At 33.4% G+C, this 72,089-nt stretch overlaps 6 protein-coding genes across 7 annotated transcripts; 2 read left to right on the top strand and 4 right to left on the bottom strand.

The window, feature by feature from the left end:
• Positions 1–31,665: 31,665 nt before the first annotated feature.
• Positions 31,666–33,877, bottom strand: Grip75 (gamma-tubulin complex component 4). The gene has a single exon (XM_075289658.1). The coding sequence runs from the start codon at positions 33,770–33,772 to the stop codon at positions 31,778–31,780; it is 1,995 nt and encodes a 664-aa protein (XP_075145773.1). The 5' UTR covers positions 33,773–33,877; the 3' UTR covers positions 31,666–31,777.
• Positions 33,878–34,776: 899 nt separating this feature from the next.
• On the bottom strand, positions 34,777–38,129 carry Nup93-2 (Nucleoporin 93kD-2). Its single transcript, XM_075289657.1, has 10 exons — positions 37,838–38,129; positions 37,592–37,772; positions 37,342–37,521; positions 36,790–37,271; positions 36,585–36,726; positions 36,046–36,406; positions 35,733–35,979; positions 35,538–35,661; positions 35,039–35,470; positions 34,777–34,964 (listed from the first exon to the last, which is right to left on the bottom strand). The coding sequence occupies exons 1-10, from the start codon at positions 37,996–37,998 to the stop codon at positions 34,845–34,847; spliced, it is 2,430 nt and encodes an 809-aa protein (XP_075145772.1). The 5' UTR covers positions 37,999–38,129; the 3' UTR covers positions 34,777–34,844.
• Positions 38,130–41,996: 3,867 nt separating this feature from the next.
• On the top strand, positions 41,997–43,026 carry LOC142220481 (uncharacterized). Its single transcript, XM_075289656.1, has 2 exons — positions 41,997–42,422; positions 42,486–43,026. The coding sequence occupies exons 1-2, from the start codon at positions 42,103–42,105 to the stop codon at positions 42,793–42,795; spliced, it is 630 nt and encodes a 209-aa protein (XP_075145771.1). The 5' UTR covers positions 41,997–42,102; the 3' UTR covers positions 42,796–43,026.
• Positions 43,009–44,301, bottom strand: LOC142220478 (speckle-type POZ protein-like). The gene has a single exon (XM_075289655.1). The coding sequence runs from the start codon at positions 44,187–44,189 to the stop codon at positions 43,170–43,172; it is 1,020 nt and encodes a 339-aa protein (XP_075145770.1). The 5' UTR covers positions 44,190–44,301; the 3' UTR covers positions 43,009–43,169.
• A 5,306-nt stretch (positions 44,302–49,607) lies between these two features.
• On the top strand, positions 49,608–50,579 carry LOC142220477 (lysophospholipase-like protein 1). 2 transcript variants are annotated; one of them, XM_075289653.1, is made up of 2 exons: positions 49,608–49,782; positions 49,851–50,579. In XM_075289653.1, exons 1-2 carry the CDS (start codon positions 49,695–49,697, stop codon positions 50,471–50,473), a joined length of 711 nt encoding a protein of 236 aa, XP_075145768.1. In that variant the 5' UTR covers positions 49,608–49,694; the 3' UTR covers positions 50,474–50,579. The 2 variants fall into 2 exon arrangements, with proteins under 2 accessions (XP_075145768.1, XP_075145769.1); XM_075289654.1 differs by having other exon boundaries at positions 49,635–49,782; positions 49,840–50,579.
• Positions 50,580–55,686: 5,107 nt separating this feature from the next.
• On the bottom strand, positions 55,687–70,125 carry Scm (Polycomb protein Scm). Its single transcript, XM_075289652.1, has 6 exons — positions 69,972–70,125; positions 68,974–69,771; positions 67,410–68,327; positions 66,555–67,220; positions 64,829–65,434; positions 55,687–56,872 (listed from the first exon to the last, which is right to left on the bottom strand). The coding sequence occupies exons 2-6, from the start codon at positions 69,469–69,471 to the stop codon at positions 56,738–56,740; spliced, it is 2,823 nt and encodes a 940-aa protein (XP_075145767.1). The 5' UTR covers positions 69,472–69,771; positions 69,972–70,125; the 3' UTR covers positions 55,687–56,737.
• Between the last annotated feature and the right edge of the window lie 1,964 nt (positions 70,126–72,089).

Genomic DNA, 72,089 nt, shown 5'->3' with positions numbered 1-72,089 from the left:
CATTTTTTCGGAATCTTCCGACCATATCTGGAATGTATGTAAAAAAAAAAAAAAACTTTGGTCAAAGCAGGGATCGAACCCACGACCCTTGGCATGCAAGTCGGACGTAGCAACCACTGCTCCACGGTGCCCAACTACATGTATTTTTCTGTTAAATAAACTTTGTTTAATCGGCTCGTGGGCGCCGCAAGCTATGCTATATACACACCCTCAAACAAATCGCTTCTCTAACATATGTTCCAAACATATTTTGCAGAAATCACATATATTATTGGATACTGCCGAAACATTAATATGTTTGTTTTATGTGAACATATTATATGTTTGGAAGCATTTTGAGCCCAAAAATTTTATATGCTTGGAAGAATTTTCCCCAAAGAAGATTGTGCTCATTCCCTCATATAATTTTCACTTCCTTGAAATTTTTTAGTTCTTGGCACCTTTTTGTGTAATACAAATAATGTTGAAGAAATTATTCAATTTTTTAAATTTTACCTTTCTCCTGGACGGAGGACCATACAGTTTGTAAGCCGACACACTATTCACAGGGCTACGTAGCTGTTATGGTCTCCTGTAGACAATTATCTTTATAAGTTTATATAGTATAGTTTGCAGCGCCCACGACCCCATACAAACATAACATTATTTAACAGAAACATACATTTGTTGGCCACATGGAGCAGTGGTTAGCATGTCTGCCTTGCATGCAAAGGGTCGTGGGTTCAATCCCTGCTCCGACCGAAAACCATTTTTTTTTTTTAATTTACACATTTGTACTTAATCTTTACCTTTAAGGCCGGTATTAAGTTGGCATTATCACTCTAAAATGGAAATGTTTTGCCTTTTACTTTTCTTTAATAATTCATTTTAAAGAAAATAAACTTTTTCAATTGTTTTAGCTGCAAAACTTAATGTCCGCTTTTCTACTTGAAGGTGTCCGTCAACTCCTCTTGGTTCCGAATGTCTATTCTCTTTACTCCGAATACTCATTCTAATATTCAAATTAAATAATATTTAGACTTAAGCATATTAAATTTTTGGGCTTATCATAAAACAGTTTTCCGAAACAACATACAAGCGGTTTCACAGAAATTGCTCCCTTTTGATTCTCTCGCTGTGTTATGTTGATATCTTTCGTCAACCCTCCCGGTTTACATCTCTATTTCTTTCTCTATACCCTCTCTTTCTCTCTCTGTCGCTCTCTAAATAAAATCACAACTCGAAATTTGTAAATTTATATATGTTTACATTCACACATATTATTTTTATGAAACATTCATGCCCCAAACATAATATATTCTAACATATTAACATATGTGTCCCAAACATTTAGTGTTAGTTTAGGAACATTAAATGTTTGCACTTAAATAGATTGTGTTTAAAAATTGTGCCCGAAACACATTTTGTTTATATCGGAACATATGAAAAACATATTTTTCTAACAGTGCATATAACTTATATGGGTAATTGTCTATTGATGACAATAACGGCTACATAGCTCAGTGGATAGTGTGTTGGCTTACAAATTGCATGGTCCGCGGTTCGATTCTCCGTCCAGGCGAAAGGTAAAAAAATTTTAAAATTTATAAAATCGTATAATTTCTTCTACATTGTTTGTATTACAGAAAAAGGTGCTAATAACTAAAAACTTCGTGGAAGTGAGAAAGATGTGAAGGAAAATTCAATTAGCAAAAAAAAAATTTTTTTTGAGGTAGTCTTTATGAAATTGTTTTTACATCCTGGAAAAGAATAAACGTTTATCACAAAAAGTATATACTTTTCTTCCAAATACACTTCCTTTCAACGAAAAGCAAATGAGAAACGAACTTTGTTTGTCTAAAATTTCGTTTGGGAGGAAAGAATTATTTTTTGCGTGCATGAACAGTGACTATTATATGGCGTTATTGGAGCGTTGGAAGGTCGAAATCGCGGCAAAACGGCCCCATATGAAGAAGAAAAAAGTGTTGTTCCACCAAGACAACGCACCGTGCCACAAGTCATTGAGAACGATGGCAAAAATTCATGAATTGGGCTTCGAGTTGCTTCCCCACCCACCGTATTCTCCAGATCTGGCCCCCAGCAACTTTTTCTTGTTCTCAGACCTCAAAAGGATGCACGCAGGGAAAAATTTTGGCTGCAACGAAGAGGTGATCGCCGAAACTGAGGCCTATTTTGAGGCAAAACCGAAGGAGTACTACCAAATTGGAAGGTCGTTATAATCGTTGTATCGCTCTTGAAGGGAACTATTTTGAATAATAACAAGTATATACGGCCGTAATTTCGGCCAGGCCGAATCTTATGTACCCTCCACCATGGATTGTGTAGAAACATCTACGAAAGACTGTCATCCACAATCGAATTAATTGGGTTGTGTTATCTTAAAACTTCTTAACATCGTTTTCTAAATTGTGAGTTAGTCCATTCGTGGTATATATTAGGTATGTATAGGTAAGTCTACAAATAATTACGAATCGATATGGACTTTTGCACGGTTCGTAGATAGCCAGAATTGAAATATGGGGGTCGCTTATATGTGGGCTATATACAATTATGAACTTGATATGGACCAATTTTTGAGTGATTGGGGATCTATTTATCTGAGGGCTATATATAACTATAGACCGATATGGACCTAGTTAGGCATGGTTGTTAACGGCCATATACTAGCACAATGTACCAAATTTCAACTGACTCGGATGAAATTTGCTCCTCCAAGTGGCTCCAAAACCAAATCTCGGGATCGGTTTATATGGGAGGTATATATAATTATGGACCGATATGGACCAATTTTAGCATGGTCATTAGAGACCATATACTAACATCATATACCAAACTTTAGCCCGATCGGATGAAATTTGTTTCTCTTAGAGGCTCTGCAAGCCAAATCGGGGGATCGGTTTATATGGGGGCTATATATAATTATGGACCGATGTGGACCAATTTTTGCATGGTCATTAGAGACCATATACTAACATCATATACCAAACTTTAGCCCGATCGGATGAAATTTGTTTCTCTTAGAGGCTCTGCAAGCCAAATCGGGGGATCGGTTTATATGGGGGCTATATATAATTATTGACCGATATGGACCAATTTTTGCGTGGTCATTAGAGACCATATACTAACATCATGTACCAAATTTCAGCCGGATCGGATGAAATTTGTTTCTCTTAGAGGCTCTGCAAGCCAAATCGGAGGATCGGTTTATATGGGGGCTATATATAATTATGGACCGATGTGGACCAATTTATGCATGATTGTTAGAGACCATATACTAACACCATGTACCAAATTTCAGCTGGATCGGATGAAATTTGCTTCTCTTAGAGGCCTCGCAAGCCAAATTTGGGGGTCCGTTTATATGGGGGCTATACGAAAAACAACTACTTGTGCCAAGTTTCAAGTCGATAGCTTGTGTCGTTCGGAAGTTAGCGTGATTTCAACAGACGGACGGACGGACGGACGGACATGCTCAGATCGACTCAGAATTTCACCACAACCCAGAATATATATACTTTATGGGGTCTTAGATCAATATTTCGATGGTGGAGGGTATAGAAATCAAAAATAAAAAAATTAAGTAAACTCTCTATACACTTAATTTTCATGCCCAATGTATATATACAGATTACGAGCTACTTGCATTTTTGGTAAATTTACCTTACAAACATTTTTTCTCGAGTCCTTTCATCAGCACTACATAAACACATTCCAGTACATGTACATTTTGCTCTCAGAGTATTTATGACTTTCTATCCTAAATGAAACAATAAGAATTTGCATAATTTCCAAATACTTTTACCATATTCCGGGTAATAACAACAAAAGAATGCGTTCCCTAAAACAACTGGGATTGGCAATTGTTAATGCGAAAAGATGACTGTAGCAAGTTTTGTTTTAAGCTTTTGTATTGTAATCCATTCAAAGCCATTGAAACAGGTGGTTTACTAGGAAAAAAAATTCAAAAGAAAAATCAAAAACAATATAACAAAAGAAAAAATGTAAATCTCAATCAAGTTTCAAATTTTATAACATTTTTGCATTAAAAACAAAAAAGTTGAAGAAAACGCAGATTTGACGATGTTAAGAATATAATTTTCCTCAGATGTTGAATGAATGTGCAGTTATGTATTCAAATCACTAGTTAAGATTTGCTGATTTAATATCAAACCCTTTTCACTGAGAAAATGAGAAAAACTAGTAATGCGTATAGACAAAACCTAAAACAGCTGCGGAAGTAAATACAAAATTTTGTAGCATAGTTTTAGGATTAAATGGAATTGTTACATATGGTGAGTAGCTTATTTCTTTTGTTTGTGAACCTAACGACCCAAAAAAAGGGATTTGAAGAATTTCCAATTTATGGATAGTTTATATGTAAGACTTTCTGAGCAACGGGAGGAGTGAAGAAACACATAATTGGCAAATTTTCCTTTCATTATGGTAATTTCAAACGATTTTCTCGTATGTATTGGATGATTTTTTGGAAAAATGAAATTAGATTGAACTAAATTTTCACTCACTAACACATCTCTACTACTTATTAATGTGAACAATTGAGTAATACTTATACGCAACCATGTACCAAATTTATTAGATTTTTTCATATTAATCATTCGCTCCCAAAACCAGATTGTACATTATTTCATATTATAAAATACAATAAAATAAAATAAATAAGTAGAAGTAAATAAATAAGGAAATGAGGATTCAAAGAATATATAGCCATATATATATAGGCCAAAATATTTCTGACAGTCATATTTGCAAGCAGATCAATGGTAATGTACCCTGGTATAACATACGCTACTAGGGGCTCTTTTTGTCTCACAATAGATATTTATTTATTTATCCTGCACAACAAGACTTACGACTTATATTTATTGTACAGGAATTTTGGTAAAAAGGTATTTCCTCCTACTAATTTAGTGAAAAGTTACGTTAGGTTCAAATAAACAAAGAAAAGCAAAACAGGTATATACGGCCGTAAGTGCGGCCAGGCCGAAGCTTATGTACCCTCCACCATGAATTGCGTAGAACTGCTGCTGAAGACTGTCATCCACAATCGAATTACTTGGATTGCAGTAACACTTGCCGATGGCAAGGTATCTTAAAACTTCTTAACACCGTCCACTCAATTGTAAGTTAGTCCATACGGGGTATATATTAAACAAAAATAAAAAAGGCCGATTAAATACGTATATAATTCAGTTTGACAAAATTTTCTATAGAAATAAAATTTTGACAAAATTTTCTATAGAAATAAAGTTTTGACAAAATTTTCTATAGCAATAAAATTTTGAAAAAATTTTCAATAGAAATAAAATTTAGACAAAATTTTCTATATAAATAAAATTTTGACAAAATTTTTAATAAAGGGTGATACGGTCAAAATTTGGTCAAGGGAAAACGCGTGTAATCGGTGAAATCGTTTATTTAAAAAATCAAATTAAATTTCTTTTTCAAGTTCAATCGGTATAAAATTCAGGAAAAATATTCAGTTAGGCTTTCGTTTTTCCAAATCCGAATTGCCGGGCCTCACACTTGACACCTGCCATCAGATTTTGTACAGCCACCTTGTCCACCTTCTTCGCCGCAGAAAGCCAGTTGCCTTGAACTGCTGCTCGTCCTTAGCAGTTTTTTTTGGTCATCTTTAGGTTCCGCTTGACAATAGCCCATAATTTCTCAATTGGGCGGAGCTCTGGCGTGTTGGGAGGGTTCTTGTCCTTGGGAACCACCTGCACGTTATTGGCGGCGTACCACTCCATGGCCTTTTCACCGTAATGGCACGTTGCCAAATCCGGCCAAAACAGTACGGAACAATCGTGTTTCTTCAGGAAAAGCAGCAGACGTTTATTCAAAAACTCTTTCACGTAAATTTCTTGGTTGACAGTCCCGGAAGCTATGAAAATGCTGCTTTTCAAGCCACAGGTACAGATGGCTTGCCAAACCAGATATTTCTTGGCGAACTTTGAAAATATCTGCTACCTTTCCCCTTCCTTTTGCCGTATAAAACTCCTGTCCCGGAAGCTGCTTGTAGTCGGCTTTGACGTAGGTTTCGTCGTCCATTACGACGCAGTCAAACTTCGTCAGCATCGTCGTGTACAGCCTCCGGCATCGCGCTTTGGCCGACGTATTTTGTTTATCATCGCGATTTGGAGTCACTACCGTTGTGTAAGTCGATAGTCCGGCTCGTTTTTTGGCTCGATGCACGGTTGTAGACGATACACCCAGCTTATTTGCGGCATCTCGGAGAGAGAGGTTAGGCTTTCGCTTGAAACTACCGGCAACTCTCTTTGTCGTCTCAGCGGCTTCCGGTTTTCGATTTCCCCCCGATCCAGACTTCCTGGCTGTCGACAAACGTTCCCCAAACACTTTAATTACATTTGTAACGGTTGATTTGGCAACTTTTAGCGATTTTGCCAGCTTTGCGTGCAAGTAGCTCGGATTTTCGCGATGCGCGAGCAAAATTTTGATACGCTGCTCTTCTTGCTTGGACGGCATTTTGACAACTGAAGAGTGAATTCCAAAATCAAAATAAGAGCAACATTCTACACACACACACCTTCAAAATGAGGGGTGTTCAGGGTTTTTAAATGAAAAATTGAAAGAAATACGTCAAGTTTATATTGACCAAATTTTGACCGTATCTCCCTTTAGAATTAAAATTTTGACAAAATTTTTAATAGGATTAAAATTTTGACAACATTCTCTATACAATTAAAATTTTGCCAAAATTTTCTATAGAAATAAAATTATGGACCGATATGGACCCATTTTTGCATGGTTGTTAGAGACCATATACTAACACCACGTACCAAATTTCAACCGAATCGGATGAATTTTGCTCCTCCAAGAGGTTCCGGAGGTCAAATCTGGGGATCGATTTATATGGGGGCTATATATAATTATGGACCGATATGGACCAATTCTTGCATGTTTGTTAGAGACCACATACTAACACCACGTTCCAAATTTAAGCCGGATCAGATGAAATTTGCTTCTCTTAGAGGATCCGCAAACCAAATCTGGGGATCGGTTTATATGGGGGATATATATAATTATGGACCGATATCGACCAATTTTTGCATGATTATTTGAGACCATATACTTACACCATATTCCAAATTTCAGCCAGATCGGATGAAATTTGCTTCTCTTAGAGGATCCGCAAACCAAATCTGGGGATCGGTTTATATAGGGGCTATATATAATTATGGACCGATATGGACCAATTTTGGCATGGTTGTTAGAGACCATATACTAACACCATGTATAAAATTTCAGCTGGATCGGATGAAATTTGCTTCTCTTAGAGCAATCGCATGCCAAATTTGGGGGTCCGTTTATATGGGGGCTATACGTAAAAGTGGACCAATGTGACCCATTTGCAATACCATCCGACCTACAAGTCGGATGGTACTTGTGCCAAGTTTCAAGTAGATAGCTTGTTTCGTTCGGAAGTTAGCGTGATTTCAACAGACGGACGGACGGACATGCTTATATCGACTCAGAATTTCACTACGACCCAGAATATATATACTTTATGGGGTTTTGGAGCAATATTTCGATGTGTTACAAACGGAATGACAAAGTTAATATACCCCCCATACTATGGCGGAGGCTATAAAAAATCTGAAAATACAATTAAAGAATTAAGAGAAAATATATCATAATAGTCACTTCGGTTAACCTTGCGATTCCAATAACATTGTGTTGCTTGTGAATTGATTTTGTGTTTGATGGCCCCAGAATGAGAATAATACAGAATAATCTATTTATTGGCATATAATACTTAGCAACACTGAGGTTTTCATAGGCAGTTTAGATCACGGCTGCCACTCGAGCCCAAAATAGTCTATCAAATTTTGTAGAAAATTCTACCAAACAAACAAATCTTCTACAGAAAATTTTGTCCAAATTTTATTTCTATAGAAAATGTTCTCTAAATTTTATTTTGTAGAAAATTTTTTTAAACTTTTATTTCTATAAAAAATTTTTCAAAAATGTTATATTTTTAGAAAATATTGCCAAAATTTATATTTCTATAGAAAATTTTATCAAAATGTTATTTCTATAGAAAATTTTTACAAAATGTTATTTCTTTAGAAAATATTGCCAAAATTTATATTTCTATAGAAAATTTTGTCAAAATATTATTTCTATAGAAAATTTTTTGTCAAAATTGCATTTCAATAGAAAATTTTGTTAAAGTTTTATTTGTATAAAAATATTTTATTTTTACTGAAAATTTTGCCAAAATTTTATTTGTTAAAATGTTACTTCTATAGAAAATTTGGCCAACATTTTATTTCTATAGAAAATTTTGCCAATTTTTTTTTCTGTAGAAGTTTTTTTTTGCAAAATTTTATTTCTATAGAAAATTTTGTCAAAATTTTATTTCTATAGAAAAATTTGTCAAAATTTTATTTCCATAGAAAATTTTTCAAAATTTTATTTCTATAGAAAAATTTTCCTAAATTTTATTTCTATAGAAAATTTTGTCAAAATTTTATTTCTATAGAAAATTTTGTCAAGATTTTATTTCTATAAAAATTTTTTTTCAAAATTTTATTTCTATAGAAAATTTTTTCAAAATTTTATTTCTATAGAAATTTTTTTCAAAAAATTTTTTTTCTTTAGAAAATATTGCCAAAATTTATATTTCTATAGAAAATTTTGTCAAAATGTTACTTCTATAAAAAATTTTTGTCAAGATTGCATTTCAATAGAAAATTTTGTTAAAGTTTTATTTGTATAAAAATATTTTATTTCTACTGAAAATTTTGCCAAAATTTTATTTCTATAGAAAATTTTGTTACAATATTATTTCTATGGAAAATTTTGCCAAAATGTTACTTCTATAGAAAATTTGGCAAACATTTTATTTCTATAGAAAGTTTTGCCAACTTTTTTTCTGTAGAAGTTTTTTTTCAAAATTTTATTTCTATAGAAAATTTCAACAAAATTTTATTTCCATTGAAAATTTTCCAAAATTTTATTTCTTAGAAAATTGTTCCAAAATGTTATTTATTTAGAAAATATTGCCAAAAATTTTTAGGAATTTTTTTCAAAATTTTATTTCTATAGAAAACTTTGCCAAAATTTTATTTCTATAGAAAATTTTGTCAAAATTTTATTTCTATAGAAAATTTTGTCAAAATTTTATTTCTATAGAAAATTTTGTCAAGATTTTATTTCTATAAAAAAAATTTTCAAATTTTTATTTCTATAAAAAATTTTGTCAAAATTTTATTTCCATAGAAAATTTTCCAAAATTTTATTTCTATAGAAAATTTTTCCAAAATTTTATTTCTATAGATTTTTTTTCCAAAATGTTATTTATTTAGAAAATATTGCCAAAATTTTATTTCTATAGAAATTTTTTTTCAAAATTTTATTTCTATTTTATTTCTATAAAATTGTATTTCTATAGAAAATTTTATGAGAGTTTTATTTCTATAGAAAATGTTGTCAAAATTTTATTTCTATAGAAACATTTTGGAGAAGAATATTTTGCTAAATCTACCAAATATCAAGAATTCTACGAAACAGTAAAAAATCTGCCATTTTGGGTACAATTCTACCAAATTTTCGGTCAGGTCACTGTCATTCAAAGTCTAATGCTTCGGTCTTTAATTCAACCGCTGAGGGTTTTGCCTGTAATTCAAATACTGGGGTGTCGACCTGTAGTTCAAATACTTTCAGTTCAATCACTGACCCCTTGACACATTCCCGCCTTGCATACCAAGAGTCATGGGTTCAATCCCAGTTTCGACGGAACACAAAAAAGTTTTACAGCAGTGAATTATCTCCGTAATGCTGGTAATGGCAGTTCAGTCACTAAGTCTTGAAGATTCCAGTTCAAACTTCAGCAAGTTCAATGCTGAAGTTTCAGCTCAATCACCAAGAAAACTCTTTCTCTTAGTTAATCAACTGTTCAAGCACTGAGGTCTGCAGTCCATTCACTAAGACAAAGGTTGCGGGCTACAGTTAAACCAATGAGTTTTGGTTGTAGAATTTAAGGACAATGATTATGATAATCACTTCATGTTCTGAGGGTTCGGACAGCCTTTCAGTGGCTAAGATATTGGTCGACTTGAAATTCTCTCACAAAGACAAAGGATTCGGTTTACAACTCAATTACTAAAGGTTTGGACTACACGCCAATCAATGAAGTTTTAGTGTAAAATTTAAGCATTGTGACTTGAATCAACACTTCAAACCTTTCAGTCCCTAAGATGTTAGTTCAAACATCGAAGTTTCGACGTATAATTCAATAGCTGAGGTTTTCGCCTGCTGAGAGAGTTCAATGACTAAGGCTTCAACCAACTGTCGAATACTGCTGTTCCCGCTTATAGTGTCAGTAAAGTTTGGTTGCTAAATCATGGCCATCATCACCCGGTGCTTAACCCGACGCAAAACTAAAATCAACATCCAAGATGTTGGAAAAAGTCTCTTACTCTTTCCTTCCCTTAACCGAAACTCCCTTCCCGTGTTTCATTGTGACATCAACTCCCGATCATCAGTAAATCAAAAAATTCAGCTTTTAACCAACTTTCGTTAAATTCATATTTTTTAAATCCATTCTAAGACAAACATATTTAAAATATTTGGTGGTTGGATACATTTTATTGCCATGATCAAACATTAGGTTTTAATATTTTCATAATTGCCAATTACATTCTAATTAAATATCCATTGTTTACTCACATCTTAATCTTAATATAAATCTTTCACTTTCAATCAGATCCTCAATATTGTTTCCAAAGGAAATCACTTCAATTGTATTCGTTTCCATTATATTTTACTTTGATTAAATGAGAACAATAAACCACATAGGATATCTGTACATCCTACCATGACATATTATAAATGCCCAGCGTGAGTGGATATCATTCATATCCTTGCAAACAAAGCAACTAGGAATTCCCACAGAAATGGACATGGTCCATTAGTCATTGCCTTTATACAATTGTTATATTTTTCTATGGTTGCTTGCTTATCCAATGGGATAATCTATCTATCATGCCTCCACTTTGGGTTGTTTCACTTTTCGGAAACCTGTGAAATATAATGGAACATTATCACCATATTTACACGTGAGTTTGTCTGCTTGTTTCTGGAAAATTCTTACTGTTGCAGTTATTGTTACAATAAAAAGATATATCTATGGGATATGTTGCACACGTGTAACAGCAACATAGTGCAGATACCACGTCAACCAAAGTGACTGATACCATAGGACGAAATATCTAGATGAACAAGTAGATGAAGTGGTCAGTAAAACATGTGTCCACCAAATCCATAGTAACTGCACATTTCTATTAGGGATACTAACGTATAGTGATTTAATATAAAGACAAATGAAAAAAAGTACTGAGATCCCCTGGGCCATGGCTTATATACTCTCAGCGTAATACCAGCTAAAGTTAAATTCAAAATTAGTGTTTTTACAACTCCCAAAAGGGCTATAATTGAGATCATCAATACCCAGCAAAATCATATTACTCATACGCCCCATCCACAGGAACGGAAAAATTTCTTGTCGGTAGGAAATGTTATTAAAATTGCGTGCGGTATAGGACATTTTATTAAGGTTTCTTGTCGATAGGAAATTTTTGGAAATTTTTTTGTTGATAGAATTTTTTTGCGCAAACCTTCTTGTCTTTAGGAATTTTTATCCAAATTTCTTTGCGATAGGAAATTTGGGAAAAGTTTCTTGTCTTTAGGGTTTTTTATCAAAATTTCTTTTTGATAGGAAATTTTGTCAAAATTTCTTGTCTATAGTATATTTTCTCAAAATTTCTTGTCTATATGGAACTTTGGCAAAATTTTTGTCTCTACGAAATTTTACCAAAATTTCTTGTTGATAGTATATTTTATTAAAATTCCTTTTCTATAGAAAATTAAAAAAAAAAAAAACTACTTGTATATAAGAAATTAAAAAACAAGTTCTTGTTTATAGGAAATTGTATGAAAAATGCTTGTCAATAGCAATTTGTCAAAATTTCTTGCCTATAGGAAATTTTGTCAAAATTTCTTGACTATAGGAAATTTTGGCGAAATTTGTTGTCTACACTCAAAAAAAAGTTTACTTGGATCCAAAGTTTTTGACCTTCCTTTAAGGATTTTGGTATTGATTCCGAGCCACAGATGCGGCTTCTTTAAAATAAAGAAAATTTTTAGCGACCTATCTGGCTTTAAATCTAGGACCAATAAAATTAAAATTAGGATACATATCTCACTTATCAAATTTTCATTCTCTTTTCGCGGTTTATTAATAAAAGTACTCACGTATAAACAAACGCCAGTTTAAAAATCCAAATTATAACGGATACTTCAAAGTAAAAAATGTTTTGTTAATTCCAAAAAAAAACTTTAAAGCAAAGACGCTAAATCCTCAAAATAAGTCTTAGCCTATATTTGAAGCGTTTTTATCTTAAATCTAGAGTTCAATATTTCAGTTAATTTAAGGACAATTTCTTTAAATCAAAAATGTGTTTCTTTAATTTAAGGAAAATTAGCCTTAGTTCAAAGGCATGCGACTTTAACGGAGGGACACAAATTTACAAAATTTATGTCTTAAATTTAATGAAAAAAATATTTGAAGCAAAGATTTTAAACTTTATTTTAATTAAAATTTCATTACTTTAAAGAAATTTGTCCTTAATATTTTGTAAGTTTCGCACCCAAAAATTTAGGTTGCGTAATCTTTAATATCACGTAAATATTTTTTTCTGTGTATAGGAAATTTTGTCAGTATTTTTTGTCTATATGAAATTTTGTCCAAATTTTTTGTTTATAGGAAGTTATGGAAAAATTTCTTGTCTATAGGAAACTTTGTGCAAATTTTCTTGTCTATAGGAAATTTTGGAAAATTTTCTTATCTATTGGAAATTTTATTACAATTTCTTGTCGATAGAAAATTTTGGAACATTTTTATGTGAATAGGAAATTTTTTCAAAATTTCTGGTGTTTATAAAAATTTCTTGTCTATAGAAAATTTTGGCAAATTAAAGTTCTTGTCTGTGTCAACATTTCTTGTTGATATAGATCTTCATCAAAATTGTTGGTGATAGGAAATTTTATAAAAAATTCTTGCTTATAGGATATTTTGTCAACATTTCTTGTCTATAGGAAATTTTGTCAAATTTTCTTGTCTATAGAAAATTTTGTTACAATTTCTTTTCTATGGAAAATCTTGTCCAAATTTCTTGTCTATAGTTATTTTTGAAAAATTTTTTTCACAACCTTTCTTGACTATAGGAAATTATGGCAAAATTTTTTGTCTATAGAAAATTTTGTAAAAATTTCTTGTTTATAAGAAGTTTTGTAAAATTTCTTTTCTATAGGAAATTTTATTAATATTTCTTGTCTATAGGAAATTTTATTAAAATTTCTTCTCTATAGGAAGTTATGGAAAAATTTCTTGCCTATAGGAAATTTTGGGAAATGTTTGAAAAATTTCTTGTTTGTAGAAAATTTTATTAAAATTTATAGTTTATAAAATATTCTTGTATATAGGAAATATTGTCAAAATTTCTTGTATATAGGAAATTTTGTCAAAATTTATTGTACATAGGATCTTTTGTCAAAATTTCTTGTCTATAGGAAGTTATGGAAAAATTTCTTGTCTTTGGGGAATTTTGTCAAATGCAGAGATGGTCTGTATCAAACTTTTTTAGGTTTGCGACTGTCGCAAAGTTGTAAACGTCGTAAACGTCACATACGCGTCGTAAATGTAGCAAAAGTAACGAAAGTCCCAAACTCAACATACTTTAGTCACGTCAGCTAGGCAGCGGATTTGATGATATCCAAGACGATGGTATATTCGCAGAAGTTTCAATTCTTACGAATGTTCACAATTTTCGGCTTTAGTCCCCACATTTTCCCTATTGCCTTTTGCACGAGTACAGGGTAACCGTGGATTTTCTCGTCCTTTCTTAGTTTTAAGTTCAGTCTCCTGTCCAATATAACCCCAAGGTTTTTGCACACTCACCAACAGGAATTTCGATACCACCTAAGAAAATAGGCTTGACCATGGGAAAACTTTCACAAATTTCTGCAGAAACTCACAGCGAATGCTGTCAAACTACATTAAAAAATGTTCAGGATTTCTTCTATTCAAAATTTGGTTTTCTACAGTAGGTTTACGACTTTTGTGACATACGTATTATACCGTCGCAAATGTATGTCGCAAAAGTCACAGTTTGTGACAGGCCAACCCTGGTCAAATGTTCTTGTCTATAGGATATTTTGTCAAAATTTCTGGTGTTTAAAGTTTTTTCACAAAATTTCTTGACTATAGGAAATTTTGTCAAAATTTCTTGTATATAGGAAATTTTGTCAAAATTTCTTGTATATAGGAAATTTTGTCAAAATTTCTTATACATAGGATCTTTTGTCAAAATTTCTTGTCTATAGGAAGTTATAGAAAAATGTCTTGTCTATGGGGAATTTTGGCAAATTTTCTTGTCTATAGGATATTTTGTCAAAATTTCTGGTGTCTAAAATTTTTTCACAAAATTTCTTGACTATAGGAAATTTTGGCAAAATTTTTTGTCTATAGAAAATTTTGTAAAAATTTCTTGTTTGTAAGAAGTTTTGTAAAATTTCTTTTCTATAGGAAATTTTATTAATATTTCTTGTATATAGGAAATTTTATTAAAATTTCTTCTCTATAGGAAGTTATGGAAAAATTTCTTGTCTATGGGGAATTTTGGCAAATTTTTGAAAAATTTCTTGTTTATAGGAAATTTTATTAAAATTTCTTGTTTATAGAAATTTCTTGTATATAGGAAATTTTGTCAAAATTTCTTGTATATAGGAAATTTTGTCAACATTTCTTGTACATAGGATCTTTTGTCAAAATTACTTGTCTATAGGAAGTTATAGAAAAATGTCTTGTCTATGGGAAATTTTGGCAAATTTTCTTGTCTATAGGATATTTTGTCAAAATTTCTGGTGTTTAAAATTTTTTCACAAAATTTCTTGACTATAGGAAATTTTGGCAAAATTTTTTGTCTATAGAAAATTTTGTAAAAATTTCTTGTTTGTAAGAAGTTTTGTAAAATTTCTTTTCTATAGGAAATTTTATTAATATTTCTTGTCTATAGGAAATTTTATTAAAATTTCTTCTCTATAGGAAGTTATGGAAAAATTTCTTGCCTATAGGAAATTTTGGGAAATTTTTGAAAAATTTCTTGTTTATAGAAATTTCTTGTATATAGGAAATTTTGTCAAAATTTCTTGTATATAGGAAATTTTGTCAAAATTTCTTGTACATAGGATCTTTTGCCAAAATTTCTTGTCTATAGGAAGTTATGGAAAAATTTCTTGTCTTTGGGGAATTTTGTCAAATGTTCTTGTCTATAGGATATTTTGTCAAAATTTCTGGTGTTTAAAGTTGTTTCAAAAAAAATTTCTTGACTATAGGAAATTTTGGCAAAATTTTTTGTCTATAGAAAATTTTGTAAAAATTTCTTGTTTGTAAGAAGTTTTGTAAAATTTCTTTTCTATAGGAAATTTTATTAATATTTCTTGTCTATAGGAAATTTTATTAAAATTTCTTCTCTATAGGAAGTTATGGAAAAATTTCTTGTTTATAGGAAATTTTATTAAAATTTCTTGTTTATAGGAAATTTTATTAAATTTTCTTGTTTATAGGAAATTTTATTAAAATTTCTTGTTTTTAGGAAATTTTATTAAAATTTCTTGTCGATAGAAAATGCTATGTCTATAGGAATTTTTTTTCAAAATTTCTGGTGTTTAAAACATTTTCTTGTCTTTAGGAAATTATGGGAAAATTTCTTGTCTAAAGAAAATTTTGGAAAAATTCTTGGTGTATAGGAAATTTTGGAAAAATTTCTTGTCTATGGGGATTTTTGGCAAATTTTCTTGTCTATAGGATATTTTGTCAAAATTTCTAGTGTTTAAAATTTTTTCACAAAATTTCTTGACTATAGGAAATTTTGGAAAACTTTCTTGTCTATTTTGGAATTTTTTTTTGTCTATTGGAATTTTTGGCAAATTTTTTTGTTAAGGGGAAATTTTTTGTTGATAGGAAATTTTATTGAAATTTCTCGTCGATAGGAAATTTTGGGAAAATTTATTGTCGATAGGAAATTTTGAAAAAATTTCTTGTCTATAGGAAATTTAGTAAAAATTTCTTGTCTATAGGATATTTTGTCTAAATTTCTTATCTATAAGAAATTTTTGGAAAATTTCTTGTTGATATGAATTTTTATCAAAATTACTTGTATATACGAACATTTTGACAAAATTTCTTGTCTATAGGATATTTTGTCTTTAGGAAATTTTGTCAAAATTTCTTGTCCATAGGATGTTATGGAAAAATGTTTTGTCTATAGGAAATTTTGGCAAATTTTCTTGTCTATATGAAATTTTGGGAAAATTTCTTATCTATAGGAAATTTTGACAACATTTCTTGACTATAGGAAATTTTGGCAAATTTTCTTGTCATACGGTCGGTAGAGAGAAGTTCACCAATGTGGTATCACAATGGACTGAATAGTCTAAGTGAGCCTGATACATCGGGCTGCCATCTAACCTAACCTTGTCATGCGGTATTTTGTCAACATTTCTTGTCTATGGGAAATTTTGTCACAGTTTCTTATCTATAGGAAATTTTGTCAAAATTTCTTATATATAGAAAATATTGTCAAAATTTCTTGTCTATAGATAATTTTATCAAAATTTCTTGTTTATAGGAAATTTTGTCAAAATTTCTTATATATAGAAAATATTGTCAAAATTTCTTGTTGATAGAAAATTTTATTAACATTTGTTGTCTATAGGAAATAATGTCAATATTTCTTCTCTATAGGAAAATTTAGAAAAACTTCTTGTATATAGAAAATTTTAAAAAATTTTCTTGTGTATAGGAAATTTTATCAAAATATCTTGTCTATAGGAAATTTTCTGGTGTTTAAAAAAATTTTAACAAAATTTCTTGACTATAGTAAATTTTAACAAAATTTCTTGTCTCAGAAAATTCTGGAAAAATTATTGTCTATAAGAAATATTGGGAAAAAACTCTGGTATATAGGAAATTCGGACAAATTGTTGGTTTAAAGGGTGATACGGTCAAAATTTGGTCAAGGGAAAACGCGTGTAAATCGGTGAAATCGTTTATTTAAATCAAATTAAATTTCTTTTTCAAGTTCAATTAGTATAAAAATCAGGAAAAATATTCAGTTAGGCTTTCGCTTTTCCAAATCCAAATTGCCGGGCCTCACGCTTGACACCTGCCATCAGATTTTGTACCTTGTCCACCTTCTTCGCCGCAGAATGTCAGTTTGCCTTGAACTGCTGCTCGTCCTTAGCAGTTTTTTTGGTCTTCTTTAGGTTCCGCTTGACAATAGCCCAGTATTTCTCAATTGGGCGGAGCTCTGGCGTGTTGGGAGGGTTCTTGTCCTTGGGAACCACCTGCGCGTTGTTGGCGGCGTACCACTCCATGGCCGTAATGGCAAGATGCCAAATCCGGAACAGTACGGAACAACCGTGTTTCTTCAGGAAAGGCAACAGACGTTTATTCAAACTTTCACGTAAATTTCTTGATTGACAGTCCCGGAAGCTATGAAAATGCTGCTTTTCAAGCCACAGGTACAGATGGCTTGCCAAACCAGATATTTCTTTGCGAACTTTGACAGTTTTATGTGCTTGAAAATATCTGCTACCTTTCCCCTTCCTTTTTCTGTATAAAACTCCTGTCCCGGAAGCTGCTTGTAGTCGACTTTGACGTAGGTTTCGTCGTTCATTACCACGCAGTCAAACTTCGTCAGCATCGTCGTGTACAGCCTCCGGGATCGCGCTTTGGCCGTCGTATTTTGTTTATCATCGCGATTTGGCTCGTTTTTTGGCTCGATGCACGGTTGTAGACGATACACCCATCTTATTTGCGGCATCTCGGAGAGAGAGGTTAGGATTTCGCTTGAAACTACCGGCAACTCTCTTTGTCGTCTCAGCGGCTTCCGGTTTTCGATTTCCCCCCGATCCAGACTTCCTGGCTGTCGACAAACGTTCCCCAAACACTTTAATTACATTTGTAACGGTTGATTTGGCAACTTTTAGCGATTTTGCCAGCTTTGCGTGCGAGTAGCTCGGATTTTCGCGATGCGCCAGCAAAATTTTGATACGCTGATCTTCTTGCTTGTATTGTGTTACGTCTTCAAGGTACTTTATTACAATGATCAAACTCGTTACAAAGATATTCAAGTAGAAGTATCATATTACATTGCAAGGGTACTTATGTAGCAAGGTGTTTCAGATACATTTAAAAGTAAAGTATAAATATATATACAACATCTCCCTTCTTAAGATGTAACTAAAATCTATACAATGTATATATTTTAATAAAAACTTAGAAATGTGTTTATATTGAAAATTCTTAGTGTACAAGACATTTCAGGGTACAAACTAATTATTTTTTTTTTTTTAAAGTTATTTAAATCAAAATAATACTTCTTATTTTCTATTAATTATTATAAAAGTCTGGCAGGCGTTTTAACGATTCTGCCACTTCGAGTCACATATTTAGTGTTTTGATCTCTTAAAGGAGTGTTAGATTCGGCAGATTGTTTTTCATCATCAGCTTTATCAAAATTGGTATTATTTCCTGAATTTTCATTTACATTTTTTATATGTTCTTGATTCCTCCTATAAAGTGATCCATTGTTGTCTAATATGACAAAGGATCGAGGTTCCGAGCAAATATTCACAATTTCTCCAGGAGACCAACAACTATCAGGTGTCTTTTTAAACATGATTTTTTCACCCTCTCTTAAATCCTTCAATTTTCTCGACTTCTTATTGTAATATTTAGAGGTTTTTTCCATATTAAATTTCAACGTTTGTTTATATTTTTCTAAATCCACCATTTGTGGTTTAAAATTTTCCAGAATTGAAGGTATCTTAGTCCGAAGAGATCTTGACATGAGCAATTCAGATGGGCTAGGCAGATTGCCTTTTGGAGTGGTTCTGTAAAGGAGCAAAGCAATGTACGGATCAGAATTACTTTCATTACATTTAGTCAGTAACTTTTTTATAGTTTGTATTGACCTTTCGGCCAATCCATTCGACCTTGGTAGATAGGGGCTTGAAGTTACATGTTGTATCTCCCACTCACTACAGAAATTTCTAAACTCCTTTGAATTAAAAGGTGGGCCATTATCGGAAATGAAAGTGTTGGGTATACCATGTCTAGAAAAAATAGATTTCAACTTTGAAATTACAAAAGTACTGCTATTGCCACTGTTAAGAACTTCTAGCTCAACGTACTTCGAAAAGTAATCCACTACCAACAAATATTTTTTACTCCCGAACTCAAAAATATCGCAACCGACTTTATACCATGGTAAATCCACAATTTCATGTGGCAACAATTCAGCCCTTTGGTTACTGTTCTGATACCTTAAGCACGTCTCACAATTGGAAATAACATTCTCTATGTCATTATATATGTTCGGCCAATAAACAGTCTGACGAGCTAAATTCTTGCATCTCACCATTCCTAAATGACCCTCATGAAGCCTTCGTAATATCATTTGGCGCAAACTGCTCGGAACCAAAATTTGCCTATTTTTCAATAAGACCCCATTCAGGACGGTGAGCTCGTCCTTCATTCTGAAATATGGCGCAATACTACCCTCCACAGATTTCTTACTACTGGGCCAACCGTCTTGAATATAATTTTTTACCTTTGTAAAAATTTCATCCCTCAATGTATGCTGTCTTACCAATTCGAAACTAGCAAATGGAGTTTCTAAACATGATGCAATAAAATTGCAATGTAGAGAAATATCTTCATCCATTTCAGTCATCGCAACATCTTCTAAAGGGGCCCTGGACAATGTGTCTGCAATTTTCAAATCCTTACCCGGTTTATATACAACACGCAAATCATAACACTGCAATCTAAGCATGAATCTCTGCAGACGGGGAGGAATTTTGTGCAGTGGTTTGTCGAATAAACTAATTAAGGGCTTATGGTCAGTCTCCACAATAATTTTGGATCCATAGACATATTGATGGAATCGGACACATCCGAAAAGTATGGCGAAAAGTTCCTTTTCAATCTGCGCATAACATCTTTGGGATTCAGTCAGAGACACAGATGCATATGCAATTGGATGTTTTTCTTGCATAATTGTAGCACCCAAAGCAAAATTTGATGCATCCACAGACAGAACAATCTCCTTGCAAGGGTCAAAGTATGCTAGAACAGGCGAAGCTGTTATCTCTCTTTTCAAATTATTAAATTCTGATTCATGCAGATGCGACCAATGCCATATGACGTCCTTCTGTAACAGTTCCCTTAGATGTTTGTTCTTAGCCGATAAGTTTTCTATAAAAGGCCCCAAATAATTAACCATACCCAGAAAGCGCTGTAAATCTTTCTCATTACTCGGTCTAGGCATCTCTATAATCGACTTAATCTTCTCATCATCCGGTCGCACACCGGATCTATCAAAAATATGGCCCAAGAATCTCATCTCCCTTCTGAAAAACTTACATTTCAATTTATTAAATTTTAAACCAACCTCCTTAGCCCTTCGCATAACTTTTTCCAAAGTCCTCATGTGCTCCTCGAGTGTGGTGGAATAAATCAGAAAATCATCGATGTAAATTATCAACCCTGGAATGTCTCCAAATAGTTTAACCATTTGTGAGTGAAAGATTTCTGGTGCAGCACTTATACCAAAGGGTAATCTCAAAAAACGATATCTCCCGAATGGAGTGTTAAATGTACACAACTTGGATGATTGCTCATCCAGGGGCACCATCCAAAACCCACTCGTAGCATCCAATGAGGTAAAATATTCAGACCCGTTTAGTTTAGCTTTGCAATCCTCTATGCTAGGAAAGGGGTAATGAGGTCTTAATATTGCCCTGTTCAAATGCCTAGGATCTAAACAAACTCTAATACTCCCATCACGTTTAGTTACTAAAACAATTGCGTTTACCCACTGAGTTGGCTCACTAATCGGTGCAATAACCTTCAAGTCCGTCATACGATTTAATTCTTTTCTTAAACCATCGTACAATTTAAATGGTATTTTGCGTGGTGGCTCCACAACAGGAGTGACGCTTTCATCAATAATCAATTTGCATTCATTTTGCAATAATCCAAGTCCATTAAAAACATCTGAATGTGTTTCAGTTAACCTCTCTGCAGAAATTGTGTTAACTTTAGTTATTAAATTCATATCAATAGCGCTTTCTATTCCAACAATGTTCTTGCAATTAAGATTCACAACAAAGAAATTCAGAATATATTGTTTAGAATTGTATATTACTTCTAAATTTACCCTACCAAGAACTGGAATCTCTTCCCTACTTATTGTAAAAATACGAATAGCTGTCTTTCTTATGTTATCAATAATATTCAATTTTTTGGCTGTCCCATATGATAAGATATTAGCCTGAGCACCGGTGTCTATTTGCAACGTTATGTTCATATCACTAATCTTTACCTCTACATTCCATTCCGATGGGCTTCTTTCCTCCTTATGGACCATTCCAACGAACAAGTCATCACCACCATCATCAAGTTCATCATCTTCATCGGCATTTATCTGCTTTACAATCTTGTTGTTGACAGAACACATTTTCGCAAAATGGTTAAATCTTCCACACTTATGGCACCGCGCACCATCCGCCGCACATCTATTTCCATGCCATCGTCCACACTTGTTACAATTTTCAGCCTTCATATTTCCTTTCCAACCATTTTGACGCCTGACGCCGTCGCTCCGATTGTATTCACCATCTCCAGTGTGTTTCTTCTGCAATTGCTTTTTATCTCCCCTTCTTTGGACCACATTTATAGAACTTTCTTCCACGTGCTCAGACTGCAACAACAAAGCACTTTCTTTTGCCATTGCAATGCTTTTCGCTATTTTTATAGCTTTTTCCAATTTTAAGTCTCCTTCCGACAAAAGCCTCTCTTTTATACTTGTGTATTTAGATGAAAGACCACAAATAAATATATCTCGAACAAGGGATTCACGAAGCTGTCCAAACTCGCAATTTGCGCTTAAATTTTTAAGCCGTGTTACGTAATCTTCTATAGTTTGCAGATCCTCTTGTTTACAAGTAAAAAATGTATGTCGCTCCATCACTATATTTACTTGTGGTATAAAATACAGCTCAAATTTTTTTAATAATTCTTCATATTTCACCGTATCCACATCCATATCAAATGAACTGAAAATGTCCAGTGTTTGATTACCAATATGATGAAGAAGCAAGGCAACTTTCCTTTGATCTGTCTGCGACTCCAAATTCGAGGCACGCAAAAATATTTTAAATTGCGTTGCCCACTGCTTCCACTCTTTTGCCATATTTATTGCCTTTAAATTTATAGGCTTTAAAGTGGCGAAGAATTGCCCATCAGGCTTTTGATCAAGTTCATCCGGCATTTTGCGTTATTGTAATTCTCTATTTTCCAGCTTTTCCTTTTTTAATTTACACCTGACACCATATTGTGTTACGTCTTCAAGGTACTTTATTACAATGATCAAACTCGTTACAAAGATATTCAAGTAGAAGTATCATATTACATTGCAAGGGTACTTATGTAGCAAGGTGTTTCAGATACATTTAAAAGTAAAGTATAAATATATATACAACAGCTTGGACGGCATTTTGACAACTGAAGAGTGAATTCCAAAATCAAAATAGGAGCAACATTCTACACACACACACCTTCAAAATTGAAAGAAATACGTCAAGTTTATATTGACCAAATTTTGACCGTATCACCCTTTATAGTAAGTTTTTTTAAATTTATTATAAGAAATTTTGTCAAAATGACTTGTCTATTGGAAATTTGTTAAAATTTCTTGTCTATAGGGAATTTTATCAAAACTCGTCCCTAGATAACATATAGTTCTTGTCTATGATTTTATGAAATTTAAGGAAAATTTTAATCTAGATTTCCATTACTCCATGTGAGGTACCTTAAGCGTAGTTTATGTCACCGCGTGTATAGATAAACAAATTCACATAGAATGGTGATGCGGTCGCAATGCATTGGGACCATCGTATATCATGGCATATGATAAATGATATGGTGTAATGCATGTACCATACATTTGAATTGAAAACCACTGGTCATTCAATGATTGCACAAAGGTGCAAAGGCTTTGTTTGGATGGCTGATCGGCATCATCAATAACGCTACTGCTACAAATAGCTAGCGTTAAAGAGAAGAGCTCTTATATATATTCCCTTTTATCAGAAGTCCTACTTCATTTGCACATCAATATGAATGGCAAAATTGTAATATTTGGTGGTCGATTGGATGCTAATTCCAAGAATTTAAATGCATGCATGCATTATATAGCTCATTATTATTTATACTCATATAAATGAAGAGGAGTGCATACATTTGATCAAACTTTATGTAAATATGAAAATATAGTTCACATTGCCATCAAAACTTATTTGCGTAATATTAAAGGATTTTTTATCGTCAACTTCTATCTTGAAGAAAATATTTAAGAGAAACGGCATTATTGGGAAAAGTTTGATTTCAGCGAAAACGACTTTTTGATGCACCTCTAAGCAGTTCCCAATTCCAATAGCAAAATGAAAGCCATTTTCAAATAATCATTTAGCCATAATCTATTTCTTACCTATCTCTTACATTGTACAAATTTTGCATATATGCATAACACTAAAATTATGAACGTTCTGTAGTCAATTTTATATAAGGCAAGCCTCAGCATATGTGTCCATCGCAAAATTGATTACCTTGTATATTTAGCACCCCACGTTTTCCTTTATTGGTGAACCTTAACATATACCACTATCGATAAACAAATTCTCCTTTGGTTTGTTATACAAAATTACGCTATGATAGCAACATTGTGTTTATGATGATGATGATGTTGCATAAAACCAACCACAGATGCATTGTGCATGCAGCATATTTTGTTCTTCTACAAACGATACGCGGTTATAGTTTCATTGGACATAGATAGGCTTATCGCGATATATGGCAAATAAAATTTTCAACATAAATACGAGCATACAAACCACCACATATAAAGGAATTCAGTTATGGCGGTTAATATTGGGAACAGAGATATTCGGAACAAATGGCATCAATAAATAATTTAAATTTTTTTGGATGGAATTTTCGATTTTTTTGGGGCTGATCATGAATTAGCCTTCTTTTCGCTCTAGGACGCTTAGTTCAGGAAATATGGCCGAAAGAAATTTTCCATATAAAAATTTCGAGTTTTTCAAAATTTGAAGGGAATTTTTAATACCTTAAGGGTGATCACGAATTAAAGTTCTTTTCGCTCTATGTTAGGACGCATAGTTAAGGAGATATGGCCAAAAGAAGTTTTCCATCAAAAAAATTCATTTTTTGGGATCTGGATGAAATTTCGATTTTTTTGTGATCATGAATTAACATCCTTTTCGCTGCAGGACGCTTTGTTTAGGGGAAATTGGAAAAAGAAATTTTTCACATAAAAATTTCGAATTTTTCAGGATTTGTATGGAATTTTCAATACTTTAGGGGTGATCATGAATTAACCTTCTTTTCGCTCTAGGACGATAGGTTATGGAGATATGTGCAAAAGAAGTTTCTCATACAAAAAAATTAAATTAAAATTTCGATGGATGGAATTGTAGATTTTTCTTTGCTGATCTTTAATTAACATATTTTTCGCTGTAGGACGCTTAGTTTGGGGGATATTGGAAAATAAGTTTTTCATATAAAAATTTCGATTTTTTTCAGGATTTGTATGGAATTTCCAATACTTTAGAGGTGATCACGAATTAACGTTTGTTTAGAAGATATGAGCAAAATAAGTTTTTCTATAAACAATTTCGTTTTTTCGGGTTTGGATAAAATTTTCAAATTTTTGAGGGTAATCACAATTTAACGCCCTTTTGGCTCTAAGACGCTTAGTTTAGGAGATATGGCAAAAAGAAATTTTTCTTATAAAAATTTCATTTTTTTTTTAAATTTGGATGGAATTTTCAAAAAAAAAATCATATAAAAATTTCAATTTATATGGGATTTCGTTGGAATTTTCAAATGTTTGGAGGTGATCACGAATTAACGTCCTTTTAGCTCTAGGACGCTTAGTTTAGAAGATATGGCCAAAAGAAATTTTTCATATAAAAATTTCATTTTTATACCCACCACCATAGAATGGTGACGGGGGGTATAATAAATTTGTCATTCCGTTTGTAACACATCGAAATATCGATTTCCGACTATATAAAGTATATATATTCTTGATCAGGGAGAAATTCTAAGACGACAGACAGACGGAACGTCTGTCCGTCTGTCTGTTGTAATCACGCTAAAGTCTTCAATAATGAAGCAATCGTGCTGAAATTTTGCACAAACTCGTCTTTTGTCTGCAGGCAAGTCAAGTTCGAAGATGGGCTATATCGGTCCAGGTTTTGATATAGTCCCCATATAAACCGACCTCCCGATTTGGGGTCTTGGGCTTATAGAAATCGAAGTTTTTATCCAATTTGCCTGAAATTTGAAATCTAGAGGTATTTTATGACCATAAAGAGGTGTGCCAAAAATGGTGAGTATCGGTTCATGTTTTGGTATAGCCCCCATATAGACCGATCTCCCGATTTCACTTCTTGGGCTTATAGAAACCGCAGTTTTTATTCAATTTACCTGAAACTGGAAATCTAGAGGTATTGTAGGACCACAAATACGTGTGCAAAAACTTGTGAGTAGCGGTCCATATTTTGGTATAGCCCCCATATAGATCGATCTCCCGATTTGGGGTCTTGGGCTTATAGAAACCGTAGTTTTTATCCAATTTGTCTGAAATTGGAAATCTAGAGGTATTTTAGGACCATAAAGAGGTGTGCCGAAAATGGTGGGTATCGGTCCATATGTTGGTATAGCCCCCATATAGACCGATTTCCCGATTTTACTTCTTGGGCTTCTAGAATCCGAAGTTTTTATCCTATTTGCCTGAAATTGGAAATCTAGAGGTATTTTCGGGTCATAAAGAGGTGTGCCGAAAACGGTGAGTATCGGTCCATATTTTAGTATAGCCCCCATAAGAACGATCTCCCGATTTAACTCCTTGGGTTTCTAGAAACCGTAGTTTTTATCTGATTTGCCTGAAATTGTAAATATTCTGGTATTTTAGGCTCACAAAAACGTGTATCGGATTAAGTTTTTATCGGTCCATTAGGTAATGCCTCCATATAGACCGACTTCACTTCTTGAGGATGTAGAAGGCGCACAGATCATGAAAATTGCTTGAAACTCAATGTAAAATTTCCAGATTTTACTTCTACAGATTTAATATTTCAAATCAAGACGTTATTTTATAATTTTCTTGCACACTTACAAGAGGTGTTAATGATTCCTCTAAAACTCAAACAAAAATGGTCCTTATAAATCCAGAATCTGATATAGTCCTCATAGGTGAAATCTTTAAATTTATCTTCGGGAAGTGCCCTCAAGTCCTCAAGCCCTCCTGAAATTTCAAAGGAAACCCTAATATTTGGTTCATGGTGGTGGGTATTTAAGATTCGGCCCGGCCGAACTTAGTGCTGTATATACTTGTTTTTATTAGGATGGAATTAAAAAAAAAATTATATAAAAATTTCAATTTATGTGGGAGTTCGGTGGAATTTTCAATTTTTTGGGGATGATCACGAATTAACGTCTTTTTAGCCCTAGTTTAGAAGATATGACCAAAAGAAATTTTTCATATAAAAATTTAATTTTTTTTATTAGGATGGAATTTTCAAAAAAAAAAAATCATATAAAAATTTCAATTTATGTGGGATTTCGGTGGAATTTTCAAATTTTTGGGGGTGATCACGAATTAACGTCCTTTTAGCTCTAGGACGCTTAGTTTAGGAGATATGGAAAATATAAAATGTTCATATAAAAATTTAATTTTTTCGGGATTTGTATGAAATTTTAATTTTTAAATCACGAATTAATCTCCTTTTCTTTTAGGACGCTTAATTTAGGCCAAAAGAAGTTTTTCATCTAAAAATTTATTTTTTTTTTAATTTGGATGGATTTAAAAAAAATCATATAAAAATTTCAATATTTTCAGGATTTAGATGGAATTTTCGATTTTTGGGGGGTGATCACTAATTAATCTCAGTTTCGCTCTAGGACGCTTAGTTTAGGAGATATGGGCAAAATACATTTTTCTATAATTTTTTTTTAGGGTTTGGATGGAATTTTCGATTTTCCATATTGGCAAAAGAAGTTTTTCAAATAAAAATTACAATTTCTCCAGGATTTGAATGGAATTTTCGATTTTTTTGGGGGTGATCATGAATTAACATCCATTTCGCTAGGATGCTTAGTTTAGGAGATATGAGTTTTTCATATAAAATTTTCAATTTTTTTCAAAGTTTTAAGAGAATTTGTAATTTTTTGGGATTTTTGGATATATTTGGATGTAATTTTCGATTTTTTGTGGGTGATATGAAGGAATTTTTGTGTGATTGCTAGAAGATGTAATACTGCTAAGTGCCAAAATAAAAATGTAAATGTAAAAGTAAACATTGGCTCTGGTAACAAATTCCAAAAACAAAAATATTTAATATCAAGAAAATTGAAAACTCAAAAAAAGTTTCAGCAACCTACACACATTTTAGGAGCGTGTCTGCAATTAAATATTTCAGATATTTTGCTGTCATATAGTAGAGGGTATAATATATAAAATGCAAAAAATATATTTAGAGTATATTTTCCTAAAATTTCAACAATTTGAATTCTTCCATTGTTAGTCATCTGCCTGTAGTTATAAAAAAAACTAAAATTGCTATAATGTCAATTACAACCGCGGTTCATATAATGATCACAGTTCACTACTACCTAACCAAAATGTATGTTTTGTTTAGCAGGCTTATTATTGCATTTTCATTTCCATTGTCCGGCTAAGCTCTTTGTATTGTAAAGGTTTTGAATCACAGTTAAACATCGGATGTTAGCTAAACATAAATCATCCGTGACTAATTAACATTGCAGGAAATGTCTCTCTATTGTGTTAATCAGATTTACTTTACAATGAGGAATTGATACACATTTGGATTTTATGCATACCACGCCAAATATACGAATATTTGTATAAACATATGCACATACATAGGTATGTGTTTTGTATAATAGCCCAGTTCTTTGTTAAATTCTAAACATACACTGATGGTCAGAAAAATAGGTACATTTTTAATTAATAGCAATTTTTAAAATGTTTTATATTTGTTTGTTGCCCTAGTATGATGCATACTTTTTGTAAAAATTTTATTTCTATAGACATTTTGTAAAAAAATTATTTTTATTGAAAATTTTGTCAAAATTTTATTTCTATAGAAAATTTTTATTTCCACAGAAATTTTTTTTCTATAGAAAATTTTGTAAAAATTTTATTTCTATAGAAATTTTGTAAAAAAAAAATTATTTTATTTCTTTAGAAAAATTAGTTTTATTTCTATAGCAAATTTTGTCAAAATTTTGTTTCTATAGAAAATTTTGTCAAAATTTTATTTCTATAGAAAATTTTGTCAAAATTTTATTTCTATAGAAAATTTTGTCAAAATTTTATTTCTATAGAAAATTTTGTCAACATTTTATTTCTATATGGAATTTTGTCAATTTTTTTTTTTTTTTTGTTTAGAAAATGTCAAAATTTTTATTATTATAGAAAATTTTGTCAAAATTTTACTTCTATAGAAAATTTTGTCAAAATTTTATTTCCATAGGAAATTTTGTAAAAATTGTATTTCTATAGAAAATTTTGTCAACATTTTATTTCTATAGCAAATTTTGTCAAAATTTTATTTCTATAGGAAATTTTGTCAAAATTTTATTTCTATAGAAAATGTTGTCAAAATTTTATTTCTATAGAAAATTTTGACAAAATTTTATTTCCATAGGAAATTTTGTCAAAATTTTATTTCTATAGAAAATTTTGTCAAAATTTTATTTCCATAGAAAATTTTTTCAAAATTTTATTTCTATAGAAAATTTTGTCAAAATTGTATTTCTATAGAAAATTTTGTCAAAATTTTATTTCTATAGAAAATTTTGTCAAAATTTTATTTCTATAGAAAATTTGTCAAAATTTTATTTCTATAGAAAATTTTGACAAAATTTTATTTTCATAGGAAATTTTGTCAAAATTTTATTTCTATAGAAAATTTTGTCAAAATTTTATTTCTATAGAAAATTTTGACAACATTTTATTTTCATAGGAAATTTTGTCAAAATTTTATTTCTATAGAAAATTTTGTCAAAATTTTATTTCTATAGAAAATTTTGTCAAAATATTATTTCTATATGATATTTTGTCAAACTTTTATTTCTATAGAAAATTTCGTCAAAATTTTATTTTCATAGGAAATTTTGTCAAAATTTTATTTCTATAGAAAATTTTGTCAAAATTTTATTTCTATAGAAAATTTTGTCAAAATTTTATTTCTATATGAAATTTTGTCAAAATTTTATTTCCATAGGAAATTTTGTCAAAATTTTATTTACACTTGTAGTTTAGTCAATGCATGGTTTCAAGCTGAAATCAAAAACAACAATGATTAAAAGAAAAAAAAGCAACAATAACAAAACAAAACGAATGAAAAGAAGAGGGAAGCACGCTCAAAATAAACCCAGCCAACTGCACTCAAATCGATGATTTGACGGTGGCAAAGGAAAAGAGATATGTTTGTACGAATTTATTTCGGCATAAGCCGGCTATCGTTTAAACCTTTTTGCGGAAGATTCAAGTGTGGCTCACTTTTGGGTTTAGTGAACTGCCTGAATTTATTCTGATAATTGGTTGATAGGTTTGCTGCAAGTAGATGATGCTGATGAGGTATGTGGTAATTCCGAAACGTGCGTCCATCCAACCATCTTGCAGTCTATAGGGCTTTGCCCAAATAAATTTGACAAACATTATTTTCCTCTGTTGGTTAAGCTACACTTGTAGTTTAGTCAATGCATGGTTTCAAGCTGAAATCAAAAACAACGACAAAATTTTATTTCTAAAAGAAAATTTGTCAACATTTTATTTCTATAGAAAATTTGTCAAAATTTTATTTTATTTCTGCAAAAAATTTTATCAAAATTTTAATTTCTATAGAAAATTTCGTCAAAGTTTTATTTCTATAGAAAATATTATTTCTATAGCAAATTTTGTCAAAATTTTATCTATAGCAAATTTTTTCAAAAATGTATTTCTATAGAAAATTTTGACAAAATTATATTTCTATAGAAAATTTTGTCAAAATTTTATTTCTATAGAAAATTTGTAAAGTACCTCTTAGTTAGGGAGGAATATTTTGCAAAATCTAGCAAAACATCAAGATTTCTATCAATGTACCAAACAGTAAATAGTCTACCATTATTGGTAGAATTCTAACAACTGTGGCAACTATGCCGAGGATGTTTGGCAAACATTGTTTGCTATATTATCACATTAAAATTGACCTCTCATAATTGGACACCTCCCAATTGTGGGCAAAATTTAGGCGACCTTGAGTGTCCACCTTTCACAGGTTTCACTTTATTCAAATGTATTCACAAATTTGGGACATATTATTAATATCTTTTTTACTATGTTACGATAGCCTTAGTTTAACTTTTTTGTTTTTTTTTTTTTTTCAGACGAGATGATCAACCTTTTGCCAATCGGCCACAAAAGCCCGGATTGAGACCGGAGATTGTGGTGCTCGTCGTGCAGTAGACATGAAGCGAGAAATCTCCTCTTTAAACCATTCTTCGTTGACGCATGATGAGTGAGCTGGTGCTGATTCCTGTGGGAATGTCCGTGGTCTGCGGCCGAAATGGTTTGTCTGCACAGGGCTTCAAACTATCTTTAGGACATTTCATTTTTATTTTGACCCCAAGGTCATTCAATTCCACTGGAGAGTAACCATTGGCCTTACAGCAGTCCTCACCATTATCATCGGCGCATCTTTAGTTTTGGTGGCCAATCGAAGGTGTAAATTTTCAGCTGACCTTTTGGCAAGTAACAACCGATAATTTTGCTTATTCACAAACTGGTGCTTCTCAGTGGAATGGCTTCCTATCGGAAAACCAAATTCCTCAACAGGCCACTTTCCTTCAAGTGAAACAAATTCTTCTACCTTTCAGGTCTAACTTTTTTTGGGGAGCTGTTGCAATTTTTATAACTTCAATAGCTTTATTCCAAGCTCATTTTTCAATATGAGTTCCATCAGTTTTCGCCATATGTTCAACTCACGAGTCTGTTTCTACCATTGCAGATCAAATATGTCCTTCACTTTCGGATCATTTGTTACCGTTTTTTGTCCACTGTTTGGACATTATCCAATACTGCCAGTATCGGGATAACTAAAAATTGTGCAAGAAGCAAATGTTTTATTCAAATTTAAGTGCTGGAGGGATTTAATGGTTTTCCAACCAAATGTAAAGCAATCACAATATCATAATATCATGCATGAATTTCATCGCGAATAACTTTAACAATAAAATGAAATGTCACTGGAATAAATCTGTTTCTTTGCAATTCTAGCAAACTAAATTGCATTCTCTGTTTCAGCACACAAAAACTACTGAAATAACATACTTCTCTGTTATCATTACCAAATTTTTCCTTTGAGAGTACTATCCTAAAAAACAATTTTACTACATTTTCGTTTTTATTAATTTTTTTTATTTCCATTTTAGTATAAAAGAACGAACAGCGATTTTAGAAATCCAAATTAACAATAGGAAATATCCAATGAAAAATACATACATAAATTATGAAATTTTTGCTGACTCCAATTTCTTACTGCTAAACCAATGGTTGTAATCCAAGCGCAATAAAAGTTGAGACAATGGAGCCGTACTTGCAGCCGATTTTAAACCAATCAAAAGATTAATTAACTGTTGTACCAAACTGCCGAAACGTTCACCCAATTGATCAGTGACCTGATCTACAAGAGTTTCCTCTACCTTCTCCTTATCTAGGGTACTGCAAAAATCATTGCATATATGAAAAACTTCGTTAATAATCAAATAGACCGGATTATTGGAGTGTAAAGTTGAAGACTGTAAACAATTTGTACGGCTAGCATCTTCAGCATCAGTTTGTAGAAAACAAAGCGATAAAATATTGGCCTGAAAAACACTATGTGCCCTTTGAATTTGCTCAAAATCAGCTTCATTTAGGACCGTATTTAGAAGTATACTAAATTGACTGTCCAATACATCAACTTGTATGTAATACTGAAGATTATCCACGAAGAACATCAGCTCATTACGCAAAAGCATTACCTTAACCTTATGATCGGATTTAAGTTTGGATTTTCTGGAAGACTTACACCATATAATGTGCAAATCATATTGCATCTTCTTAATTAGTATAAGAAAACGGAAGAGGACATTATAACGTTCCAGAACTTTGGGCGAGAATAGCAAATGTAAAGGCCAATTGATTTTATACTGCAACTGAATAAGTTGCATATAACCAAATTCCAAGGAATCTTCGGAATCGAGTTGCCCCTTAGGCATGCTTACAGAGAATTGATCCAATTCTTCAGATATGCCAACACTATGGGCTGCCGATTCAAAAGCCTTTACAAAATCTCTTAGCTTATTGGTATTCTCTTTCTCTTTGTTGATAGTGTAGATCTGTCTAATGTATTCCAAGAATAACTCTCCACGACCCAGTAAAAAGAAATCTTTTAATAGTTTCAATTGCTGTACCAAATCGGCCTGGTTAACAGCTATTTCGGATAAACGAGTTGTTACATAGGACTTCAATTCATCTATAACACTTTCGTAGTGAGAAACAATCAGCTCATCGTCTTGATGCAGAGCTTGAATCTTGGCAAAATAGATGTGCTCCTTGTCGTTCCAAAAGGACTGTTTGTGATCGAGAAACTCATTTTCTGCTTTATTCCAGCTGTGGCATTTCTTTTTCAATTTATCTGTATCTACTTTGAAAATCAAAACCGTTTGTCCTATGAAAAGCACCTTCTCAGCCCATGCGAACGAAAGATATGAAGGCAAGAGTTCATAGCAAACTTCATAACGCCAGATATCGGCATAGTTACTAGCCGACTCCGAATTACAAGTCCTTGCAGTTGTAGTAGCTTTATCGCTCTCCAAGGTACTATTACCATCTCCCTCGGAGCATTGTATAAAAAATTCTCCATAAGAGTCCTGAAGTTTGGCATACAAAATCCAGTGGGTTAGTTGTTTAAGAAAGATCACATTAACTTTGCTCTGTATCAAACGCACTGCCTTTATGGCCCTGGCATCGCCATGCAAGGAGTTTTGTTGCAAATACTGTATAATGGCACACCCATGGAGTCTTTGACTACACACACCCCGTATCAAAGAAGATAAATACAATGCTAAAGGTTCATATTCTTGAAGCTTGTGATAGATGAAGAGAAGCGATTGATTAGGATGCATTAGATATTTCCTTTCCAGCTCGGCAATATCTGTCAAATAGCCATCAAGAACTTCTGAAATTCCATTGGAGAATGCTTTCAAGTAAAGGCCATTTTGTAGCGGCTCGTCTGTGTCGAAAACGCTAATGTGTAGTGACGCACTGCGATGACCACTATAGATTTGAGCAAATTTCGCTATATCTCGAAGTAAATTTATGATTCGTATAATGTCTTCCAGGATATTTTTCTCACAAGGATGAAAATAGTTGCTTACTGCATCGGAAGCTAAAAATTCCTGTATGGGTAATTGGTCGCTTCGCAAGTTGATGCATGACAATATTATGTCATGTATCATTTTTAAAACTATCGGTAGCAAGATATTTTATTTTTAAAATTTGATCCTTCGTAGAATCTTTCTCCTTGTATTGTTTATGTTTAACCATCGATGAACAGCTGCTGAAATCGGTATTATCGATAAACGATGCCGGGCAAGGGAGAATAATAACGCCGCTATTAATTACCGGCCAAGTTATCTTCTACATAGGGATGCCATAATAGACTACTTGTTTAATGAATTTTTGGAAAGAAAATGAAAAACTGAATATTAATATTTAAAGGTCCGCACCACTAATGGTGTTTTCTTTTCTGAAAAAATTGTTTGGCCACCTTTTTGTCTGTACAGAATACGCATATTTAAAATGTTGTCAGCAACCTAAAAAATGCTATCATTTTAGTGGGCAGAAAAGAATTCAAACGAGCAAACAGGGCAATCGCAGCACTCTCGTTTGTCGGCTGAAAATGCCCGCAATTTGTCTCTATGCGTCTCTTTTTAAGCCGCCAACATCCAAACTACTTACCCAATTTGAAAATTTTCTGAGAATGAGTTGTAGACGGCTCAATTTTCTTTAATTTTTCAAAGAAGACGAAAGATATGCTCAAAATTGTAAGTGTACCTCCAAAAATTAAAAAAAAAGTTCAAAAATTTGTATCTCGAAAACCAATCGACAGAAAATTTTTTAAAACTCATTTTCGTGTTTAGTAGGTCAAAATCGATGAGAAAAATTATGCTAGAACCAATTCACAAAACGACTGTTGGCTAGTGTTATTAAAGAAAAGTAACCGTAACCCACCTCAATATTACGTTCCCACTCAAAGTCTCACTTTTTGGAGTTTTGCAAATCGCTTTTTCTTACAAAAGCGAGATTTCAAAAGTCTTACATGCGATATCGTTTGTAGCATGTGTGCATTTAAAGAAAATTATGTGTATTGAATAAAGCCATAGTACCATCTATGATAAAAATTAGCCCATAAATTATTTATATAAAAAAATATCCTATCACATCAATAGTCCTCTACGTATTTTTGTGTTACAAATTTGTAATTTTTTGCTTTATTTTTTACAATTAATAAAAAAATATTCTCTTAAACTAATGCATTAAAATTTCCGTTTGTACCAGTCTTTTGTTTGTATCGCCTGGCATGCGATATGGAACCGTAGCGGCCATATTTGTTAGACATTTCGCCTTTTGCCTTAAATGTTGTAATTGCTATAAGAAAGAAAATAATCAGTACACATAAAATATTACAAATGATCAAATAAACATAAAAGAGAAAAACTTACGCTATCGCGACCGGTATCCAACATTACGGTATCCTTGCCTTTTATAGCCTTATACTGAGAATATAAAATATCCATAGCCGCCAAAAGAATATCAGGATAGACTTTACAAATTTCACCACCCAAACGTTTAAAATTGCTTATACATTCTTCCAAATTGTCCATGGACATTGGCACCAGTTTGGTATTGGCCAAAACTTCCAAAGCAATTTGAAATTTACGCTCGTGATAATAGTCGAAAAATGCTACCAACTCTGTGAGCAAATTGAATGTGGCAATAACCTGAGGTTCACATTCAATGCGGCTGCCACGTAAACGTTCACTGAAATCACCGGCCATAATAGAGAGACGTTCACGCAAAGAACCCTTTTTGGAACTTTGATGTACAACTTGCGATAACATAAGGGATAGGTAACGCAGTGATTGAGATTGCATCTGTAATATATAAGAGATTACAATGTTAGACAACTCAGCATAGGGTAGACTTTCAAAGAATACCAACATTGGCAATATCAAATAATTTGATAGCATCCTCGAACATGCCTTTTCGAACCAATTCTTCGGCAACCATGCCAGCGGCCACACGAGTATCAAACTCCACGCAATCGAATTGTTGGAAAAGCCCTCTGAAAAAGGGATAGATAATAAAAAAACATTAAAAACAAAACAAACATCTTAGATCTCATATTTTACTCACCCTGACGGTATACCGGTTGGCATCATTTTACCAAAAATTAAATCATAATCCCTACACTCTATAGCCAAATCGCTGACACAAACCAAAAACAGATTACGACCTTCGGGATCTTTGAGGTTACGCAAAAAGAAGAAATATTGTAAAGCTTCGGCGGGGTCAGTTATTTCGAATTTTTTCACATATAACATAACCAAACGGGCTATATTCAATCTACGCATTGGTATAGGATCTTCTATATCCACGGACACTAAAAAGAAATGACAATAATGAAAATAGCACATCTTGCCTTCCTTCCAACCTTCGATTGACTTACAAAGTGGCTCTTGAACATTACGTGGTCCAGATATTAAGAACATTTCATTTAAAGCCAATGCTATATGCACAGAATGTACTCTGTATTTTTCCGTCCTCGAAAGAAATTCAATGGCAGCTTCAAATTGTCCTGTTAGGGCCAATACTTGGAAATATAAATGTTGTTGTTCTCCAGCATTGAAGTGTTTTTCTCCATATTTCTCTAATATCATAGTTTGTAAACCAGAATATGTCAAAGCATCGGAATTGTCTGCAACATCGGTACGTAATATAGACAATTGAATCCATAGGAAATCATCTGTGGTTTTGGCTACCTCCAAATGTTGCTCATGAGGATCGCAACCAGCAATAATGCAATATACCTATATCAGGAACAATACGATATGTGATTATAAGTTTAAAGTGTTAAGATTGGTTCCCCAATAAGGAGAATACATATTTTCAAAGTCGACTTGGATGGAAAATGTGACTTTTAGTTGAAAAAGAAAAGTGATGATCTTTTTGTACTAAAAACATTCAAAAAGTTGAAAGTTTTCATACCGCTTTTTTATAAGGGTCCGTAGAGTTTTTAATTTTGTTGCAATAGTGTAACTTCAGTTGACCCTCCAACTTTGTATTAATTTTTTGTTCGGGTTTGTTTACTTTATCTTCCAAAACTTGCATGAAATCTTCATGACCGCCACTACAATAAAAAAAGCTTATATTTAGGCAGCAATAAAATTTAGAAACTCTTTTCCAAACTCACCCTCCCATTTGCATACACTTCAAAGCGGACTGCATATCACCACATCGTAGACAATAATAAACCATTGGCCATAAAGGTTTACCTTCGATGGTGGCATCTTGTAAATGAAAGCAGTTTCCCTGATTAAAGGTTAATCCCACAAATGCAGATACCAAATTAAAGATACTAGGCACACCACCACGTTGAGCCTCTCTTAGATTACCACTGATAATAGTGGACATATAGAGTTTGTAGCGATTTTCCAAATACTTTTTTGCTTGATCGACAAATTGGGTAATATGCTGGCGACTTTGCATGGGATCACGATTGCGTGAAACTGGGGTAACATCAACCATATATTTCATTATTTCCCATATTTCATTCACTTTAGGATCATCGAATGTTTGAGCCACTTTTGCAAATCTTTGCACAAGGCTGGGCCGGAAAGCTCCTTTGATAACTATACCATTATAATCGTAAACTTCACGTGCATAAGCCATTTCCTGAAAACAAAACAGCCACACATTTTAATTGGATTTTTAGCAAATGTAACTATTTTCTTTGGAAACTTACGATTCGGTTAAGACAAGAGCGAGTACCAAACGTTTCATTTATTATAGTTTGTTCTGGTAATTTCTGTATATCTATCCAATTTTGTGAAGGTCCCACTAAAGCATTCATTAATTTCATTTTCTCCTGGCGCCAATCAGACTTGATGTGTTCCCACTTTCGTTTTTGGGCATTCAAAAAAGACTGCAACGAAAGTCGTTAAAATATTATTAAAGAAAAGACCCTTAGTTCAGATCATTTTTTTTTTTTTTACATTTTTGTGAACTTCCTCGATGACCGAGAGTATTGCATTTTCTTTTTCATTCTTTAGGAAACTTTGTATATCAGTATCAGCTATGGGGTCCAATGGCTCGAAGGTTTTACGAGCATTTAGCGATTCTAATTTCTGTGAGATTTTTGGCAAATCAATACCTTTAGAACCCAACAGAATATGCCTGCAAAAAAAAACAAGCTTTATAACAAATTTTTTGTTTTCTTTTCCTTTTATATTAACACTTACGCCTGTATATCTTGAGCACCGGTCTGCGTTACTCGTGAGTGCAACTCTTTGGTAGCTTCCAGCACTTGAGAAATTGTACGCTCCACGCGAGGCAACTCTTCGGATGTCTGTGTTTCATTTGTTAAGCGTTGCGCTTGTTGAAGCAGTGAATTGAAATCCATGGTATGGTTTGTGAACTTGTAATTTTATCTTAAATGCGTTAATATCTACAGTTTTGTGCTCCAAAGCAGTTAAATTAACCAAACTAACCAGTAAACACCATGAATTCTTTTGGCGGCTGGCAGAGTACAATGTCATCACATCAATCAACTAAACGCCGACAACTAATTATCGACAAAGTATCGATCATGGTAGAGAACGATGGTATGAAAGTTGAAAAGATGCGGTTTCTGACTCTTTTTTCCAACATTTTCTGATTTTAACAAGAAGCCGTGTACGATATCTAATGATCTAATGCTATGTTCCCACAGACTCGTTTTCCTCATTCGTTTTTCCAAAACATTTCATGTTTTAGTTTGACAGTTACCATGGAAACTAGAAATTCAGATTTACTCGAAATTCACATATATGCAACCTATGTCCAAATAATTACCGCGAGCGCAAAAGGTTATTTTCACATGTCCATGTTCTTAAAAGCCTTTTCTATTCTTTTTTTTTCTATAAAACTTATTTCAATATTCCCTGCCAGCATTTCAAAGTTCCATTTCATCCTCATCGCTACCACAGACTCGTAAATGTCACCACAACTATCGAGAACTGTGATGGGGGAAGCATATCAAAAAGTACAAAATGTACATGAAAGTATTTTGCCATCACTACTGTTAGAAGAGCCATTCTATTTTTTGTGAAACGCCAAGCGCAACCAGCTTGTTATATTTTATTTAAATAAAAACGAAAATAAAGTTCTGAAAACATATTTATTTCGCTTAAAATTGTAAAAGGTATATTGGTGAACAATTTTTGACTTTCCAAATTGAATAAAGTGATTGTTTTTCAGATATTTTACAGACACGCTGCCTCCATCGCTCTTATTGGCGTCGTTCTAAATCCCTGCCAGCATTTCAAAGTTCCATTTCATCTTCATCGCTACCACAGACTCGTAAATGTCACTACAACCATCCTACTGTGATGGGGGGCAGCATATCATAAAGTACAAAATGTACTTCATACATGTATTTTGCCATCACTACTTTTACAAAAGCCATTTTATTTTTTGTGAAACGACAAGCGCAACCAGCTTGTTATATTTTATTTAAATAAAAACGAAAATAAAGTTCTGAAAACATAGATTTTACGCTTAAAATTGTGAAAGGTATATTGGTGAACAATTTTTGATTTTCCAAATGGAATAATGTGATTGTTTTTCAAATATTTTACAGACACGCTGCCTCCATCGAATAAAAACACTGGCTGATAGACGCTGCAACATGTAACTCGCTACTTGTAACTCTACATCATCATTAATGCAAAAAATTATGTTAAATGTGATGTGATAGTGGTATAAATGTTATATTTTTAAGAATTTGTAAATGATTAATCAAATTAATAAATATCTAAAAAAAACGTGTTTTACTCGACCACAATGATTCTTTTACCACTATCTTAAAATGTGCTTTTTCTGATTGTTTGGAGGGTCTCTTATTGGCGTCGTTCTAAATTGATCTATAAAGGCACCTAATAATTGCACTCTTGCGAAACCTTTTTGTAGTAACTTGGCGTGGTACAACTTCTCAATAGTGACGGCGCTTTTCCGACGGGTTTTTGATATCGTATATGATTGTTTTCGACGTACTGGGGATTCTCAGAAGCGCCCCCAAATTCAAAAAATGTTGGCAGGGATTTATTAAAAAAAGGCACCTAATAATTGCACTCATGCAATACTTTTTTGTAGTTGTAAATTTATTAAAAAAGGCATCTAATAATTGCACTCATGCGATAAATAAATATCTCCATTCCATTTTGCATTTCGACAATTTTTCACAATTATAAGGGTAATTTTGGTAGTTTTCTTCAAATAAATAATTTATTCCCATAAGAGTTGACGACTGTTATAGTGTCAGCTCACGTTACTCCATTAAAAAAAACGCAGAAAAGCGTTTTTATACCCTCCATCATAGGATGGGGGTATATTAACTTTGTCATTCCGTTTGTAACACATCGAAATATTGCTCTAAGACCCCATAAAGTATATATATTCTGGGTCGTGGTGAAATTCTGAGTCGATCTAAGCATGTCCGTCCGTCCGTCCGTCCGTCCGTCTGTTGAAATCACGCTAACTTCCGAACGAAACAAGCTATCGACTTGAAACTTGGCACAAGTATTTGTTATCGATGTAGGTCGGATGGTATTGAAAATGGGCCATATCGGTCCACTTTTACGTATAGCCCCCATATAAACGGACCCTCAGATTTGGCTTGTGGAGCCTCTAACAGAAGCATATTTCATCCGATCCGGCTGAAATTTGGTATATGGTGTTGGTATATGGTCTCTAACAACCATGCAAAAATTGGTCCACATCGGTCCATAATTATATATAGTCCCCATATAAACCGATCCCCAGATTTGGCTTGCGGAGCCTCAAAGAGATGCAAATTTCATCCGATCCGGCGGAAATTTGGTACATGGTGTTGGTATATGGTCTCTAACAACCATGCAAAAATTGGTCCATATCGGTCCATAATTATGTATAGCCCCCATATAAACCGATCCCCAGATTTGGCTTGTGGAGCCTCTAAGAGAAGCATATTTCATCCGATCCGGCTGAAATTTGGTACATGGTGTTGGTATATGGTCTCTAATAATCATGCAAAAATTGATCCACATCGGTCCATAATTATATATAGCCCCCATATAAACCGATCCCCAGATTTGGCTTGCGCAGCCTCAAAAAGAAGCAAATTTTTTCCGATCCAGCTGAAATTTGGCACATGATGTTGGTATATAGTCTCTAACAACCGTGCAAAAATTGGTCCACATCGGTCCATAATTATATATAGCGCCCATATAAACCGATCCCCAGAGTTGGGTTGCGGAGCCTCAAAGAGAAGCAAATTTCATCCGATCCAACTGAAATTTGGTACATGATATTGGTATATGGTCTCTAACAACCATGCAAAAATTGGTCCACATCGGTTCATAATTATATATAGCCCCCATATAAACCGATCCCCAGATTTGGCTTGCGAAGTCTTCAAGAGAAGCAAATTTCATCCAATCCGGTTGTAATTTGGAACATGGTGTTAGTATATGATCTTTAACAAACGTGCCAGAATTGGTCCATATCGGTCCATAATTATATATAGCCCCCATATAAAACATTCTCCAGATGTGACCTACGGAGCCTCTTGGAGGAGCAAAATTCATCCGATCCGGTTCAAATTAGGAACGTGGTGTTAGTATATGGTCGCTAACAACCATACCAAAATTGGTCCAATCACACAAAAATTGGTCTATATCGGTTCATAATAAAATTTTCATCATTGTCAATATTTTATTTCTATAGAAAATTTTGTTCAAATTTTATTCGGTTCATAATCATGGTTGCCACTCGAGCCAAAAATAATCTACCAAGATTTTATTTCTATAGAAAATTTTGTTAAAATTTTATTTCTGTAGAAATTTTTGTCAAAAATTTCTTTCTATAGAAAATTTTGTCAAAATTTTTATTATTATAGAAAATTTTGTGAAAATTTTATTTCTATAGAAAATTTTGTTAAAATTTTATTTCTGTACAAAATTTTGTCAAAATTTTATGTCTACTTTGTCAAACTGAATTATATACGTATTGGATCGATCTTTTTTGATTTAATATATACCACGTATGGACTTACATACAATTTAGAAGATGGTGTTAGGAGGTTTTAAGATACCTTGCCATCGGCAAGCGTTACCGCAACTTAAGTAGTTCAATTCTGGATGGCAGTGTTTAGAAGAAGTTTCTACGCAATCCATGATGGAGGGTACATAAGCTTCGGCCTGGCCGAACTTACGGCCGTATATACTTGTTTTTTTTAATGGAGTAACGCCAGAAGTAAATATTTTGAAAAGTATATACAACCAAACGTTTTCGACTGCCAACAATTGCTTCGTATGTGGTTATAAATAGATTTGCAGTGTGTTAACGCCCAATGTTCAAAATATATGAGATCGATAACAACATATCGATTACATTCGGAAGCATTTCATTAAAACCCAGAAATTGTGGCGCCCCCAGTTAAATTATCAACAAATGAAATGCCTAACGTAAATATTTAGAAAATTGGAAAATGGATGATATAAATGAGGAAAATTTTCAAAGATTACAAAAGTTTGGCGAAGATGTACGTGGAGAATATGAGAAACTCTTTACAAAAATGTGGATGAATTTAAATGAAGAACATTTGGAGCCTTTCGGCAAAATATTGCTGGAATGCGAAGGCATCGCACTAAAAGATCGAGAACAGACAGTAGAAAGTATACGAAAACATTTGCAGAAGGTTATGATCAACTCTCTCAATTCGTTTTGGCAAGGAAATGGAGTGACCGAAGCTTTAACATCGTTGGAAATGTGTAAAGAAAAGTTCAAGACTTATGAGGGTCATAAATGGTTTGTACATTTATAGGGAAAAAAGGAATACCTATTATAACTTTTATGTTCACTTGTTTTCAGGAATATAGAGGCGAAATCTCCACTGGAGCGAACATTGCCCTTACGAATGCGTTTCAAAGAAAATCGCTTACGTTATGTGAAGGCTCAGATAAAATACCAGGAGGATCAATTGAAAAATGCTCTTGAGGAAAACATCAATTTGCGGCAACAAATACATAATGTGAAACAACAACGTATATATTTGATGGAATCGCTTGGGAAATATCGCAAAAAGTTCAATGAAGCCCAGAGCGAGATACTACAACTTCAAATGAGAATGTTAGGAGCAACAGATGAAAATGAAGAAAATCTAGAACCCAATAATGGGTAGAATTGTGAAAGTATTTGTCATACATACCATCTATACCCTATAGATACCAGTAAAATTCCTTTTCTCTGGTCATGCATTTTTCCGATAGCACACATTTTATGAAACTATGAAATATTTATTTAATTTTATGATCCAATTTTCATATTTTAATTGTAATTTTAAATCCCAACGGCCAATTTTTGAGAATTAAAAAAAAAATAAATAAATAAACTATTGTTATGAATTCAAAAATGTTTCATTGTTTGATTTATTTAGCTTATAAAATATTGTATGCAATACATAGTACATTAGGCAACATAATTCAAAAACTGCGCCATATATTTTGGAATCATTGCATATTTAGTTATGAATATAAATAGTAAGAACCGATTCATTCATTTTTTGGAATACATGTCTGCCATATGTTGCACCACAAGGGTAACCAAATGAGGATATTGCTTTATCATTTCTGTCCATTCGCTTAGACTTGTAACTTTTAGAACATTTTCTTTTATATAATCTAACGATTTCTTTTTCATGTCATTCAAACCATGAAGATCTGCAAGCACTAATGTACTTATAACGGTGTCTACAGATAATTTCTTTTCCATGTGCGATACACAAATAGCTTTTAATTGTTTTAAGTCGTATTTGTCGGCAACTGTGAAAAGTTCGGGTGCAATTTGGTTTATTTTTTCACATTTTCTGGAATAAATGAATCGAAGGACTTCTTTAAAAACATCAGGTTCCACATCATTGACCACAACTCGATTTGTTTTATTCTCCTCTAGTTGCTTATGCTCGAACATGGCTTTAAAAACATTACTATGAATGGCCAATATTGCCTTGTGCGCTTGAATCTCTTCTTTATCGATGACGAATATAATATCGCTGTGAAGACCGCTATTCAAAAGTTCGCCGAAATGGTCAGGTTCTTTGGATTTATGCAAACAATTTAAACAATTTCCAGAGGTAATCTCGACCTTTTCAGATAACATGCTGATTTGAGTAACTAGGACTAGAGCACCATTGTGCAACATCCGTTTTGATTCATCCCTGAGATAATCAAGGCTTATGAATCGTTCATAAAAGAGCGATCCTTCTTCAGTGTGAAACATATAATCACTCCCTTTCGAATGACATTCTTCGTCATCAGCATTCATTACGAATGTTTTCCAAGAGTATTTGAAATCTGGATTATCTGTGGATACGAGCTTCAATTCCAGAAACATAAAATCCCCTTTTTTAATTCGCAGCTTCCACTTTCGATCCATAAAACTGTCCGATGCAAATTCTTGAGAAGTAATTTCATTGTCGATTAAAAGAAAATTGTCAATCTTCCACAAATGTCTGAACTTTATTAACTTTGACTTGGTGTAATGCCATGAATCAACGTTATATTTATGTACTTCCATTACGGAAAAGTTTACGATAAGAAGTAATAACAGTTACATCAGATCCAAACCACTCAAACTGCCAGCATCATAAATTGGGTGCTCTCGGCGATAAAAAATTAAACAAAATTAGAATTGGGGTCTTCCCCATTTTTCTTTGAAACATTGCGTAATTTGCAGAGAATGAAGCCGCCGAGTCGCGCCGCCGATTTTAGCAGTCGCCGACCCGTTTTTAGCAGTCGATGCGCCGACGAATATGTCGACTCATCTCGACTCAAATTTAACCGCCAATTAATCTAAAATATTGATTTATATCAGAAAAATTTAATAATGTTTGTTATAGTTTTTGCCAAAATTTTGAACTTTCCACTTTCAATCAATTAGTATCAAGTTGCTATAATAGTTTTACAAAAATTTAGCTCAAAAAATTTGAATGAAATGTAAATGATTGTAAGATTGGTTGTACAACTAATCTCATTACCATTCGGAAAACTTCAAATTGATTTTATAATAGATAATTTTGCGCCGCCGAACAGACAATTTTTTATCGGCTTAGCCGTCAAGCCACCGCCGCCGGAGGCAAAAATTTAGTGTTAGCACCTCGCCGACAAAAATGGGTCGGCTTCATTCTCTGGTAATTTGACAGTAAAAATCATAGACTATAGACTTTAGATAGATGATCCACTATTCTCTTTAAAAACAATGTGTCAGTTCCAAAAATTAATTTTCTGACATTTCGTTTCGATTTTTTCGTAAAGAGTCGGTCCCAAACATTAATTTTCGTGCATTTGCTTTTGTGTTGATCGTAAAGAGCAATGCTGCTCAAAATTAAATTTCGTATTTTCGCGGTTTTGGTCACAATTTTTTGTTCAAATATGAACTTTTAATATATTAATTTATTTATAAATCCTCTGGTACATCATAAACGTTCTAATTTTGTGTAAAATTGGCAAACTACAGACATAGACTATAGACTTTAGATAGATGATCCACTATTCTCTTTAAAAACAATGTGTCAGTTCCAAAAATTAATTTTCTGACATTTCGTTTTGATTTTTTCGTAAAGAGTCGGTCCCAAACATTAATTTTCGTGCATTTGCTTTTGTGTTGATCGTAAAGAGCAATGCTGCTCAAAATTAAATTTCGTATTTTCGCGGTTTTGGTCACAATTTTTTGTTCAAATATGAACTTTTAATATATTAATTTATTTATAAATCCTCTGGTACATCATAAACGTTCTAATTTTGTGTAAAATTGGCAAACTACAGAAAGGAAAACGAAAGAGATTGTAAGCGTGCTCTTATTTTTCTCGTTTATTCTTAATCTTCGGAACTGTCAAAAATAGTTTGACACTCATGGCTCATCTATCTAAAGTCTATAGTCTATGACTACAGAAAGGAAAACGAAAGAGATTGTAAGCGTGCTCTTATTTTTCTCGTTTATTCTTAATCTTCGGAACTGTCAAAAATAGTTTGACACTCATGGCTCATCTATCTAAAGTCTATAGTCTATAGGCCGGTACTATGTTCATTCTTGCGAAAAATTTTTATGGAAACCATTATTTCGCACATAGAAAGCGGCGTTTTTTTAGGTAGCTTGGAGCGCTATTTTACAGGGAGCGATATTGGATTAAGTTGGTGGTTGTTGCTTGTTTTTACAAAATAACATTTTATTTTTCCTTGGGCAATTGATCTGCTATTCCTTTGATCCTTTGTATAGTTTCGGAACAAAAATATGGTCCGTGTTTGATTTATAAACCCGCACAAATAGTTTTTAATAAATAAATTATTTCTTAATTCACATTGCAAATGGCGCCGTGCTATAAACGTCAGTTTTTCAACACGAAAAAACAAAGTATCACAAATGGAAAAAATTTCGCAAATTTTTCGCATTTTTTGGTTTTGTATGGAGTTTCAACGCGAAAACCGAACAGAGTACCGGCCTTATGGTAAAAATTTACAAGTGAATAACGTCCATACCAGTGGTGTCATGTTGGGGCTTTCCCCCATATTTTAGTATTTTTCTTGCGTTTGGGAGGTTTTAGGGGGATTTAATGGGGGTTTTTAGGGAAAACATTTAAATGTGAGTACTATGTTCGTTTTTCGAGCTAAAAATCATTTCATTTTTTACTTTTCCTGAAATAATCAAAATTATAAATGAACGTATTCCTGTAGTCTTGCTGAAATCTAGAGGAACAAGAAAATGCACATCAATTGAGTTAATCTTTCTGCTTTATATTGAACTGTTTTAATAAAGTAGCAGCGAACATAGTGCTTACCATAATAAAGTAAAACAATTCTCAACCAAAATCGGAACAGTTCTCGCATGAATTTAGAGAAAAACATACGCTGTATATAAGCAACACAAATACCTGGATATAATACGGTGTTCTCACCAAGCATGTTTTGGGATTTGAAATGTTTTCCCTTTATAAGCACTTCAAAACGAGTCGTTTTCGCCATACTAAAAAACAAGTTCAAAACACAAGTTTTCCTCCAAAACACGTCAATTTTAGAATGTGAACTCACCTAATTTTGAATATACCCAGAATAACATACCCTATTCAAAATGTATGTCAAAATATTGAAATAAGTTTCATAGAAAAAAGAATAAACAAAGGCTTTTAAGAACATGGACATGTGAAAATAACATAAAAAAATGTTTCGCTCGCTGTAATTATTTGGACATAGGTTGAATATATGTGAATATCGAGTAAATGTGAATTTCTAGTTTCCGTGGTAACTGTCAAACTAAAACATCTCAACCCGGTGTGAACGGTGAAATGTTTTGGAAAAAACGAATGAGGAAAACGAGTCGGTGGGAACATAGCATAAGCAAGTAAACTGCCAGCATTTCAAAGTTCCATTTCATCCTCATCGCTAGTACAGACTCGTAATGCCCATTTATGCGCTTTACAAACTATCAGTTATTCCGGACGACATTGCTCGTGTCGAACATATCCCATATATTGTGCACAATATAAGTTAAATCCGAAGGCATAATCGATACTGCTGCATGTTTATGGGATCGATAACACATTTACCCACTATTTAGTCATCGCCGACAAGTCGTATCGATCCGACACACTGTAGGATTTTTTACAAACACCGACATTCCGTCCGAAATAACTGATAATCTGTAAAGCACATAACACCATATCAATTTGATAGTGATTCCCATCTTCAACATTAATTCAAATAGCCTTGCAAATTGCTTGCCTTCAACAAATTTTCCAATAGGTTTGAAGCATTAAAATGAAATTTAGTATGAAAAGTTGTTGTTGTAAATATGTTGAGAAATTGTTGCTAATGCGCTTTACAGATTATCAGTTATTCCGGACGGAATGTCGGTGTTTGTAAAGAATCTTACAGTGTGTCGGATCGATACGATATGTCGGCGATGACTAAATAATCGGTAAATATGTTATCGATCCCATAAACATGCAGCAGTATCGACTTAACTTATAATGTGCACAATATATGGGATATGTTCGACACAAGCACTGTCGTCCGGAATAACTGATAGTCTGTAAAGCGCATAACGTGTTGAATTATACTATTGAGGGTAATGTCTGTTTTTTGTTGAGAACGCCATTTTCTCAACAATTTCTCAAATTGAATTCTAAGCTAATTCTTTGAAAAAATGTTTGAAAGCGTATTGAGTATAAGCATTTCTCCAATGCTTGTGTTTATTGGAAAGTGACACTACAACAATCGCCAACTATGATGGGGAAGCGTATCAGAAATTACAAAAATTACTATCACTATTTTTACAAAAGTTATTTTATATTTTGTGAAACGCCAAGCGCAACTAGCTAATTATAATTTATTTAAATAAAAACGAAAATGAAAACATAGTTATTACGCTTAAAATTGTGAAAGGTATGTTGGTGAACAATTTCCGAATTTCCAAATGGAGTAGTGATAGTTTTTCATATATTTTTTCAGACACGCTGCCTTCACCGAGAATAAACAAACTCAACGTCATTCTTTTATTAATTCAAAACAGTATGTTATAAGAATTTATAAATGTTTAATCAAAACAAAAAAAATCTAAATAATCGTGTTTTACTTGAATGATTCTTTTACAACTATCTTAAGGTTTGAAGGGGCTCTTATTGCACCCATGCTATGTCTTCTTGGCGTGGTACAACTTTTCAATAGTGACGGCGCTTTTCCGACAAATTTTGGATATCGTATACGACTGTTGTGGACGTGGTGGCGATTCTCAGAAGCGCCGTCAAATCCAAAAAAATGTTGGCAAGGTACCGGCCTTCAGCAAAAGTGTATATGTATTTCTTATGGGTACCACAAATTTGAGTAGAGGTTCACACCGGACCAAATAAGGAACATAGTTCCATTTAGGGATGCCAGATTTTGAAGAGGCAAAAAGAGCACATTCAGCTTATAAAAAGAGCACACACGAAAAGAATAGAGTACACTTCTTCAAATAAAAGAAAAACATTTATTTCCAATTTATTGAAATATAATTCATTTAAACATAGCAAACAGGTTCATACCATAAACATAAAATAACCCACTTTCAACTCAAGCTAATTTTCTTACAATACTTTTTAAGTCATTTTTTTGGTGTTTTTGTGAAAAACGTTATTGAAGAAGTTTGTTTACATTTAGAACAGAGTACAAAGTGAAGAAGCAACATCTTCTACGACTCTGATATATAAAGTAACTGTTAGAAAATAACACTATTTAATTAGAAAATAACGGCTAGGAAAATCTATTAGTACGACATTTACTGAAAATACAGTTACTTTTACCATTTTTTGAATCGCGCTTGATTAATATTTGTTGTGATGCAAAAAAGAGCACTTTTGCGTGCTCTTTTGGCCTGTCTTGTTTTAAGAGCATATTTTGTAAAAAAGAGCACATGTGCTCTTTAAAAGAGCACGTCTCGCATCCCTAGTTATATTGGGTATATTCCATTTGGGTACACTCATAGAAAAAAGTCTGCTAAAAACAGCAGTCGATGTCTGCTGTTATATTTTTGTACTTCAGGGCCAAATGAACAACAATTTATAAAATTTTTAGGTTATAAATTTTTCCCCAAAGCATATTTAAGAACCAAAAGTAGTTTTTGGTATATTTTTGCACTGTAATATACTTACAAGCCATCAGCAAACATTTTTTTGCTGCTATGCCTCAATTCGATAAATATTCAGATTTTTGTCAAATACTATAGATATTCATAAAATATTGTTTTAATTATGTTAGGATAGCTCCTAAGTTGACATTTTTATTTGTTTTAGCCAAAATAAAACACGTTTTAGTGTAATCGAGCTTCAAAAATAGCATGAAATGTTTGCTATTTCAGCAAACAGTGACTGTTGTCCCTTTTTCAGCAGACTTTCTGCTGTTTTAGCAGACTGTCCTGCTGTCCCTACTAACAAATTTCTTTGGGTGTATGTAGACCATCAGCTGTTTTATGATGTCGCCTTATTATTTTGGTTTTATGTAAGGTACTTAATCCGGCTTTAGTTCTCCAACCATTCATTCATATTAGCTATCTATGACAACAAAGATAATGAAACTTGTAATGCAACAAATTAAACCCACCTCTCGTCATACTGCTTCTGTTATTTTTATGCATGGATCAGGTGAGATTTGTTTATATTAAAAAAAGAGGTTGCTCCATACAACCATTAAACAAAAAGAACATTTTCAGGAGATACTGGCCCTAATCTGATCGAATGGGTTCGCTTTCTGTTGGGACGGGACATGAAGTTTGAACAAATTAAAGTGTTATATCCAACAGCTCCTCTTCAGCCATATACTCCAAATGATGGCCAACTATCGAATGTATGGTTCGATAGACGTGCCATATCCATAGATGCACCAGAAAATCGTGAAAGCATGGCAAAAATCTATGAAGATGTACATGACATTCTAAAACAGGAAGTCTCGAATGGAATACCTTTTAATCGTATTATAGTTGGTGGATTTTCAATGGGTGGTGCTCTGGCGATGCATACGGGATATCATTTAAATACTGAGTTGGCTGGTGTTTTTGCATGTTCTTCCTTTCTTAATTTCGATTCAATTGTATATGACACTCTGAAAAGTAGCTCCAAACCAAAAGAAAATTTACCGGAGTTATTGATGTTCCATGGCAATCGTGACACGCTGGTGCCAATCGAATGGGGCCGCGATAGCTTTAACAAATTACAGGCAATGGGTGTTAAAGGCAAATTTATACCTTTGAAACATACTCTGCATGAGCTAAAGAAACAGGAAATGTTAGACATAGAACAATGGATATTGTCTAAACTTCCAAATTTAAATGAATAATAGATTTGCATGACTTTGTTATTGCTTTATTAGATTGTATATCCCTTATTGGTAATACGTTTTTAATACCAAAAAATATATGTATATAAAAAATCGAAAAAAGAAACTTGTTAATGGAAAACATGGTCTATCAAATTTGTTGGTAGACAAAATTGCAACGAAAAGAGTGTCTTGAGCACTCAAAAAGGATGGTAGCAACTTTAAAAGCTGTATATTAATTATTATTAGTTATTTTAAATTAATATAAGGCATATCAGGATACGAAAAGATTGATGAACGCATTCGCTACACACAAAACAAAAAAAATCTGCTACAATCACGAAATTAATTGATCCAATTAATATTTTAATTGAAATGTCTTCAATTATGAAAATAATAGTATCAATCACAGTTTTAAATGATTAAAAACTTAATTGATTTCATTAGGAAGTTTCAATAATTTTTTAATTGATTAAATTAAACATTTATTTGATGTTGATTACAAAACTCAATTAATTTTTTAATTGAAAAAGGTAACCATTTTCAATTACTCTCTGAATTCACTTTGCGTTTTTGGTTTGAATAACAATTGATTGTTTGAAATAATCTTTTAATTGGAAATTAAAAAAAGTCAATTTTTTAACTGAGTTGATCTTACGAGTTTGATTAATAAGCTAATTGTATCAATTAATATCTTAATTAAAAATTAAAAAAAAAATTCAATCATTGATTTAATTTCTCTTTCTTGATTAAAAAGTTAATTGTATCAATTGATTTAAAATTTCAACATCAATCAACTGTTTAATTGAAAATAGCTTGGTGATTTTTTTTGTGTGTTTCTTTCGAATATTTTAGAACTAAAATAGAGGAATTTTGTTTTGCTTTTTCGTTGGGTATCATAAAAAAGCAGGGTATCATTTAAGAAAAATTAAAGGATTTTTTAGTAATCATAGCAGGAAAAATATTTAAAAGAACAAAAAGTCTGATAAAAAGAAAGCATTGAAATGATTGCTGATACTATGAAGATTAGAGTGTTGGAAATGTACCATTAGAGGAAATATCTTTTGCATCAGAGGTACATACCGGGCTACACTCATAGAAAAAAGTCTGCTAAAAACAGCAGTCGATGTCTGCTGTTATATTTTTGTACTTCAGGGCGTAATGAACAACAATTTATAAAATTTTTAGGTTATAACATTTTCCCCAAAGCCTATTTAAGAACCAAAATTAGTTTTTGGTATAATTTTGCACTGTAATATACAATACGATCAGCAAACATTTTATTTGCTGTTATGCCTCAATTCGACAAATATTCACATTTTTGGTCAAATACTAGATAGATATTTATAAAATATTGTGTTAATTATATTAGGATAGCTCCTAAGTTGACATTTTTATTTGTTTTAGCCAAAATAAAACATGTTTTAATGTAATCGAGCTTCAAAAATTGCAGGAAATGTTTGCTATTTCAGCAAACAGTGACTGCTGTCCCTTTTTCAGCAGACTTTTCTGCTGTCCCTACTAACAAATTTCTTTGGGTGTATAAGAAAACAGTATCTTAACGGCTTTATTGGCATGTACCTGGAATTATCGCATATAAAAGAATAGGCTGATACAAGTTTAAAGCCTGGTATAAACCTCTACTGGACATTTCGTTTGCGTGCCATTTACATAGTTTTGCTATGCGTTCCTCATGAAGATAAAATATAAACGATCAATAATAACACCTTACGAAATTGTCGGTAGCAAAAGGGTCAATGCATTTGCTATGGGTAATTTCGAAATTTCGTTTGAGGACCATACCGAGCGTAAGATACGCCGTTATTGTGGGGAAAATTGAAGTGTGACCAATCCGTAATATAGGCCTAATGGAAATTTCACTTGCATTAAAGACAGGTGTCCAACTGTTTTGAAAATTCCTGTGGCCAATAAAAGTTTTGCCATGTGGGAGTAAAATGTAAATTATCGATAGTACGCCTTACGGAATTTTTGGTTGCAAAAATCTCAATGCATTTTTTATGGAAAATCAAAATATCACAATCAATCACAACTGAGCACAAACAGCACCCATGGAGCGTATGTGATTATGAAACACTTTGTTTTCTGTTGTGTCTCAACTACAAGTGGTTATTGACTTTAAAAAAAAACGACCAAAATTGCTATTTTGGGGAACATATATTCCATATTTTTCTGCTATGTGCACACAGAATTTTTTGAGTGTAGATGTCTTTAAGTCGGGTATGTACCTCTACCAATAAGAAATACATTGTTGTCCTACCAAAAATTCCGTGAGTTGTTGTTGTCGATGTCAGTTAGCAACACCTCAACCAAATACATTTTGGTGCAATAATTTTTTTTATTATGAAATCTTGGGGTACGTTTACTGAAAAAGATAGATTTTCTTTAATAGCAAACGCCCTGCTAACCCAAGCAGGTTTTCGGGATAAATATAACAAAATTAACTTGATTTTGCATGTTTGCTTTTAAATTAGGCGTACAATTTTATCGAATGTCGTGATTATACGATTAACTGTTTACGGCCATTTTCATGTAGCTCCGTTAGGGTTTAATTGCCAGTTAACAGAAAGTAAATTGCGAATATATTCTGTTCGGTTAACTTTAACTGAAAAAATTTCGTCAGTTAAGTTCCTAATTGGCATATGGAATATATAGGCAAGATAACAGCTTCGTCCTTAATATGGTTTATGTTAGGTTATGGAGGATGACACGAATCCGAACTAGCGGATTTGTGTCCACTTAGACCATAGTTGGTCCATTGCGATTCCTCAAACCTCTTTCCATCTTCCTCCTCGTGTTCGTCTTCTTCCGGCCGGAATGAGTCTATTGTATGATAATGTATCCTTTGGACGCGCCTAGTTCCTCCACCCCGAAGCCTTGATGAAGACGAGAATATTCTTCAGGCTGCATTCTCGCAAGTCGGTCATAGTCTGAAAGAAATAAGAGCCCATTATCTTGTTTCTTCTGAAAGATAGTGCTGGACACTGGCACAGGAAGTGAAAAGAATCTTCCGTAGCATCGGGGTCCAGACACCACCTACAAATATCATCATTCGCTAGACCTATCCTTACCATGTGTTTTCCCAAGGTGTTGTGTCCCGTTATGATGCCTATCATAGACCTCACATCCTCTCTCTGCAATATTATTGTCGTCCCATATCAGTTTGGTTTGTTCACAGCCAACTTTTAAACCACCATAATATGGTTTAAAAGTTGGTTAGTTAACGGAACACTAACGGAGCTTTATGATTATACGATTAACTGTTTAATTGTATTGAATTTTTACATGAAATTAATATTATTTCGATGATAATATAATTGTTGCGGATTGATAGTTGAGTTTCTTTTTGATTTTTGTTGTAGTTGTAAAAATTTCTAATTAAACTAAATAAAAAAGATCGAAATTAAACCCTACTTACCAACAAGAATTTTAAATTTTTTACTTAAACAGTCAATGTTGATGGCCAACATAAAAACAAGTATATACGACCGTAAGTTCGGCCAGACCGAATCTTATGTACCCTTCACCATGGATTGCATAGAAACTTCTATTGTAGACTGTCATCCACAATCGAATTACTTGGATTTTAGTAATACTTGTCGATGGAAAGGTATCTTAAAACTCCTTAACATCGTCTTCTAAATTGGATGTTTGTCCATACGGGGTATTTATTAGGTAAAAAAGCAGATTAAAAATTCAGTTCTTGACCGGTATGAATTTTTGCGCGGTAAAAGAAAGACAGAAGTGAAATATGGGGGTCGGTTTATATAGGGGCTATATACAATTATGAACCTATATGGTCCAATTTTTGTGTGATTAGTATCAAATTTTAGCAAGATCAAATGAAATTTGCTTATCCAGGAAGAAGTAAAATCTGGGGATTGGTTTATCTGAGCGCTATATATAACTATGGACAACTTTTGGAATGGTTGTTAGCAACAATATACTAACACAACGTACCAAATTTTAGCCGTACTAACACAACGTACCAAATTTGATGAAATTTGCGCCTCTAAGGAATTTGTCCTTCCAAGAGGCTCCCGAGGTTAAATCTGTGGATCGGTTTATATGCGGCTACATATAATTATAGACCGATATGAACCAATTTTTGGCACGGTTGTTAGAGACCACTAATATAATACAAAATTTTACCAGAATCGGTCGAAGTTTGATCCTCCAAGAGGCTCCGGAGGTCAAATCTGGGGATCGGTTTATATGGGAGTTATACATAATTATGAACCGATATGGAGCAATTTTTGCATGGGTAGTGGAGGTCATATACTTACACCACGTACCAAATTTCAACCGAATCGGATGAAATGTGCTCCTCCAAGAGGATCCGCAAGTCAAATCTGTTGGTCGGTTTATATGTGGGCTATACACAAACGTGGTCCAATATGGCCCATTTGCAATACCATCCGACCTACATCAACAACAATTACTTGTGCCAAGTCAAGTCACATCGGAAAGTAGCTGGAAAAATTACATCAAGAAATCACAATGGACCTTTATTGGCCTAAGTGGACATTAATTCAACACAAAATTGATGTCGTCCCCTACAACCTAACCTAACCTAATGATTACAAAGGAGTAAAAGCAAATTTCGACTTGTTCATCAAGATGATATAATCTGGAGAAAATTGGTTTGGCCTGCCTTCCCACAGCCATATTCTAAAAAAAAACAAAGAATAAATTCTAACAAACCAAAACATAAATTTTAAATAGAAATGAAAAAATTCAGCGTTCTTTTCAGACATGAATTTCGATTTAATAACTCAAAACTTATATGATTTTTGAGGTTAGAGATATATTTTTTTGTATTAGAATTTATATACATGCGCTTTAGTTTTCTTTCTATAATGGAATATGTTGTATTTATTTTCGCTTCTTACTCTTTTGTTTTTGTTTGTTTCATTAACATTAAAACTAAACTAAATTACAATTTGTTTTATATAGTACGTACTTAAAAAATGATTAAAAAAAAAACCGTACAGAATAGTGCGTTACTGAAGGAATTTGTATGCCACTTTTAATTTAAACAAATTAATATACTAATATAAATTATCAAATAAAAGGTGTTTACAGATCAATTTTGTTTACCAAAATTAGCTTTTGTTTTTATAATGTACACATGTAGTAGAGGATAAAAGTGGCAACTATTTTCTGCACTTGGTATTTGAATGTCCAACTTAAATTCAAGTAAAAATATGAGGAAATTTCGCATTTGTGTATGTATATATATGTATTTGTATTGATTGAGAGGTTTTTTTTGTTTTTCATATTTTTTTTCATTGCATATGTTTGACATTTGCCGATAAAAAAATAATAATACAATTAATTAAAACAAATATGTAAAAATTTTGTTGTGTGTATAGGGATAGATGGGAGGAATAATAGTAGGTAGGTAGGTTGGTAGCCCTAGTTAAAACTAAAGATTCAGTTCTGTTAAAAAAATAATATAACAACGATTAAAAAATAAAGGTTATTACACCACACCCACCCTTTCTTTCTTTCTTTCAATCACTCTGCCTGGTTACCTTTTTAAAAGGACACGATGCTAGTGCTGTGTGTATGCTAATATATGATACACAAATCATAATAATAATAATAAATTTAAATAAAATATATATGAAATAAAATAATATGAATTTCGTATAAAACATATTTAAAACAATGAAAATTCGTAAAATAATAAATAGCTACACATTAGTAATTTGTGTAGCAAATAAAAATAAAATTTAATTGATATTTTGAATTTTTTTTCTTGTAAATTATTGTTTGTGTGTGCTGTTGTATCTGTTTCTTACTGTCTCGAAAGTTATGTATTACCAAGTATGTAGTATTGTGCAAGAAATTAATAGCAACGTTATATAAATGATTTGAGATTTATAATTAATATATCTGATCTGATCGATTCTTGTATTAGTTTTTCCCATATTATTTGTTTGTTTTCTATATAATTTATTGATTATATATGCCTGTACTGTGGTATTATACTGGATCTCTTTTTTTTTATTATTATTTTGTTTTCTACGTCGTCTCAAGTTATACTTCAACTTTTGCATCTTCTGTTTAGAGGGATTTATGTTTTTGGAGAATATTTGGTGTTTTTGGTTAAGGTAGTAGTTCTAAATATGCTTTTTTTGATGTATGTTGTACGTTGTACGCGTTGAATGCTTTATGAGGGTATAAGAGATGGTGGTGATGGTGAGGTGACAGTTGTTGGAGAGAGAGAGAGGGGGGTCTTATGGCTGTATGCTGTCATATTTACAGGGACATGTTGCGACGCCCATTTACTTTATTAACTAAATTGCAAATTTTTAAGGCTGGTCCTAGCTTTAGACCCATATATTTCATCATCATTTCTGAGGTTAACAATAACAAGGCTTTGCCATCAATTTCCTGGAAAAAGAAATATAGGAAACAAATTAAATCAAAAGCGGAAATTTATATTTTTTTAATTATTCATATTTATAAAAAAGATGTTTGGCCAATGCCGAATAACATGTATACAGTTGACCACGCTTATAATGTACATACAAATTATAACGAACAGTCTTTTAGGGCCCAAAGATTTTAGTATTGATGATTTCCGCGGAAGTCACTCAGTTATGATGGTGGTCTACTGCAAACCTTTCAGAATAGTGATGATTTATTTTTCATTGAGCTCGATACACTTGGCCAACCTAAACTAACCTAACCCACGAGACCTTCAAAATACACATAAGCGGAAGCGATGAGATCTTTATTCGACTGATCATTGTGCCCAGCGAGTCGCATTTTTTTGTTTTGAAGAAAAAAGCGTTGTTCGGTGCCTAACTCGAATAATACGATGGAAGAGCAAAAGTACTAACCCCGTTCGACCATGAATAAGGAGGTGTGAAGCGGTCAGTGAATGTGAAACCAATTTTAGAGTACAGAATGGTCTTGGAGTAAATCCTGCCAAGACAGAATTAGTCATGTACTGCAAAGATCGCAAAACTCCCACGGTTAAGTCCATATCCTTAGGGGGTATTGAAATTCCCTTTGGTGAGTGTGCAAAATACCTTGGCGTTATTCTGGACGGGAAGCTGAACTTTATGCTTAATATTGAAGAAAGGGTGAGGAAAGCCACGGTAGCTTTGTACTCGTGCAAAAAGGCAATAGGAAAAAAGTGGGGACTAAAACCAAAAATTGTGCATTGACTATACACGGCAGTGGTTATGTTAAGATAATACCTTAAACTTGTTATTAAAACACTTTGTAAAAATAGAATATTTTCTAATCACATATGCTTGGGTTTATCTATTGTAAAAATTAGATATACATAATTATAATTTTTTCATTCATTCCTTCTGAGTTTTCATTTTGTAATAAACGTTCATAAATCATTTAAATATCACGCCACTGTTTCATTATTTAACCCGAAAGGAATATATATATAATATATTCCAATAGGTTATGGGCCCAGGCCGCCAGTGAATTTGATTTGATTTAATTTGTGAAGAGAAAGGAACTAAAAGATTGCTGCAAAATGGAAGATATCAAAACCAATGTGAAGAAACTGAATGGAGAAAACTATCAGGTTTGGAAATACAAATTGGAACTCTTGCTGATTAAAGAGGATTTGTGGGAAATAGTTTCCAAAGAAAGGCCTGCTTCTCCTGATGCGAGTTGGACCTCCAAAGACGGAAAAGCTCGCGCAACAATCGGTCTTCTGGTCGAAGATTCTCAACTGGTTCATCTTCGAAATTTGAAATCTGCTCGTGAGTATTGGGAAGCGTTAAGAAAAGTTCACGAAAAGGCAACTTTATCAAACAAAGTAATGCTTTTGAAGAAATTGTGTCGTATGCAGTTAAAGAGTGGCCAAGATATGGAAGCACATATTTCCGAAATGCTCGAAACTGTTGATAGATTGAATGGATTGGGTGAATGTTTAGCAAATCATTTACAAGTTGCATTTCTATTGGGAAGCTTGCCGGATGAATACAATTCCATAATTACCGCTTTAGAAGTTCGTACGGACGATGACTTGACATTGGATCTTGTAAAAGAAAAGCTCATTCAAGAATATAAGCGAAGACAAGCCGGCGTTCAAGAAAGTGAGTCGTCAGATCTTGCATTGAAGACGGTCATGAAATCCACTTTAAAATGTTATGGATGCGGAAAGGTAGGTCATATGAAGCGTGATTGTCACAAAAAGAATTGGGAGAAAAAGGTGAGCAAATTTAGTGCGAAAAGGACATCTGAAAAGTCCATTAAAGAGGTTAGTAAGGAATTTTGCTTGAATTCTGGAGACAAATTGAACCAAACCAAATGGTACATTGATTCTGGAGCGAGCTCCCATATGAGTAATAGTAGGCAATTCTTCACAACCTTGGATAAAGAAATTGGTGGTGAAATTTATCTTGCGAACGGGAAGGTAATCACTGCTCAAGGAATAGGAGAAGGAGTACTTTATAATAATGGATTAAAATTGACAATTAAGAATGTCTTATATGTCCCTGAATTAGAAGGTAATTTACTATCAGTTGCGAAAATGGTTCAAAATGGATTGGAAGTCAAATTCAAAGAAAAAACATGCCAAGTTTCCAATGGAGAACGAATTTTAATGGTAGCTGATATGGTAAACAATTTGTATGTATTGCAACAGGATAATTTTTCAAATATGGTAAGGGTTAAAGAAGTCCAATGTATTCATGTATTTCATCAACGGTTTGGTCATCGCGATTTAAAAGCAATAAAGGATGCTATTGAAAAGGGTTTAATTTCTAACATTGAATTGAAGCCATGCAGATGTTCCAATAATTGTGAAGCTTGTATAAAGGGTAAGATGACCCGAAAAGAATTTCCGAAGACTACAAAGAATAGAGCAAACGAAGTGTTAGATTTAATCCACGCCGATATTTGTGGACCCATGCAGGAGATTTCTCCTAGTGGAAATAAATATGTTCTTACCATGATTGATGATTGTTCAAGATATTGTGTTGTGTATTTTTTAACCAACAAAAGTCAAGCTTTGGAAAAGATAAAAGAATATGTCGCATACACAGAGAATTTATTCGAAAAACGTATCAAAGTTCTTAGAACTGATAGAGGAGGTGAATTTAACAACAAAGAGATGGATAAATACATGAAAACTAAAGGAATTATTCAACAGTTTACGGCTCCATATACACCTGAGCAAAACGGTGTCGCAGAAAGGAGGAATAGAAGTCTTATTGAAATGGCTCGTACAATGTTAATTCAATCTGGATTACATTTAAGATATTGGGCAGAAGCATTAAATGCCGCAAACTACTTACAGAACAGATTGCCATCTAAATCCGTTAGTAAAACTCCTTATGAACTTTGGTACTCCAAACCGCCAAACATGGAACACATTAAAATATTTGGTTGCGAAGTGTTTTACCATATTAATAAGAAATTTCGACAGAAGTTCGATAATGTAGCAAAGAAAGGAATATTGGTTGGGTTCTGTAATGAATCAAAAGCGTATCGTATTTTAGATATAGATACAAACAAAATAATTATTTCTAGAGACGTTAAATGCATTGAAAGTTCGTTTATAAACAATTTTCAAGAAAGCGCTATCGATTCGGAGAATGTTTCAGTAAACGTACAAAATACATTTGATCAAGATCTAGAAAAAGAGCCTTCTCTTAATGGAGATCTATGTGGTGACGTTTTAAATTACGAAACGGCTGCGAGTGAAACGGAAGAAGAATTGTCATTTTCAAATAATAACTCATTTGAAGAAACCCCAGAAAGTGACAATACAGTTTTGCAGGAACAAAATCTTCGAAGATCTACAAGAACAAATAAAGGAAAATTACCCGCTAGATATAATTGCAATAATGTGTCCAAATTAGAACCTACCACATATAAGGAAGCTATTCAATGTCCCGAAGCTGAAAAATGGATTGGTGCCATGGAAGATGAAATACAATCTATGCATGAAAACAATACCTGGGAACTGATGGAATTACCCAAAGGACGAAAAGCAGTCGGATGTAAGTGGGTTTACAAAATAAAGACACTGACAGATGGAAGTTTGAAATATAAAGCACGTCTCGTAGCAAAAGGTTTCTCCCAAAAATATGGCCAAGATTACGATGAAGTTTTTGCGCCGGTGGTAAAACAGTCAACTTTTAGGTTGATGTTATCGGTCGCATCTTACAAAAATTTGCTAGTTCACCATGTAGACATAAAAACGGCATTTTTAAATGGAGACCTGGACAACGAATTGTATTTGAAACAACCTGAAGGCTACAGTTTTTCAAACAAACCAAATATTGTATGCAAGTTAAATAAGTCCATATATGGTCTAAAACAGGCAGCTAGATGTTGGAATCAAAAACTCAATAATTTCCTCATTAGTTTAGGATTCAGAAGGGGAAAAGCTGACTGTTGTCTTTATACTAAAGATGAAGGTGATAATATCGTATACTTGCTCGTTTATGTTGATGATATACTTATTTTTACAAAAAGTCAAGTATTGATCAACAACACTGTAAAAGAAATTGCAAAAACATTAAAGATAAATGATCTAGGTTCTTTAAAATTGTACTTAGGAATACAAGTAGAAAAAGATGGTAGCAATTTCTTCATACATCAACAAGAGTATATCAAGAAAGTTTTAGAGGAATATGATATGGCAAATTCAAAGCCATCAAAGGTACCAATGAACGTCGGATATCTAAAGGAATCCGGGAAACAAGAAAATGAATTGGAAACAAATTTATTGTATAGAAGGGTGATTGGATCACTGTTATATCTGGCGAATAACACAAGACCAGATATCACCGCCGCAGTTTCTTTTCTCAGTCGCAAGATATCATGTCCAACGAAAGCAGACTGGACCGAGGTGAAAAGGGTCCTGAAATATCTGAATGGAACAAAACATTTTAAGCTTAAAATACATTGTCGAAACATGCAACTTATAGGATATGCTGATGCTGATTTTGCAGGTGAAGTTAATGGGAGAAAATCTACAAGCGGTTACGTGTTTCAACTTGGAACAGCCACAATTTCATACGCAAGCAGAAAACAAAAGAATGTAACATTGTCCTCAACTGAAGCGGAGTTCGTTTCATTGGCTGAAGCAATTCAAGAACTAACTTGGCTGCGGATGGTATTCAATGATCTCAATCTGAACATAACAGACATCACGATGAAAGAAGATAATCAAAGTGTCCTAAAATTATTAAATGCTGAGACAATTAATCCTCGTACCAAACATATCGATGTTAAGTACTACTACGTACGAGAAGTTAACCAATCAAAGCAAGTCCAATTTGAATATTGTCCAACGGAGGAAATGTTAGCGGATCTTCTGACGAAACCATTACAATATAGTAAACTAAATAAATTTAATCAAATGATTGGACTGGTATAATTCTATTTCACAAATTGAGAAGGGGTGTTAAGATAATACCTTAAACTTGTTATTAAAACACTTTGTAAAAATAGAATATTTTCTAATCACATATGCTTGGGTTTATCTATTGTAAAAATTAGATATACATAATTATAATTTTTTCATTCATTCCTTCTGAGTTTTCATTTTGTAATAAACGTTCATAAATCATTTAAATATCACGCCACTGTTTCATTATTTAACCCGAAAGGAATATATATATATAATATATTCCAATAGGTTAGACCTATAATGCTATATGGTGTTGTAGTCTGGTGGCCGGCACTTCAGCAACCGACAGGTTTATATAAAGTTCAGCGCATAGCGTGCTTGTGTATCTCAGGCGCATTCAGTAAGACAGGAACAAATTCCCTTAATGTAATGCTGTATCTATTGCCTTTAGACATTTTGGCCAAACAGTCAGCTGCAACAACGGCTGTTCGGTTGCGCGAGCTATCGCTGTGGTCGGAAAAAAGTTACGGTCACAGCGTGTCTAACGTAGTGGATTACTCTCTGGCGAAACCACTTTTCGACAAAAAGTTTGAAACTCTAATTCCCAACAGTGAGGCGTGGTGTACACAGACCCCGGGGAATAAAAGATATATAGATTTCTACACTAATGGCTCCAAATTCGATGGACAAGTGGGTTTCGGAGTATATTCTAAAGATCTGGAACTTCGAATAGCGAAAAGATTACCTAATCACTGTAGTGTTTTTCAGGCTGAAATATTAGCAATAAAAGAGGTGGCGAATTGGCTGAGAAGTAATGTTCCAAAAATTGTTGGCATTAATATATACTCAGACAGTCAACCTGCAATAAAATCCTTGGACTCTGTGTTCCTTTACTCGAAAACGGCCATCGACTGCCGCAAATCTCTCAACGAGATGGCTGAGCAGTACAATATTCACCTAATATGGGTGCCTGGCCATAGGAACATACCGGGGAACTGTCAAGCAGATGAGTTAGCAAGGAACTACCTTACATATTCCAGGGGAACTAGAATCTGTTGGTATGTCTCTGGCAACCTGCAAGCTCTTACTGCATGAGAAGGCCGTCATGATGGCAAATGTTCGATGGGAGAATTGCAAGGGTTGTGACGACACCAAGCAAATATGGCCCCATTTAAACTACTACCATACATATTCCAGGGGAACTAGAATCTGTTGGTATGTCTCTAGCAACCTGCAAACTCTTACTGCGTGAGAAGGCCATCATGATGGCAAATATTCGATGGGAGAATTGCAAGGGTTGTAACGACACCAAGCAAATATGGCCCCTTTTAAACTTGAACCGCACACTAGGTTAGGTTAGTTAGGTTAGGTGGCAGCCCGATGTATCAGGCTCACTTAGACTATTCAGTCCATTGGGATACCACATTGGTGAACCGCACACTAGATATGCTAGTGTTCTCAAGACGTCAGATATCACTTCTGATGATATCTGCTATAACGGGTCACTGCCTGATAGGCGAATTTGCAATAACTATTGGTGCGAAGTATAATGACTATATAGTATAATGACTGACAGCTTATATAAGCTGTCATGATGCGGAGGAAAATGAATCAATTAAACATCTCTTGTGTGAGTGTCCTGCATTTTGTGTAAGGCGTAAGCAAATTTTAGGGGCATAAAGCTTTAGATTACTGGCGGACCTGGAAAACGTTAACTTAAGCAGTCTGTTAATGTTTTTGGAACAATCTGGTTGGTTCAACAAAAGAAAATAATAGAGAAGGTTCAGTGGGTAAAACTAGAAGTGCCCATATGTAATAGGTACTTTTAGTTAAATGTGGTATCACAATGGACTGAATAGTCTAAGTGAGCCTGAAACTTAATCGGGCTGCCACTTTAACCTAACCTAACCTAGAGTACATCCATCGAAGGAGCATCCGATATTTATTATTATTATTATTTTTTAAATATGCAGACGCTTTCACATGTAGTAAAAATACAAGTACGAGTCCGAATAAAACTCTTAACGGCTCGCCTAAATGGACATTTTCCCCTTCCCAAAATTGCCTTAAGCGATAATCCCAAAATATTCGGTGCGTCATTAATTCCATATCGTCCGTATCTCATCATTAAGGAGGCGTAAATGATCCAGAAACAGGATAATCCTGTTCTTTTAAAGAATATAAAATTCGAAAATCAACATATTAACTTTCAATATTTCTTTTTAATTCTAATCGACTTTTGATGTTAGCCAAAATCGACTGTTTTAAGTGACCAAAATCTACTTATCGAATTTGAACTAAAAAAATCTAAACAGTCGGCTTTCAATTAAAAGGGGAATGTAATGAGCAAATCATAATACAGACGAAAGTTGCAACATCAAAAGCTGAATTTTAATTATCGCAATAGGGCAAAATCGGTTTTCGAAAACTTCAAAAAGTTGGAAAATCCAATTTTTTTTTAAATTGAAAACTCAGATTTTTGTTTATAATTCAAATAATTGGTTCTTTTCTATCATAATTATAACCACCGAAGGAATGTGCCATCACTCTGCACAACAGTCGAGGTTTGACCAAATTCGGTTTTCGAAAACTTCATAAAGTTGAAAATCGAAACGAATTTCACAAATTTTGAAAAAGTAGGATTTTTGTTTATAATTGCGATCCCTGGTTCCTTTTAATCATAAGCATAATCACTGAAAGAATGTACCATTACTCCGCTGATCAGACGAGGATTGGTTAAACTAAAATGAAGCAGGTGTAGTCTTTTCAACACCTACTTACTGGTAATTGTTAGCAGTCTCCGTTCCCTATCAAACATACTTTACTCTACTCGCAGGGCTCCTTGTTTGGCCGCTGTATATATAACTAGTTCCATGAGCAATAACTTCAATTTTGTTGTATCAACTTTTATCTATCCTTGTAATATTTTTTGACCAATGAACGTTCCCACAATTTTTTTTTTCATATTCTTTTACAAATACAAAAAGTCAAAAGCAATATCAACTTACATGTTTCCTGAAGAGATCACCATGTACAGCCAATGAACTATCATTGCTCTCTATAAATTGTATAACTTCCTCAATTGACCAGTCACCAGGTTGAGCACGCAGTGGATGTAAAGCACTACCCGCCGTTCCATTTGTGCTATGCTGTTGACTATGATGTACCGGCACAGTAACAGTGCCTCCATACGCACACGTTGATGGTATAACAGCTGTGGCTGAAGCCACCGTTGACGAAGTTGATTGAGAGGCGCAGAATGGTGTTGATACGGATGTAGGTAACGAAGCACTAGATGATAGTGTGGAAGGAGATTTATAGGTTGTGGATGCAACAGCGGCAGCTGAAGCTGTCGCCACCAGATTTGATTGTTCCGGATGAACCTCAGCCACTAAGGGAGCTAAATATTTGAAATTCGAATTGTTAAGGGAATGTTGTTTGTGAGGTTGTTCCTCATGATGTATTATAGTCGATGAGGATGCGGTTGTTGACGAAAGCGATTGTGTAGAAGAGGATGATGCCGCCACCGCTGCTGTTGCAGTACTATTTGTAGTATTGCCACTTAAATGATGATGTATACGTATTTGTCGTAAAGCTTGTGCTGAAGTTGCATTCTATATAAAAAAGAGAAAAATTAAAATACTTTGAATATATCAGTTCTTATTGGGGACTAGCGTCCAGAAGTAATTTTCCAAGTCGTCTGGTCGAGTTTTATGGTTTTCAAATTCGACTCAAATCAATTAAGCGACTTTTAATTCTACTTAAAATCCAATGATCGACCTTTGATGTTGGCAAAACATGACAATAAGTCTAAAAATCTATAAAGAAGAATTATACACTACAGCCAAAGACATTTTTTTGTGTAGACATAGCAGAAAAGCCTGTAACACAGCAAAAATTCTGCTGAAAAAGTAAAAGCTATCACAGTTTGCTGAAAGGCTGAACAATTCGTAAAATTTTACCCAAAGCATATTTAAAAATAAAAAATTGTTTTTCGGCACTATAATATACTTAAAAGCTCCTAAATGCTGTGAGCAAACATATTGTTTGATGTTGTGGCTTATTTTGAGAAATATTCATATTTTTAGATGTGCCCACATTTTTTGGGATCTTCCGCAAACGCTTGACTATCAGATTCCAGATCAAGTGGTTGCAATATAATTCCTACCCAATTCATCTGCTTACTAAAAAAAATTAATAGAAGTTTGCTAAAACAGCAAAAAGTCTGCTGAAAAAGGGAAAGCAGTTACTGTTTTTAGAAACTAACAATTGGTTTAATTTAAGATTTAAAAAATGTTTACAAAAACATACTTAAGAGTCAAAAAAGTTCCTTGTATATTGTGTCACACTGAGCCTGAAATATCGGGCTGCAACTTACCTAACCTAACCTTGAATCCTTAAAAGAACCTAAATGCTATCAGCGAACGGTTTGTTTAGTGTTATGCCTTAATTTGAGAAATATTCAGATTTTTAGGCAAATAATATGGGCATATGCTTAATTTATTGCGTTACCATAGCCTCTAGTTTGAAATTGTATTGTATTCAATGGACACAAAAATTTTGGGAACAAAAATGTAATAAATCTAATATTTAGTCTTTTTCAAAGAATGAATTATGGATTTTTTTCAATGTAAAAACAAAACAGATCTCTAGATCTTTAATAGTGTAACTATATTTTCTGAAATTTACAAGTATTGGCAATTTGTTTCTGATTAAATTCCCCGTTAAACTCACCTGTAAACCATTTGTACTGGATGCAGAAACAATTGGAGCTGTTGGCTCAATTTTTATATGGACATTATTGGGAAGTACACCGCCACTGCTAGTCCCATTTGTAGATGTGGCGTCACTGTAATTCTTACTATTTATATTATTATTATTGCTATTTACGTTGCCATTGTTGCTGCTACTGATATTGACATTCGAATGTGGCGATTGATTTGTATTCGTAGATGATGTAGGTGTTAACGGTGTGGCGGCTGAATGCTGCTCTTTCGTATTACTTTGATTGAAATGTGCTGTCGTAGTTGTTGTGGAAGTGGCCATTGTTGTACTACTGTTGCTGCCACTATCCACTTGCATATTTGCAGTGGTCGTTGATGTTGCCACCTCCTGTTTGATATTGATTTTCTCACTACTACTTGGTGTCTTACAACGCTTTTCTGGTACAACTGGTGATGTGCTTTCTGATGCACTACCACCACCCGTCGCACTTCCTCCAATTGCATTCGACGTTTGTGACAAGGGTCTTTTCTTTGAATTTGCACATTTATCACAATCCTCTGTATCAGGCGATAAAGAGATTAGATTTGGACATGCCCTGCATGTGGTACATAATGTTTCAATAAATTGTGCCAAACTATCATCATCTCTCATGCGAAGGGGTGATGGTATTTTAACCTAGTGTGATAAACATATGATTGAGTAAATCTTTAAAATGTATAGTTTCTTTCAAGTTGTCATTATTAAAAAAAGCTTAACAATTTCATGACACATTTGAATTCCAAACTTTCTTAACAAATCCCTAAGTGGTTTGTCAAAAAATGATTGTAAAGATTTTTTCTGGCTTAAAAAAAAAAAAAAACTTACCGTAAAATTTTTTCCAGCCGCTGTAACAATGTGAACATCGCCATCCAAGGCAAATAATAACTTTGACAATTGTTGCGTATCTGTACTAGCCGCTAATACCTCCTGTAGACATAACTTTGCTAATGTCTGATGTGTTGGTCCTGTCACCATTGATGGTAGCTTTGAGCTATTAATGAATGGACCACCTTTACAATTTGTATGAAAATGTGCTGTTACTGGCGATGCCGGAACCATGGCATCCGTTTCTTGTATAAATGTGTAACGCTGACGTGGACTGCGATGTTTACTCGAACTGGAATCCATGCGTGATTTATGACCAGGCGGTTGCATGGGATGACAACTACGGGCGCACCAACCTACCGGGAATATATCCCGAGATTTGTAACTGCACCAATAGTCGAACGCTCCACGCCACCCATCGAATGTCACATGGATTTGGTCATCTTTAATCGCATCAACTGTTGCACAGCAAATCAATTGTGGATTCTTTTTATCGACCGCCTCGAGCTTTTGGCCCACACGGAAGAGATTTTCTGGTGGATCCGCCGGTTCTGGCTGGAAAATCTCTTCCGGTGCTACCATGGCATTATTCAATATTTTACATAGGTAACCGGGCCAGCTGGAGGCATTCATGCGAAAGCCAAGTGGTGGTTGCAACATGCCGAAGTTTTTCTCACAATGACCAATTGCATGAATCTCATTCGAGTCTACTAAACGCCAAAAATCATTTTGACTATCGCTACCATCAAGGCGTAGACGTAAACGTGAACCCAGAACTCCGACAACAGTGGCAATACATGTAGAGGTGACATTACGCGGATCGAGAGCTTCCAATTTCATGCCAATTTTAAAATCATTCACTGGTGGATTAATGGCTTGCTTAAAGCATTCAGGCGGTGCAGCTTCGGAACCAGTTTCCTACAAAATAGAAAGGACATTATAAATAGTTTTGAAATTTAAAAATTTATATTTGAAAAAAAAAAAGAAAAATAAATAAAGTAAATTGTAAAAATAGAGATTTTTTATTTTACCGAAATAGCTGATACTTTACATTTTTAAAACCCAACTTAAACTTGGCATGCTCCGTATATATTTGAAGATAAACAATTTTGTTTACAGCTAATGTTTTGCATTAATTATTGTTCATTTGGATAAAATTAAATTTAGCTTAGAATAAAACCTTTGAAAAACGCAGTTTATATTCTATTTAAAAAGTTAAAGAATAAAATGCAACTTCATAAAAAATCGATCATATTGGATTGGAAGATGATTATTATACAGCAATATGTAGGAATACTTTGGGCCAAGCATATAGAGTGAAACCTCTCAAACTGGACATTGGACCCTCTGAAATGCAGACACCTCTGAAAGGTGGACATTTGTCGTGAGACGTTTGCTATACTATCACGTTAAAATTAACATCTAATAACTGGACACCTACCAAATGTGGACAAAGTTGAGGTGACCGTTCCTGTCCGCTTCAGAGAAGTTTCACTGTACCCCTTGTCTATACTTGAAATCCTGTCATTAACTATTTCAACTTATAAGATATAATCATACTTACTTCCAAGTAGGCATCCCAATCAAATACATGGAAGCTTTCGTATTGAAATGGACCAGTGGGTGTGCATGAACCACCGCCACCCAATGCTTTGCCGCCCGTTGTATCGCCACGTGTGCCATTATTTAGCGACCTTGTCGATCCATTCTTTTTCTGGTGTTTATTCATACACATCAACGAACAGAATTCCTTATTCGGAGCTCCTTCTCGAATGACATTGTCACATTGAGCACAAGCACCTTTGCTGTATGCCTTGCGGAATTCTGCGATGCAAGTTTCTGAACAAAATTCCTTTTTGCCATTTTGTGTGGGCAAAACATATTGCAGCGGTTGTTTACTTTCCCCACACCATGTACATGTTGCCCTTTTTGCCGGTCGGCCGCGTGAGCGTTGATTCATGGACTGGCCAGTAGAGGTGGGTGTAGTGGCTACCGCTGATGAAGAGACGCCATTGCTTCCACTACCATGGGTACCACCATTTTCTTGTCCACCACCGGACATAATTAAAAACTTTAAACGATCTTATATTGAAGATTTAAGGGCAAAAATTGGCAACAGTTCTCTTATTTGGGGCTGCGACTGTGAGGCGTAGCTGTGTTTGGGCGCTATTGCCGTGGTGTTGTTGTATTTGCAGCAGCAGAGCCCTCTTCGGATGCCAACAAATTTTGTTGTGTTCGCGCCGTACGAAGAACTCAAGTAGGTAGCACTAGTGTGTGATTACTCCTCACGATTTATGTTCAATATTTCCTTTAGATATAAGCATTCAAATATTCTTAATTATTGAAACTGGTGTATTTTTTTCTGAAAATTGACAATCACAAAAATTTGCTTTACGCTTTATGGTTTGTTGTGGTGCGTCCGTCCCTGTCACACTCATACATTGGCACGAAATTTGTGCGCTTTTCGTGTGTGTGTGCCGATTTTTCTCTTCTTTCAGTACTCTTTTTTCTCGATTAATTAGCAGTCACGTATGTTTGAAACTTAATTTATTTAGAATTTACCGGTACCAGTTGGAAAATTCCATTGTATTATTTGAGAAAAATACTTTGTTAATATTTTTAAAATGGTTTGACTGTATTTTCTTTTAAATTTCACGTAAATTTCTTCACAAATTTCCAGCACTGATATGGAGCAGCAACACAAATATTACGCCATTTTTTATTTGGCATCAGTGATGTCAATAACTCAAGTGCAAAAAACGCAGTTCTATGCACATAATATGAAACGCTTCAACAGATGTGATTTGTCGTACAATTTGTAAAAACAAAAAAAGTTTTTTTCCGGACGGAATGTCTGTGATTGTAAAGAATCTTACAATGTGTCCAATCGATACGACAATTCGTTGATGACTAAATATTCGGTAAATGTGTTATCGATCCCATAAACATGCAGCAGTATCGATTATGCCTTCGGACTTAACTTATAATTTGGCCAATATATGGGATATGTCCCGCACGACCATTAGGGCTGTTTTCTTTTTGCACTGGATGCAACATTTGTATGAGCTATCCAGAACATCGTTGCACTGGGGTTCTATCCAGAACATCTCATCAGTGCAAGTCGCGCCGATGTTGCCAGATTTTATTTTGATAAAGGGACCCCTGCCAGCATTTCAAAGTTCCATTTCATCCTCATCGCTACCACAGACTCGTAAGTGACACTGCAACAATCGCCAACTGTGATAGTATTTTGCCATCACTATTCGCATGAAAGTACTTTGCCATCACTATTGTTACAAGAGCCATTTTGTATTTTGTGAAACACCAAGCACATCTACCCAATAAACACAAACGTTTGAAAAATGCTAAATTTCAACAATTTTTCAAACATTTTTTCAAAGGATTAGTGTAATATTCAAGTTGAGAAATTGTTGAGAAAATCGCGTTCTCAACAAAAAACAGACATTACCCTCAACAGTGAAATTCAACACATTAGCAATAATATCTCAAGTGTTATCCTCAAATTGAAATGCATTGCTACTCAATAATTTGTCAAACAATTTTCGATGCGAGTCAAATTCAAAATTAACATCGTTGCAAATACTTTTCAACCTAAATTTGTATGAATGATATCCCCACTTCAAATTGAAAGTCAAAGCCAAAATTCTATGAATTTTGTATAATTTATTCATTTTTATCAAAATAAAATATATAATAATACACTACACTACATAATATACTACAATACCAATTGATAAATAGTAATCTTATTAATCAACAAATAAGAACAAAACAAAAAACAAACAAACAACAAAACTTTAAATATCTTAAACATTATTAGTAAACACTTTTGCATTGATAATTCGATTTCCTTCCTTTTGGTGTCATAAAACAGCATTAAAATTTATTAACATGCGGGCAATTTGAAATTAGGAACGTACTGGACCTCGTGTTAGAATTGATTTCCAGTAGGAGAAATTCACAAAATATCCATTTTAAACTGATAATAGCATATGAATTAAACTGACGATGTGATGCACATTTCCATCCAGAAGTTGTTGATTTCAACAATTTGTTGTTTCTAACAATTTTAATTGGTTGCACTTGTAATGTTTCTGGAAACTTTTTCTTGTCGATAAGCCACTCATTTTTATTGATCAGCTTCTTATTGTTTGCAAGAATGTAGCATCCAAAGTTTTTAGTTTTCTGCAAAGAGATTTTAATTTAGTGACTTCTCTAAAGTGTTGATTTAATTTTTCATATTGACGTACCAATTATCATAAACTATTTGAAACAGTTCCAGTTAATTGTCCACCATTTTTTCATTGGTCAGCTTTTTAATGTTTTCAAGAACGTAGAATCCATAATTTTAATTGTCTGCAAAGAGAAATACATTTAGTGACTTCCTTAAAGTTTTATTTCATTTTTTATTTTCACTTACCTATTTTTATAAACCATTTATTTGTGTAAAATTTTCCATTTTTTTATTTCTTGCAATTGACCAAGAACTTTGTTGCACAAATAAGTATTGAAAACCACATGGTTTTTTCGTTGCATTTTAGGGTAGTGTTTTGTCAAAGTTTTCTCATATTATCTTCAACACCTTTTCAAAGATTTCGTCAACATTTTGGCAAATTGGAAGTAATTCGCAAACAATTTGAAGATGTATTGAAGATGAGC

Source organism: Haematobia irritans, chromosome 1 (assembly GCF_050003625.1).
Source record: "Haematobia irritans isolate KBUSLIRL chromosome 1, ASM5000362v1, whole genome shotgun sequence".
Lineage (NCBI taxonomy): Eukaryota > Metazoa > Arthropoda > Insecta > Diptera > Muscidae > Haematobia > Haematobia irritans.
The sequence above is the reverse complement of the archived record's forward strand: the minus strand, read 5'-3'. Positions and strand labels throughout refer to the sequence as shown.

Coding starts and splice junctions, on each gene's coding strand:
- Grip75 (XM_075289658.1), bottom strand. CDS start 33,772: ATGATACATGACATAATATTGTCATGCATCAACTTGCGAAGCGACCAA.
- Nup93-2 (XM_075289657.1), bottom strand. CDS start 37,998: ATGGATTTCAATTCACTGCTTCAACAAGCGCAACGCTTAACAAATGAA. Junction 37,773..37,837: donor GGTGCTCAAGATATACAGGC/GTAAGTGTTAAT, acceptor TTTTTTTTGCAG/GCATATTCTGTTGGGTTCTA. Junction 35,980..36,045: donor TAATGTTCAAGAGCCACTTT/GTAAGTCAATCG, acceptor ATTTCTTTTTAG/TGTCCGTGGATATAGAAGAT.
- LOC142220481 (XM_075289656.1), top strand. CDS start 42,103: ATGGATGATATAAATGAGGAAAATTTTCAAAGATTACAAAAGTTTGGC. Junction 42,423..42,485: donor ACTTATGAGGGTCATAAATG/GTTTGTACATTT, acceptor ACTTGTTTTCAG/GAATATAGAGGCGAAATCTC.
- LOC142220478 (XM_075289655.1), bottom strand. CDS start 44,189: ATGGAAGTACATAAATATAACGTTGATTCATGGCATTACACCAAGTCA.
- LOC142220477 (XM_075289653.1), top strand. CDS start 49,695: ATGACAACAAAGATAATGAAACTTGTAATGCAACAAATTAAACCCACC. Junction 49,783..49,850: donor TATTTTTATGCATGGATCAG/GTGAGATTTGTT, acceptor GAACATTTTCAG/GAGATACTGGCCCTAATCTG.
- Scm (XM_075289652.1), bottom strand. CDS start 69,471: ATGTCCGGTGGTGGACAAGAAAATGGTGGTACCCATGGTAGTGGAAGC. Junction 68,328..68,973: donor ATTGGGATGCCTACTTGGAA/GTAAGTATGATT, acceptor TCTATTTTGTAG/GAAACTGGTTCCGAAGCTGC. Junction 65,435..66,554: donor CCAGTACAAATGGTTTACAG/GTGAGTTTAACG, acceptor TTTTTTATATAG/AATGCAACTTCAGCACAAGC.